A 70,676-nucleotide genomic window follows, 5' to 3' on the forward strand; every position below is an offset into this window, starting at 1 on the left:
GGTAGGTAGAATAATTAATAATAGGTATAATAGTATTGGTATAAGGAGAGTAAAATTGTAAATGGAATGTAGAATAGTCAATGGTAGGTATAATAGTATTGGTAAGTGGAATAGTAAAATGAGGATAAAATTGTAAATGGAATGTAGAATAGTATTTGTTTTTTCCTATAAATAAAACTCTTCCTCTTCACAAATTTCACCACTCCCCTCCCTTCTCTTCCACATATTCTTCCTTCTTCCGCTTTCTACTCAGTCTTTCTTCTTTTTGAGAATATTTACTCAGAGCAGAAAGAGAAAGGGGGAGACAAAGCACTGCAAGAAATAAAGAATACGAGAGAGAACAGACTTGAGAAACTAGTTTCAAAAGATATACTAGTGGTATTAATCACATTGTAGCAACTTGATTCCTTCAGACCAATTTTAGCCTCAGTCTAGTGGTAAGTAAATTCACTACCCCTTCTAAAATTACTTCATGTCATGCTATTTATACATTCTTGTATCAAACTGTAAATGATTATTTTATTTACCTGTCATGGAGATATGTTGCATGCATGAAAGATTTTTAGAAGAATTATTTAGAAAGCTTCTATTTCTTTAAACGCTTTCTAAGTACAACAAGTTTATATTTGGAAAAGTTTCTATTTTGAGAAAAGAAAGTTGAAAAATGATGATGATTATAAGAAAGAAGAATGATGATAAACCCTCCTACTTGTTGCCCTAAGATACATCAAAAAAAGTACAAGAAATGAGTTAAATGTTTATGAAATGAGGGCGTATGTATGGAGGAGAGTATTTTTGGCCCCAAGATAAGTAAAGATGAGAGGAGTTCAGTAATGATACTCGGATGGAGGCGAAACTACTGAAGGAGGCTATGCAAGAAAGTGATATTCCATCAATATGACCATTGAGTGCACCAAGAAAGAGTTAATTAACGGTCGGGCATGGCCGAGGCCACAATTCAGTGCCATGGTCACAAGGACCCACAACCCTCGTACACAGGGGTAACAGTGTACATGGGCCCTAATATGAGAAAATGATAATATAATTTCATCGATGATATACTATGATTACAATGATGATTTACAATGATGATTTACTATGATGATTTATAATGATGCATTATGATAATGATTTATAATGATAATTTATGATGATGATTTATTACTAGAGGTAATAGTATGTATATGCTACGAGTGATGCAACCGTACATACATGTATTATTATGGCTGGTTGTATATTTATTTGTGAAAACAATTTTCAAAACTGAGAACAAGGAGTAAAACTATTTATAGTTGTGAATTTTACTTGCTGGGCCCCTTTGGGCTCATTTAGTTTTATTTCTTGTTTTCAGGTAGAAAGGACGCTGGAATAGGAGGTAGGAATGGGGGCGGGAATAATTATTAACTTTCATAGTCTTTTCATATAAGTTATTGTAATAATATGATATTCCGCAACTGAAGTTCAATGTTTTCTAATTTCTCTTGTAATAAAATCTCTTAAACAATGTTTTATACATTTATCGTATCATTTAAAATCAAGTACTCTGATAAACCTTATAGATCTTTGCAAAAACTTTTGTGGTAAAAGAAGAAAAGTGGCAAACTCAGCCTTAACAGGCTAGGGGTGTTACAATTTGGGTTCAGACTACACTCTGATCTACATCACTATTGTAACACCCATACTCCAAGTGGTATGATATTATCCGCTTTAGGCCAAGTCCGCACGATTTTTATTATTGGGTTTACCCCCCAAAAGGCCTCATACCATTTAGAGAGAGTATATTCCATATAAACACATCATTTTTTTCATGCCCAAACAATGTAGGACGTCACAATCACCCCCTCTTAGGACCCAGCGTCCTCGCTGGCGACCCTCATGGGCTTGTGCATGCTTCCCCCATCTCAGGCTGGGTTATGGCTCTGATACCATATGTAACACCCCTACTCCAAGTAGTATGATATTGTCCACTTTGGGCAAAGCCCGCACGGTTTTTATTATTGGGCTTACCCCCCCAAAAGGCCTCATACCATTTAGAGAGAATATATTCCATATAAACACAACATCTTTTTCATGCCCAGGCAATGTGGGACGTCACAACTATGTTAGAGATATTTTAGAAAAAGATGGCTCATATTGAAAATATCAGTAATTCTAATACTTATTGAGACTGTGGACTCATTAATCCGCCTATGTAAATGTGGTAACACCACAATTATATAGATGTTGATGCAGATATAGAAGAGGGTGAAGATGATCCATATGCCTGCCTAGATTATTATGAATAAGATTTTCTGGTGCCTTAGTTTATTGTAAAATATCACGAAGATGTCTATCTTTTAAAATATATCTAAAGTTAATCATGTTCTACGTATTGGTGTACAGTTACTTATGTGCTATCTGTGACCCTTTTGACTAGTGTGTTTTCTTATCATGTAAAGTACAATTTAAAATTTTGTTTAATATATAAGTCTTGTTATCAACCCTGATGTGTTCTGTGAGGACTATATAAGAAAATAATAATTTATTCCGCTGCGAGAATTATAATTTCTGATGATATTGAGGTAGAGATAATAGTGCTTAGTAGAAATTGGAGATTTTCACTTTCGCTTTTCATTAAATAAAGTCGTAGCGCTACAAAACATCCGGAAGCTTGTGAAGTATAAAAAGGATGAGCGTAGAAAACAGGGCTACTTAGTAAAAATATATTATTCAGTTTTCAACTGTTTAAAGTTCATAATTCAGAAAAAGTACTCATTTTTAATACCTAGATTAATTACAACGACAGATGAAATGCAAGATCCTAACTGGATAACCTGTACTCAGCCAAAAAAAAAAATTAATAATAACTTAGACAAAGAGTCAAAGACAACATGGACTCACGAGAAAAAGAAAACATTTTTCTATTTTAGTTACTCAGTTTTTCAAAGCATGTGGCTTTTTATTCTAATTATCAACTTTCATTATTTTTTTAAAAATATTATTTTCAATGAAAACTTCGGTCTTTATTGACAGGGAGAGAACTTTCAAGGTTAAAAAAAAATGCTTTCTTTTTACAATATTTGGTGACTGAGCATTGAGCACGGTAGCAGATCACCAAAATATTTTTTCAAATTGCTCAGCCGAATGTAGCTCCCTTTGATCCTATTTTAGCATCCCGTCTAACCAAAATAACATTTGGTTAACCAAGTGAGAATGTTCAAAGTCAAAAAATAAATATATATAGGAGAAAGTCAACCTATGGCTCTCAAACTACCACTTAATTGACAATATTTTTCCTAAACTTTCAATTGAGATTATGTCCGCCTCTCCTCGCAAACTACTAAAAATTATCAATGTCCTCCCCCCTCCAATAACAAAACCATCCTTAATAAAATTAAAATAAATAAATTTTAAAAAAATTAAAAGTAATTTAAAAAAAATAAAAAAATAAAAATATTTTGTTGGCTTTAAGGGAAATTCAATTTTTTTTTTTTTTAAGTTTAAGAGGGAACATTGTCCCAATTAAAAATTTGAGAAAACATTATCAATTGGGTAATAATTTGAAAATGTATATGAACTTTTCTATTTTTTTACTTTTATTTTTTACGTTTGCTTAGTTACCATACTCACCAAATTTGATAAACATTTTACTAGCACCTTCTCTCTTTCCTTCTTTTTTTTTTTTTCTTTTACCAAAATTTGTAAAAAAAAAAAAAAAAAAAAAAAATTCCTACTTTCGACACAAAACTCTCTCAAAAAGATTCAAAACTACTTGCACATGGGTAACATCAAAACATTTTTTTCAGCCAAATATACAAAAACACAAATAATTAAAAAACGTGGTATCAAACAATACCTTCGTCCAGATTTATGTCGACCCTTCCAGCCAAAAGCCCATGCCATCTTTTGAATGCAATTTCCATTGTGATTGAAAGTTGTCGAGGCGATTGGGTGATTGACATAATCATTGCAGACCAATAATACATAACGTACTGTGTTATTAATTATTGAAACCGGATTAAGCTCTCTTGCAATCCTTTCAATCCCTCAAATCTAGCCTCCGATTAAACCATTTAAGTATTAAAATGCAAGAAAAATAAATAAATAAATAAACAAGGGTGGCCGACCATCCCTTCAAATCGTTAGGTACGAGCTAGCCATCCAACGACATGAATAATTTTTTGGAGGTAGCTAACTACCCTTTAGGGTATCCGACCACTCCTTTTTTTTTTCTTTTTCTTTTTTCTAGGACTTAATCATTTAATGAAGATAATTTATTTCTTAATATATTATTTATATTGAAGAAATTATAGACGTCAATAATTCTAAAAAAATTGCATACATGTGCATGAACATTTAGATTCAAATAATTGTTCTTCTATTGAAATTTATATTTTACTATGAATTATTAATGATAATCTAATTAATATAATACATAATTGAATTAAAATGTGAAAATAAAATTAGAACAATGCTATGTTGAAAGTAGAAAAGTTTGATAGTCAAAATAGTTTTAGTCTTTAACGTATCAAAATACATGCTTTGTGGTGACAACAAAGTTTGCAAAAGATTTTGGAACCATCGGAGGAAAGAATTTGGCATTAATACAATCAAAGAAATTGAGGAACTTGAAGAAAAAGTCAACGGTTTAATTTTATTATCTCTTTCAGATGGAGTTTTGAGAGAAGTCGTCGATGAAGAAACTGCTACTGAACTTTAAAAAAAGTTAGAAAGTTTGTACATGAAAAAGTCTCTACTAACCATTTATTTATGAAACAAATGTTAGATACCCTCAGGATGCAGGATGGTATGCCTCTTTGTAATCATCTTGATAAATTTAAGAAAATTCTTATGGATTTGAAAAATATTAATATTAAAATTGACGATGATGATCAAGCTTTGATTTTGTTATGTTCATTACCTAAGTTTTTTGAAAATATCATTAATTCTATGTTGTACTATAGAGATACCATCTTCTTAAAGGATGTTACATCTGCTTTGAATTATATGGAGTTGAAGACAAGATTAAATGGGAAATGTAGTGACAAGCAGGCAAAGGGTTTATTTGTTGCGGGTCGTTCGGAAAATTCCTCTAATTTTAGAGGTCGATCCAGTTAGAGGGACTTATTTAGACAAAGGAAGCAAATTGCAATCCAACTCGAAGAACAAAGTTAAGTGTTACTATTGCAAGAAGTATGGGCATTACAAATATGAGTGTTCAAAGTTGACAAATAAAGAGGAATGTAATAAGCCAAGTTCCTCTTCTACAGCTCGTGTTGCCGAAAAATATTATGAGGATTTAGAATTTGTCCTACTCGTAAGTAGTTTTTACAACAAGTGGGTCTTTGATACTATATGTACTTTTCTTGTCTCTTAAAAGGAATTGGTTTGCTGCCTATGAGTCTATCAACAGTGGTTCAGTCTTGATGGGAAACAATAGTGCCTGGAAGATTGTTGGTATTAGTACAGTCAGGATAAGGGTGCTTGACAGTATTGTTAGGACTTGGATGAATTTTCAATGCATACTAGATTTGAAGAAAAATCTTATGTCTTTGGGCACTTTGGACTCCCTTAGATACAGGTATATTCCAGTGAAGGTTGAGTCATCAGAATTAGTAAAGGCTCATTAATTGTGATGGAAGGTAACAAGGTTGATAGTCTTTACTTTCTTCAAGGTAGTACAGTGACAGCTTCAGCTAATGTGTCTTCTTCATATAATTTCAAATTATTGGCAGTGTGAGCACAATAGAGTGAGGATGAGGAGTTTTTCATGTAGCATTTACCTTACTCTAGTGTGTTTGGGAGCAAGGTTCACTGATAGGTAGTGAAACGGATACTCTGTTATTTACGGGGAACTACAGATATGATGTTGGTTTAGTCTTTGACAGAAACAGTGGTATTGTCGATTCCAGTGTCATTAGGTATGTCGATTCAGATTATACTGGTAATCTAGTTGTGACACAAGAAAATATCACATTGAAGAAAATTGCCTCAGAAAATCCAACAAATATGTTAACTAAGTCAATTTTGTTTTTCAAGTTCAAACATTACTTGGACTTGATTGTTATTTGTAGTTTGCGATTGCCCTTATGGGCATTGGAGGAGACGTCATAAGGAGATTGCATTTAGGAGTACTTGATGAAATTCAAGTCAGGGTGGATATTTGTTGTGTAGTGCCTTGAATTTTCTCCCAAGTGAAGTGTGAGGCCCAAACGTGATTTTGGTTTTAGTGTTTCAACCTTTTTTTTTTGTTCTCCTTCTCCAAGGTTTCGGTATTCCTATATGAATAGGAGTCTTACAAACTGCACGTTTCGAAATCCTTCTCCTTGTCAAAGTAGGATTTCATCACATTGTGAGTCTCGTACATCTAGCCATCAGCAACCGACTTCAAGGCTTATAAAAGGAGAATCAAGTTCAGCCTTTGGTGGCACAACAATAAGAAAGCAATGCAATCTCATTAGTGTTTCTCACGTTTGTGGTGCTGTACAGCACTTTGAGAAAAAGAGAGTTTTTCTTGTTTTGGTTTTTTCTCTCTTTTGTGTGAGGGTGAGATTTAAATGTATTTGGATTTTGAGCTTTAAAGTGATTTTCTTCCTAGCACTTTTGTACTCTATCTTTTGATAGTGCATTTCCTCCAAGTCGTCTATGTCGGTGGATGTACGATTTTTAAGCAAAACCACTTAAATCTGTGTGTCTTGTATGATTGATTTATTTTCTACTTTTTTATAGGTTTGAAAAGGCGAGCGGTTATTAACTGCCCACTAACTGCTAACCGCACTAACCATTAACCGCTTTTGAAAGCGGTTAGTAAACGCTAACATGAAACGACGTCGTTTCACTTTAGGGTTTTTTTTTTTTTTTAATCGCCGGCCACCCTCACGTCTCTACTCTCTTCGAGTTCCATCATCGTCCACCCTCTCCTCTTTTCACGTAGCCTCCCACTCGACCCAGCCTGCTAGCCAAGTCTCCAACTCTCAGACTCTTCTCTCATCTCTCTCCGATTCTCCATTGTCATTGCACGCCCAAGGGATCGCCTGGATCGTGTGGTACGAAACCAATCAAGACAATGGTTGTGCAGTGGGGCTAGAGTGTTTCGACACCACGGACTTACACTGCGGAGTGCCAGCATCGCCAAGTCTCCATCGCCAAGACCCAGTGATGGAGATTTTTTTTAGACTTTTTTTATTAATTACTTATTGAAAAAAATATTTTAGATTTTTCGATTGAGCTCATTTTGTAGTAATTCGGCCCAATTTGTAGTATAAAGCAAATTTTGATGCTCAAATGGCCCTAAAAAGGCAAAAAAAAAATGGGGAAAACGTTTGAAGTGAGCCCAAAAAAAGCCCAATTCTCAAAATTGGCTCAAAAGGTCCAACTTGTAAAAAGCAGTTAGCGTATGCGGTTATTTATTTAATAACCACTAACCGGCGGTTACGGTTAGCGATTTTAGCCACTAACCGCTAACCGTAACCATCTTCAGGGTTTTTAGCATCCAAACTTGATACCATTAATGGGAGAATTGGACAATGATTATCTTAGCAGGTAAGACAATCCCCCTAGCCTATATTGGAGGATGCAAAGAGTTGAAGCACTGAACTTTATTGATGTCTATTTAAAGGATATTGCAAAGAACTTGACTTTGCTTGAGCTGGCTAAGTTAGATTACAATTTAGTGCAATCCATATATCAGCGAGAGCTTGAGGAGTTAGCAACGTAACGTTTACTTTAATCCATATGCTTTCATGGAAGACTTCCCATATTTGATTAATTAGGTGTTAGAGGGACATGGGTTTTAAAGATAAGCAACCTTTTTCAAGGAACAGGTTGATGGAGAATTATTTGTGGGCGATGGCCGGGGATCATTTTCGCGCCCCAGTTTTCCAAGTGCAGAATCGGCATCCTTCACTGCTGTTGTGGATCGCTATAAGAACAAAAGAAACATATCATTATCAACGCTATATTTTATTATTTTCTTTTTTGTCAAAACCATCACTTGGATCACAAATATTGCAACTTTTTTATTGACTGTCCTTTTCTAATAATTTCAGCAGAATCGAGATGAAAGCGATAGAGGACCTTCCTTCCCCAGTATATGATGATTTCCTATGTTGCCGTGCTTAACTATGTGATCAATGAAGTAGTCTTTGATGTCATCAAAGATCAGAACTTGGATATTTTCCCATATATTATTAAGGAAGCGGTGAGAAAATTGATCGAACTTAATTCTTCAATAGATTTGATCAATGTTTTTTTTAACTCTACCAGCGGCAGCAATAATTAACAGAAGAAAAAACTTAACCTTCTTCCTCTTTTACAATCATATTTTTGAACTTTAAAAATTTGCAATGTGGAGTTGTACAATGTTACCACTCTCTTAGGATTTCTATTAAATCTTAACGAAAGATGTGAAAATTTCAAAATACCCATGTTTTGAAAATTTGCAAAGTCGAGTAATGGGTCGCTAGCCTTGGCCGTGGGTCAGCAGACCCACGACCAAGGCCATGGGTCTGGCCATAACCCATGGCTATGAGTTTTTTTTTTTTTTCAAAAAAAAAAAAATTAAGAATTATTTTGTATTTTTAGTAGTTTTACATAGATATAAAGACCATTTTACCTATTTATCATCTGATTTAACCCAAAATCCTAATGGTAAACATTGAAAAGTTTTTATATTTGGCAACACTACAAAAGATTAATTTTTTTTTTTTACGGCCCGTTAGTGACGTGTCATTAGCAACGTGTGTGGTGGGTTAACAAATTGGAAGTCACTAATGGAGACTTTAGTAACATCTCAATTTCTGACACGTCACCCTTTGGTGCTGACATGAATGCTGATACGTTAAATGAGACATATGTAGCTAATGACAAATCCTTAATTTTTTAACAAAACTTATTATTAAAATTGAAAACCCAAGAACTAAATCCAAATCAAATAAAACTTAGGGGGTAAATTTAATTTTCCCCATTTTTATATTATAAAGCTAATTCGAATAAGACCACATTTTTCTTTTGCAATAAACTTCCAATCAAAGAACTTGATAATGGAGTGATGCAACATATATAAGATACACAGTGAGTTAGTGGGCAATGTTCTTAGAGTTCTTTTTGGTTTACAATTTTAAAAAACGAAATTTAAAAATATCAATTTTAAAACATGATATTTAAAAACATGGTATTAAAAACACAATTAAATATTTGGTAAAATCGTAGTTTTGCCTTTAAAATTGCAATTTTTAAAAATGCATCATCTTGCCTACAATTTGAAAGTGCATATTTTTCTACATTTCAAATTGTAATTTTTAAAAAATGCACTTCCAAGCAATACATTTTTTGCAATTTGGTTTTGAATTGCACTTTTAGTCTGCGAAATATTATATTAATAACAGCTGAATTACGAGAGAGAGAGAGAGAGAGAGAGAGAGAGAAATATTAATTAATAATTAGTAATATCATTGTCGCATGTGGCATTCTAGAGAACACAATTGTCATATGAAGGGATTACATTTTGAAAATTAGAAGCCCCCATGCATGTAGCATGAAAGAAATGGATTGGTAAAGTAACCACTGGCCGGGTTTAAGCTTGGCCTTCGTACTTGTCTTCTTCCTCACTAGCTATGCATGGCTGGCAATGGTAGAAACGTAATATGCAACACAAAGCAGCCCATGAACAAAGCACAAAATCCCTCCATTGGACAATAAATGATGGTGTGAGAAACCGCAGGAAGCCCTTGACTTGTGGTTTGACAAAGTCCCTATCACCAGCATGGACAATCCCACGGCTAATATGATCCTGATCAATCATAAACCATGAAAATACAATAAGAGTGTTAAATTGTCATTTATCTCAAAAATTTAAACCAATAAAAAAATAGTAAACTTAATCATTTAAAGTGCTTGTAAGCTTAAATTCCTTTACAAGAAGTGAGGCCAAACCCTTGAAATTTTTAACTGAAACAAAGGTGAATGACAGAATTAAGGTTTAAACTCGCTCTGATACTTATTTAAAAAGTTTAAGTTGATAGAAAATGGTAACAAAGCCAAAGTAATCAAGGTTAATTAATTACCAAGTGAAGAAGTAGCAGGCCACTGAGAGTTGCCTGCGGGGGGAAGCCTTTCCAAACTCTTCTCGAGTGCAAATGCAATTGCAGCCACCAAGCAAGTTTGCTATGATATGGGCTAGACCCAAAAGTGATGCTGCAGCTAAACCTAGCTTGAAAGCCTGGCTGCTTGGTTCTTTACACTCAAATATAAACAACCTTACGTGCTTCACCTGTTGAAGAAGAAATTTGAAAAGGTTGAGTTTACAACATAAAAACCATATTAACATGCCAACTTTTTTCTGCCATTGATGGAATGATATGTATATACTTTGCTTTGTGCAATTTTTGCTTCAATGCCAAGAACCCCGGCAATGACATCCATTGCCACGATCAACAGACAAATGAGAGCACCTGCTAACTTGGACATTTTTTGGATAATATATGGATCACTTGAAATCTCTCTCTCTCTCTCTCTCTTACTACTATGCTTTAGATGAGAAGGAACATGTGTAAGGGGGCCTTTTAAAGAGTAGAAAGTGTGTAGATAATTCTTATCAGCTGGGTTAAGTGGGTAAAAGCTATTAATGAAAGGATATATAAGGATTTCTTTCAATTTAAAAAATAAATAATTATTGATTCTAAAAGTATGTGAATTCAGACAATTCCTTGCATCGAACGGTTTGAATAATGTTGCTTAATAAAAATGTAACATGTTATGAGAATTGAGTATATTTTAATCAGGTTCTTGTGCTTTATATTGTAAAAAAGTTTTTTTGCCAAAAACACTCTCTTAGTTTTTTAAAGAAGAAAGTGTTTCTTATAAAATGAAGAAGTCTTTTGAAAGAAAAAGTTTTTTTAACTACCTTAGTTAACATGTCACATTTTTAATAAGTAGCATTTTTCAAATTAACCGTTCGATGCAAGAAACAGCCTGAAATCGCATATAGAATCTACAAATTATAGGAATCCTGATCTGTTAGAGGTGTCTATGCAGTCCAAGAATCTTGCTTGGATGATCCATGAAGTAAATGAAGATACTGGGGATCCAGTACTGAATGAAGAAGATGGAAATGGTACCAACTATGTTGCCAAAGATGGTGATGCTAGCAGATGTCCTGCCAAACTGAGATATACCATCACAATTGAACTGTCTATATACAATGATGAGAAGCCAAAGCAACGTCAAACAGATAATGGATAAGCATCAATTGCAGTGCATTTGTATCAAACCACTTAGCAGCCGTCATCTGTAACCCTTATTTAAAGGAATACTCCATCAAACCATTAATGGAATAGCTAGTCCTCACCAAACCTACGTGAGAGACAATTACAAATTAACGTAATATTGAGTCCCATTAGAGAGAAGGAACCAATGGCGTCCTAGTTCCGTCTCAAATTATGCACAAATTTCAAAACGGGTCGGGTTCGTTCTATGGTAGTGTCCTCAACCATAATGGTCTCAATGCCCAAGTTTTTATGCATTTTCTTTTTTAAATAAACAGCAAAAAAGAATACATAAAGAAACTAATATATCTTTATGTATTAAGGACTATGGCGCCCAACCAACTTCATGATTTGATTTGATGCAACTTAACTAATTCACCCCTGTAATAAATTTATCTATCTAAAGTTCATTCAGAAAATATATTTCTGGTTTTTTTTTTTTTTTCTCGTCATTTATGAATTTTATGTCTCCCTTATGGGATTGGTTGCAATTCGGGCAGTCTCATAAAAAGGATAGGTGCAAGTTCCACCGGCCTCAAATAGATGGGTCTCTCACTTAGGGGTGTCAAAAATTACTGGGAAACCGGAATCAGAACCGGAAAACCGGGGTCCCGGTTCCGGTTCCTGTTCCTGTTTGAAAAATCCAAAAACCAGGTTTCTATTTTATATATATATATATATATAGGATTTTTGGGCTTTTTTAGGTTTATTTTTTAATTATTTGGAACAATCACAACAAAGCCCATTTAATTTAGACAAAAAAACTAATAGATTTTTTTTAAAATGGGACAACTTATGAAAAAAAAAAAAAAAAGGCTTATTTTTGGCCCAATACCTAAAATAAGCAAAAAAATCCCATTGTCTTAAAAAATTGGTTACTGGACCAGGTAAGATCGGAACCTGCCGGTAACCGGGACCGGGTTCCCGGTTCCGGTTCCGGTTTCCCAAAACCAATAACTGGGGTACCCCGATTCCGGTTCCCGATTTTGGCCGAAATCCAGGAAACTGACCGGGTTGACACCCTTACTCTCACCCATTCAAATTCCCTTGTCTATGACAAATGTGATATTTTCTTGGCATTCACCAAAAAGCTGAACTCTCTAGATGTTAATAAACGAGAAGCTATGGCAGCTTTAACAGGAGTGGACTTTGCCCTATTTAATGGCTGCTCTAAATTAATGCTGAAAGGTGACTCTTTGATTACAATTATGGCTATTAATCAGTCATCTCTCCTCTCAGACAAGTCATTTGCTCCTATCTTTAACATACAACTGAAACTCTAGTATCTTCAAGATTGGAATGCTGCAAAAGTTTCAAGAAGTGCAAACTTTTGTGCGCACCATCTCGCCAAGTGGGCCGCTACCAACCTTGTGTTTGGAAGCATTCCCAATACTATCCCTATCTTCTCTTCCTTTAGGATCAGTAGTGTGAATGATCCTCCTATATAACCATTCCCTTTATTTGTAATTTGCTTAAAAAAAAAAAAAAAAAAAAAAAACCATTGTCTATGTAATTGATGATGAGGGCATGATCTTAAATCCCACTAGATAGCCTTCTGTCTATTACTGATTTGTTTTCTAGGAGTATTTTTTTTTTTTTTTCACAAGTCCATCTTGATTTAAGGCATATTTGAAATTGCGTTTGAAAAATAAAACTTTTAAGTAAAAAAAAAAAAAGCATTTTTTGGCAAAAGCTTAAAAACCAAAAGTATGTTTTAACCATTTTTAGGTTTTTTGAACCCTTAAAAGCGCGTTCAATTTTTTTTATCAAACGGATACTTTTTTCTTTGAACAAAATTTTTTAGTGTTAAACGCAGTTTTAAACCTTTCAAACTAGCCCTTAGCCTTCTAAAAACATCATTAATTATTAGAGTAGCTCAAGTACGTACTAGCAAATATAATAGCAGTGTTAATTTCCTCGATTTTTTAGCCGAAAATTAAAAGAATCTCTGGCCAAACAAATTCCTTCCTTAATGGGCTAAACCTCAAACTATTGAATAATAGTAAGTTTTTTTTGGACAAATTCATAAGCAAGGGGGAAATCGTGGGCTGATTTAAGCCCCTACCTTATGGGCTTTTTGAGCTTTTCTATGATGCTTCACAACTTGGGTTGCAATGAGAAAAATCCCGAAAGCTTTTGTAATAGGTGAAAGCCTGAAATTAAGGAGAGACAAACAGGATAAGTCGGCTGAATTTTATTTGGACAAAGAGATAGTGACTTGTCAAAGGCATAGTTCAATGTGATTGGTTAACGTGTTCAAATTTCAATGGGTCCAAGCCAAACTCAACTATAACAAATTAATAATCTCCTCAAATTATGTTTAACTTTAGACTATAGCTTAAATTTTGTAAGATTTAGATTTATCTCCAATGTCAAATGAAGACAAAAATCCACCCATTACCATAACACCATCAGATTAGATACACCATATCAACAGGCTAAACATTATAAAATCACCTCAGATTTTTTGAATCAAAATGCTCCTAAATGGAGATGTGTTTACTTTTTTAGATTCTATTTATAATTGCGTTAGGGAGGTTAAAAAGTACATTTAGTACCCAAAAAGCTAACATCCATATCAACAGGCTAAACATTATAAAAGCACATCAGATTTTTTGGATCGAAATGCACCCAAGTGGAGATGTGTTTACTTTTTTAGAGTCTGTTTATAATTGCGTTAAAGAGATTAAAAAGTACATTTAGTACCCAAAAGGCTGACATCCATATCAACAGGCTAAACATTATCAAAGCACCTCAGATTTTTTTTTATCGAAATGCACCCAAATGGAGATGTGTTTACTTTTTTAGAATCTGTTTATAATTGCGTTAAAGATGTTAAAAAGTACATTTAGTACCCAAAAACTGACATGTTTGAAAAGAATTGTCAAAAATACTTCTTTGACCTTTTTATTTTAAAAATTGTCAAAATGCACTTTTGAAAAAAGCTTAAAAATAAAGTGTTTTTTCAAAAACACTCTTTAATTTTAAAAGCTATATTTTCCAATACAATCCAGAACATGTTCTTTGTGATGCTACTCTTCACACCTATTTATCAAATTCATTACACACCAGCTGACATGACGTGTTTTAAGTGGCTTTCTATGCTAGTCATTTAAAAAAAGATAAAAGAAAAACTACTTAAAATGCATTACATCACCCGGTATGAAATGAGTGATAAATGAATGTGAAGAGTAACATTTCTCTTTCCTGTTTTTCTTCTCAGCTAAGAAAAGGAGATGAGATTTTTATATTATAAAGCTTATTGAGTGAGACCACATATTTCTTTTTCAATGAACTTCCAATCGAAGAACTTGATAATGCTGTTATGCAAATGCAACGTAAGATATGCAGAATGTGTTAGTGGGCAATGTAGTTAACTAGCTAGTTCTTAATATAACCGCAGAATTACCAAAAAAGAATAGAAAAATTAGTAATATCATTGTCTCATACGGTATTCTAGAGGGCACAATTGTCATCTGAAGTGATTACATTTTGAAAATCAGAAGCACCCATGTAGCATGAAAGAGATGGATTGGTAAAGTAACCACTGGGTTTAAGCTTGGCCTCCATAGCTTGTCTTCTTACTCACTATGTATGGCAGTGGTAGAAATGTAATATGCAACAGAAAACAGCCCATGAACAAAGCACAAAACCCCTCCAATCGACAGGAAATGAGGGTGTGAGAAACCGCAGGAAGCCCTTGACTTGTGGTTTGACAAAGTCCCTATCACCAGCATGGACAATCCCACGGCTAATATGATCCTGATCGATCAATCACAAAATCATGGAAATATACAATCAAGCCATAAATTACCACTTTAAACTTATAAGAATAGATTCAATTTATGTTCCAACACATATATATACCAAGTGAAGAAGAGGCAGGCCAGTGAGAGTTGCCTGCTGGGGGAAGCCTTTTCGAGCTCTTCTTGAGAACAAATGCAATTGCAGCCACCTAGCAAGTTTGCTATGACATGGGCTAGACCCAGAAGTGTTGCAGCAGCAAAACCTAGCTTGAAAGCCTGGCTGCTTGGTTCTTTACACTCAAATATAAACAGCCTTAGATGCTTCACCTGTTGAAGAACAAAATTTGAGTAACAAAATTAAAACGTTTCTGCCATTTATGGAATGATTATATACATATACCTTGTTTTGTGCAACTTCTGCTTCAATGCCAAGAATCCCAGCCATGATATCCATTGCCACAATCAACAGACAAATGAAGGAACCTACTAACTTGGACATTTTTGGATAATATTTGGAGCACTTGAAATCTCTGTGTTTCTTTCTCTGTTGCTAGCTACTATATATGCTGTTTAGATCATGAGAAGGAATCTATGAAGGAAAAATAAGGGGGTTTTAAAGAGGAGGAAAGTGTGTAGAATGGTTGTGATGATCAGATGGGCTAAGTGGGAAAAAGCTTCTTTTGTCTACAACAGGGGCATACTTTAATTTGCTTTTTGTGTCTTCTTTCTCTTCTTTTTCTTTGCTCTAGCCTCTTGGATTCCTTTGATGGGGGAGGAAGGAAAGTAGGGTATAAACCAGCTCATTGAGGGAGCCTCCCGAGGCATCATCTACTCATGGCCCAAATGAATCGGTGGGAAGTCTTTCTGTTTCTTTGACTTTTCATGTATATCTATGGATTTGCAAATCATTCTTTTCTATCCATATACTGTGTGTGTGTGTCTTTTTTCTTCTTTTTTTTTTTTTTTTTTTTTTAAATAATTTTTAAAAAACAAGAAATAAATAAAATACAGGTAACACTTCAATAATAATAATTGCTATAAAAAAATAGAAATAAATTATGAATCAATAAAAATTGAGCTTTGAACTTGTTTCATTTGATTGAAGCTTAAATGGCAAACAAAATGAATTGGAACTTTCATGAGTAGTTTAAACTTTAAAGAAAGAATTTGGTTTACAATATCCCTAATAATAATTTTCATATTTTTTTCTCTTTGTTATGCTGATCATAATTCCATCCTAAATATTAGGATTTTCCAATTGATTAATGTCTTTTTGTATCGTGTTTTGATGATAATCCCATCCCTACTGAAATGGTTAGGGTGTTGGGCAACCTCGGGTTAAATTTTCATTCCAAAAGTAAAAATAAGAAAAAAGAAAGTCGCTTGTTCCTACTATTTAATGTTATCTTCTTAATGACGGTTCATTATTTTAAATGATAAAAAAAAAAGATGAAAACTTTTGGATTCATTTCATAGTTGTATTACTTTTACTTAGGGAGCCTACATGCAAGATTATGAAGTAGGTAAGGACTCTGTTTGCAGGATCTTCGGCAAAAGTAGGCAAAATAGCTATTGAAAAATATAAATTTTTACTTTAACTATTTATTTTTTTCATACACCCTTCAATAAATTTTCTATTCTACTCTTTTTTTTAAAAAATATATATATATTATTTTATGTGGGAGAGAGTGCAAAAGAAAGAGAAGAAGAGAAAAGAAAGAAAGTGACAGAAAAATAATAATAAACAATTTTATTGTGCAAATAGTAAATAGGCTAATCAACCTATTTACTGTTCATATTAGATAAAACAAAATTAAGTTGCATATTCTGCTAGAGACAGAAAAACACTCTTAATAGTCAAATTTAATCTTAGCTAGAAATTACCTAGAGGTAATGAGGCTGGTGAAGAACACAATAACAATTTAAAATTTGAGTGATTTTTGTGCTATAAGTCTAGTCTCTTGCTTCAAAAGTTATAACCCCTAATAATGGTGAGTGTCATTTTCTGTGGAAGAACTCTAGGACTTTTGCAGAAGTGGCTTGACTAAATGGCAAAAAGTGGACCCCTGGGCTCGTAAAATATGGACTAGAAAGCCCAAAAAAATGTACATTGCCAAATGACGCACCCCACCTGTATCTCACCGTCAAATCTAGAATTTTCTTGGGTATGTTAATGTAAATGTGACTTCTTCTTTTTTGGGGGGAATCTCGAACTCATATCAGGGCTCAATGCATATATGATGTTTTGGGGAACAGAATCTTGTCTAATGCTTTGGCTCCCTTTTAAAGTTGGAATAAGATCCATTAAAATCGGGAAGAGTCATTTTTATTTTGAATGCCCAACTAAAATAACAAGATGCGGCAGTTAATTTTGAAATGACCAAAGTTTTTAATTAGAGTTTAGTCAAATTTTTAAAATGTCCTAACTCTAAAAATAATTTCTCAAAAAAAATACCATGTTTGACTACTCCAACTAAAGCATGCGGTGTGCCACTAGAGTGGACGCGACCACTCCCAATTAGCACCAATGGCGATCGCACTACTCCCAATTAGCAATGTGGTGGCGGTGCAACCGAGTAATGCTATGTACAACATTTTCATCGATCTCAAATTATTGACAAAATTACAGTTTAGGGTTGTTTTACTTTGATCTCAAATTACTTTTGTTCTACTTCGATCTCAAATTACTTTTTTAGTCGGGTTCAAAATCTTTGAAAAAAGAAGGAAAAGAATAATAAGAAGTGCACCACCCAGACAAAACCGAAAGAGGATGAATTGAGTATCCAACCCAACCAGTTACCAGGTCTGATATCACATAGTTGGGCCTCATAACTTTTTGAATTGCTTGATTCTGTAGTCCATTCCACCCATCTTAAGCCCAATTCTAATTAGAATTGACACCCGTGTTTTAATAATGCCAACGCTGGAACTGGAGCACCATAGACCACTACTCTAAACTCTTAAGACAAAAGGAAAAATGGTGATTACTGATTAATGTAATGGAAATGAAGTTTTAATACCACTTTGTTTTTTTTACACCAACTTTATAAAACATATATAAAAAGTGGTACGGAATGTATAATAACATCAAACTATGGCCCAAACAAAACACAAGTGTAACAACAATATCCCTAGCTCACTCTCATGATTCTTTGGCAAACAAAACAAAGCATCATATATATATATATGCACAAACATTACCAATGCAAGAGTCGGAACAACTTAGAAAGCAAAAATCATGAGCCCAACAACAGAGACACACAACTCAAAGGATCACACAAAAAAAGTAGTAATCATGTCTTACTCTCTCCTTTACACAAAATGCAGCAACAAAGGCTTCACACTTAACATCATCACCCCCAGCTTTCTCAGCAACATATTGTTCAACCTTCATCTAACCTTTTCGTATTCCTTGATGTACTTGTCACTATGTTTTCTTTTCTTTTTACATCCCAACAAAAAAAAAAAAAGGGCAACCCAAAAAGCAAAAGAAGGAAATGGACAAGAAAGCGCCTGAAACTGTTACCAAAACCCTGAGAAGCCTCAAAACCGCCACCAAAAGAAAGCGACGGAGCGTGCGAACCACGCGCCACCTTGCTCGGTCAGGGATTGAAGAATCGCAACATCTGCAGAGAAGGGACGTCCCTGAGCTGCTCCAACGAGAAGACGCAGAAGCCATGGGAGTAGAGCACGTTCTGCGTCACGGGCGAGTTGACGAGCACTTGGAGGATCTGGCTCCTGGTCAGCTTTTCCAGGTAGCCGAAAACGCCGCCGTATGAGGTCTGGGCCGCAGGAAAGGCCCTGGAGGAGTGGGGAGGCATGGACTGTAGGGCCTTTAGCTGGGCCTGAAGGTACTTCACGTACTTGTGGGCCTCCTCGAGCATGGTGGACATGTCCATCTTGGTATCCCAAGGCATTAGCTTCTGGAGGCCCTGCATCTTCTCGCTCAGCTTCTGGCGCCGCCGCCGAGCCAGCTTGCTCTGCGGGATGACAACCGGACGGTTCAGGTAGTAGCAGCTCTGCACGATTGAGTCTAGGGTTTGGGGATCACTGAGTCGACTCGGGCTGGTCATTGAGTCGACTCGGGCACGTTTGGAAGGTGACGCAGAAAGATATGCTTGGGCTTGGGAATGTTCGAGCGAGTGTAAATGAGGTAAGTGGAAGAAATGCGGTGAGAGTTTGAGATCAGCGGTTGGGTTGGTTAAGAAATTGAATGGCTGAGTCTGAGTCTGAATCGTTTCGGTGTTGAACTCGTTATGGAAGTGAAACGGTTCGGTTTTGGGGAGCTTGAGGTTGAGCTTGCGTTTCCCTGCGTCTTCGCCGGACTTGAGTTGTCCGACTCGGGGGCCCTCGTCGGAGGAGTTTTGACCGAGTTGGTTGCGGTACTTCAGAGCCGGAAAATCCTCGCTAAAGAAGGTGAATGGAAACGACGTCGGTGTGGTCGTACTGGTCGAGTTCTCCAGAAAACCAAGCGGAGGATCTCCGAATGCGTAGTCGCCGTATAACGGCATTAAGGTTTTCTCGGCCAGAAATGACTGAAAGCTCACGCCGGAGAACATCGCGTCGATGCTAGACTCATTGTCGCTCTCGCCGCCGGCGAAACTCGAATCAAACTCCCTCTCCATCACGAACAGAAAAAAGTAAAACACAGTATCTGACTCAGAGAGAGAGAGAGAGAGTGGGGGTGGTGACTGTATTTATAGCCTCTGATTCTCTCTCTCACACAGTCACACACAGTCCCTCTGTATCTTCGTGTTGGTTACGAGAAGAAGGAACGCGTGGTGAAAGGAGATTGGTGCAGAAGGTGGGCGGCTAGGACGTCGAGGTTGATAGGGCCGTACATAGGAGTACCTGACAGGCAGGTGTAGGTCATGGATGATTTTTGTCGACCTTTTGTCTGCTTCTCAGTTTTCCGTTTTATTTCAGGTCACCGGGCGGGCAATCCAAAAATTGTTTTCTGGCGGTTCCTTGGTCGAGGCCGTTAGATGGAAGCGGTGGGGGTGAATGGACGGCTGAGATTGGCTTGGAATCTTTTGGGTACGGGGACGGTTGTTTTAACGAAAGCTGCCGTCATTAATATTTGTTGGTGCGTGAAATCGACATGAGGCTTCGAATTGACGGCTATGCCCTATAATGAGTGAGTTCTGGCCCTTCTGGGGTTAGCTCTATAATGGAGGGAAGGAGGGAGTATTTGGGAATTTAGCAGAGAGGCAACAGAGAATGTAGGGCGTGTATTGACACCTGCCAGAGGTACTGTTCGATTGGCTGGCACAGTTGAAAAGACAGTGCTGCCCCTATTGATGAAATCAAACTGAGGAGACCAAAAAAAAACAAAGCTGGTTTGATTATCAGCGAAGCAAAGCATATTCAGTGTAGGTGACATTTAATTGTTCAGTAATTGTTTAGTTAAACTGAGAAACACAAGCGCAAAGAAAGTTAAGGAGATGAAGAACCCACAACTACTGCCACGGTTGCCTCTGATTTCGCCAACAGAAGGCGTTTTGCTATAGAACAAGCAACAAGCACACTAGTGCAAAAGCCGTTGCACGTTAGCAAAATGCATTCGTTTTCTTGCTGGGCGAGATCGGGCTGGATTGAGCTTGAAAGGAATAGACAGGCATAGGATTAATAGTGCACGCAGACCCCTTTGCTCATGCATATGATATTCATAGTGATTGCAACGTTTATCAGCAATGTAACATGGAAGAGGAAAACATTTTACCAGAAAACCATATTCTCAAATTAAAATTTAACAGCAAGAAATTCAATCGAACAATTCCATTCATGGAGGCCTATCAATGGAGGCCTATCAACACCAGGAAACCAAGTATTTAACAATTGAACAAAATTTTCCTCTAAATTGGGTTGGAAGAACTTCCTCCAATTCAGTCTATAAAAATAACATGTATCATTTGAACATGTAAAATGCACATATTTTTTTAATAACAGAAACAAAATTGGAATAACTAATATTAAAAACTCATGTGCATCTTATATGTTATTAAAAAAATAGACACATGTCATTTTTATAGACTGAGTTAAAAAAAAGTTCTTCCAACCTAATTTTAAGAAAAACTCTGCCCTTAACAATTTCAAGACTAATCTTGTATCACAATTACCATGAGAACCAAAACTCTTCCCATTATGAATGATCAGCAAAAATAAAGACTTTACAATTACAGCAAATCAGAAATCTTGGTTTGGTTACATAAGATTTAGGTTCTATCAAAATAAATTCTAGTGATTGCATTGGAAGAGCGTGCGGGGCTCTTACCCATCCTGCTTATTTCTAATAGTTCTGACAAACATATGCAAGATTAGAATTTGAAGGTAAATGTCAAAATATGCTCCTAAACTATGAACAAGACATGAGAATGATGAAGATACAGCTCATTCGTCTTGTTCTGTGAAAATTACAAGCCTTACTGTGAGAGGAAAGAAAGGCACAAAAGAATTTTGACACGGGGAACCAAAAAAATAATTAACACCCAATTCCTTGGACTTTTTTCTTCTTTGCACTTCTTTTTTTTTTTTTCCTTAAATTAGAGAGAAAAGCAATGCTAATTTTCTTTTTTCTGAGAAAAACAAATGCTACTCACTACCAGATAACGAATTACAAATTACAATGGTAAGAAAAACTGTACACAAGAATGAGGAGAAAAAGCAGTACAAAACGAATGATGCTTTGGAATGATTACAACTCCCCCATTAAAGGGGGCAGCTGTGAACTAAAATTGACAAATCAATCCAAAGCAATTAACAAAGACTTGGCTAATGATTCCTGCTGCTTCCCCAATCTCTGCAATAGTTCACCGATCCCACATGGCCTGAAATATGGCAGGTCTGTGTTTCAGCCAATGCACCATCTCTTTGTCCAGCGGAGTATTTTTTCGAACAGCATCAAACGTCGGGCTGCCAAAAACTTTCGGAGAGGTTTTGAATGACCATATTCGATCCTTGGGCCATGGTCTTTGGGACTGCTTCTCCTGGAAAACATTTAAGATGCAACGGATAAGCAAATAAAGCAAAGCTAAAAGAAAAACATTCAAAATTCAGTAACATGTTAGGTAGTTTCCATACATCGCAATGGTTAGTCCACCACAACCTTAGCGGTCCCTTCAAGTTCATTAAATGGGAAACCTGAGGGAGATTTAAGACTAGGGGCAATTTTACTACAACCACTGGCCCTTATGAAACCAATGTTACAACTGCTTGTCGTTAAAAGTAGCAGTTTTCACGTATGTTAAATTTATTGATTATCTGTAAGACCTCCCCATGACTATGTTTGCAGTGGGGATAAATTAGGTAGGCTTCATGTTAGCTAACTTTGATGATTTAGCAAGAGACTTATGTGAACCGAACCAGTATAAAAATTAATATTAAGGTTCCGTTTGTTTCGACGTAAAATGTTTTCCGCTGAAAAATATTTTCAACAAAATCATTTCCTATGAAATACTTTTTGGCGTTTTGCTTGTACGGAAAATTAGCAACAGCGTAAAATGGTCAACAACTTCTAGCAACCTCCAGCGGAGGTCTTAACGGTTTGATAAGGAAAAACTAAAACTCGAAAAATAGTTTACGAAATTTAAAAACAGAAACCATTTTCTAAAACTAAAAAGCTTTTTTGGTCAAACCAAACTTATTTTCAGTCACACCAAACACTGAAAAATACGGAAAACATTTTGCAAACAATATTTTACTCCGAAACAAATAGAGCCTAAATAATACATGTTAATTTGAAATAAATATTTATGCATCCAACAGAGCTGTCCATACAAGAATCTGGATAAGTCAACAAAAATGAAAAACAAACAAGAGTTCATAAAACTATCTTATAGGGGCCATCCTAAATTAAGCCACATGACCAAAAGTACCTATTCATAACTCTACATATCAAGATGTGGAAAAGGGCAATCTGTAAGAAAAAATGACTACAATTTCATATCTACACCAGAAAATATGGTATGCAAACAAAACCAACCAAAAACGTCAAATCACCAAGGAGCTCTTTTAAGCAGGTATTTTCATAGCATTAACTATTCTGCTAAAAGAGTCCAACAGCCCTCACAATGCCTAAGACGCAAACATGGAGATTGGAAGTGTTGCTTACAGAGTGTTTTGGATGGGCCAGGACAGGGTAATGGTCATATATCTAGTAATTTAATGAACACAAGAACATAAACGTAATATAAGCTTATTAAACTCACCATTCTTGTCAGCATAAACCTCACAGTCCTTGGGCCATAAACACGATGCCGTGATGGTCTCTGAACCTTTGCATAGAAGGAACCAATCTCAGGTAACAACAAACAACCCCTACTCGCTCTAGCCAGGCTACAATCTGGCTCAGCACTGGTCTGGTTATGCCAAAAAATCAGCTGCCCTAGACAATAATTCTCACCATAGGTCTTGCAATACTCCTGAAAACCTGCCCCCAATTTATCAATGTACTTAGGGCCCAAGTCAAGTGGACTAATGTAAACTGGTGGAGAAGTTACAGAATTATATTCCTGCATTTAAAAATGAAATTTGCTTTAGATCAAAGGAACTACACATGATAGAGTTAGCAGACAGATTCCAGGAGTTACTGTAGCTGTAAGACATACCCGTATTCTAAAGAAGCACTTTGTGTAAGCATAAATATGGATCAAGTCAGCTGCAGCATCATGCCGAGACTTGTAGGTACATGGAAGACTTCTGACCTCATCCCTCAACCTTTCAAGCGAAGAACACCCCGTAAGACTACTATGTTTCAACAGTTAAAACATCATAGTTCAAAAAGTACTGAAACAAAATCCAAGAAGTGCACACTACTCACCATAACAAAGATTTCTGAAGTTCTTTCTGGATGTCATCAGAACCCGATGGATCATGAGCGTGGATCTTGGACTTGAGATCATTTAACATAACTTCTTCCACATGAGGAGCCGTGCATTGGAGAAGCTCCTCAACAAATGATCCCTCTCCCTTCCAAAGAAAGGAAACAAGGGCTTCAGGACTCAGCTTCTCTAGAGGAGGTGGTGCTTGCTTCGGATCACCAAAAATGCTTCTCATAACATACCTCACCTGTAAATAGAACTCAAGAGATAAACATTTTCACAAAGCTAAGAAAGCAGAAAATTTTCTGTTTACAACAGAGATCTAGACTAAAAACACCAAGACATCATTAGACACAAGTTGAAAGATCAGGAGTAAAGATCCTAACAAAGAGATTAACTTAAAAGATCCAAAGTAATTGAATGATACAAAGGTTTAGATAACTTTGGCCTCAGATTCTTGATTATAGACCCCAGACTAGCAGGATCAATATCATCTTATCATATAACTATATGGTTCAGAGAATCACCAAAGCCAGGCCCATCACAACAAAATAGTCTCATGTGTCCTGACACTGGTTTTAGTAAAGAAATAAAGATGGAAGCTGGAAAGAAGAACTGGCAAGCTCCTTAACATAACAAAATTTGAGAAGCTAGTCACCTTGTCAAGAGTAACAGCCAAATTCTGAAGCCTTTGATTGTACACACCCTCAGCCTGTGTCACCAGAAAAAAGATATTATCCACAAGGAAAGTGCAAGCCTGCTCAAACATATGCATGCGTGCACATACACAATAAGAGAGAAGTAGGACAATCAACAACTCACCTGAACCTCAGCATCACTCCTCTCAACTTCAAGACAAATATCTGAAAAATATTTCCTTTTTTCCTCCAAATTATGCTTTAGAATCTCCGCAGGTAGCTTCGTTCTTTCAAAATTTATAAACCTCACCTTCACCCAAAATGGAAAAGTCAGGAAAAACAAAAGGATGACTAAATTACTATCAGAAAAGGTTAATTCCAGAACAAAAATCAGGGGGGACAGCAAAAGAACATACCAAGCGAGCCGAATAGGCTACCAACCAATCAGGTAGCCCACCAAGCAAACAACTGCCTAAACCGGCCCTCCCCAAGTCGAGGTAATCCTCTTCAGATACTGAATTTACTTCGCAAGCTTCTAGCATTAAGTGGTAACGGTCCAGAATTCCATGCCACTCCTCAAGTACCTGATGGATGGATAATATAAGCTACTTAACAGAAACTACCGCAACTTTGAGATCCAAGGTAGAAAAGGACCAATAAAATTCCACTGGCTGCAACAGCCTCAAGAATACAAAATTAATAATTACTTCACTGAGAAAATCAAAATCCCAATCAGGCTTGCCTTCTACAGTGACCAGAAAGAATTCCGATAAGAATGTTAATCCAACATGATAAGGATGTTTAGTCAAAGCCAACTTAACAGCCTTGAAGCCTGATCAGACTTTGTTCATGATTTTATTTTGCTTTTAGTTTTCAACATGGATAGTCAAGAAAATTGCCTTCAAGCCAGTACCTTTTGGAAAGCCCCTTCACCTGTCAGATTCAGGTAGCTGCCCCGGCAAACTTGACTCCCACACAAACAAACTGACACTTCATATTCTTCTTTACTCTAGCAAAATGAACAGACATTAATCAGTAGTTATGAAACATGTATAGTATCCTCCAAACAGACAGAAGGCCAACAGGGAAAAGAGACACACCTCTGTGACAGAATTATAATCGAATGTGATCTCCTCGCCATATTGAATTTTACGTACAGTATAAATTCCAATTTGGTAATGACCACCTACAGCAGTAACTCTGCATTCAAGGATAAAATTATAGGATGGTCAAAAGTTGGTTTCACTTACAAAATCACATCCAAGCAATACGATATCTGGGAAGAGGGTAAATGAGAGAATGCTCACGTGTTTCTCCATATTAAAAGATTAAATAAAAAAAAAAAAAGAAGTAACGAACAATATATCCTAGAACTTCAATATCATTCCCACCACTTATTAAGAATTCATAGTAACTAATATAAACAAGAATATGTCACTTATCAAAAAAGTAATTCATATAGCTGTAATAAGTAACAAAAAATGCAACACACTTTGAAAACAGTCCACTTTTTTTTTTTTTGGATAATTAGACAAGGTAAATAAAATTTAAGATGCTAATTCCTCGTATATGAGGTAAAAGATTTTAATGTGGAATGTTAGAAAAGAAGGTTAGTTAGAATGATATCGATATTGTTAGCAACGTAATCCATTACTTTTTAATGTGGTGCATTTAGAGAGAAATGAACACTCGAAGCTTCAATGGTTGTGAAAGAACGAGCTCAGATCTATAGATTTATTTTTTCTTAAATCCCTATTTGAGTGGATCTCAGCTAATTCCCTTCTCCATGTCTCTAGCTTTGCAGACTTTTGTAATCTGTTTTCTCATTCTTGATTTGCTAAGTCTTTTTCTCCCCCTTGCACTTTTAATGAACTTCCTTTATATATATATATATATATAAGATATGAGATCACTTCATTCTATTGCATTCTTTTTTTTTGATAAGTAAAAGAGTAGCGAAAAGATTCTATTGCATTCTATACTACTCTCCATTCAAAATTCCAAAATGTACGAAAGGCAGGTCATAAGTAGCAAAGTCTTTCATACTGTATCTATACCATTATCAAGTGGCTTATGAATCTGAGGTAGGATATAAACAGGATAAAGAGAAAGACAAACAAGGCTCACTTTGCTTCACAATTAGGCCGGCATGAGTGACATATTCGACTTGCATAGTTCGCCTTATGCATAGCATCAACAACAACCAAATCATACCCATCAGCATCACCCTGCCAGGTTATAATGCACGACCAGATGAAAATGTCAGCAATGCAAGGAGAAATGGAGAAAGCGTTAAAAGCCTACAGCACAAGGCTTGTTAAATTGAAGAAAACCTTTGGCCTTTCAAGATAGATGTTGTAAAATTCTGGAGCTGGATCTTTATTATTTTTCTGCAAAGATCGTATCCCATCTTGCTTCTCGAACCATTTCCAAACGGGATAAACCTACAAAAATTATTTTTAAGAGTGGGGGAGGTTCAACATCATAAACCTTCAAAGGACTTTCTCATGGCTAGAAAATGGATTGCACAAACAATTGTTGTCATACCTCTCCCAAAAACTCCACGACAAAATCTTCTTCTCCAAAACCGCCTTCTTTGTTGCAAACAACACCAAGCCCCTGATGAACACAACCAAACAGAAAGTAACAGAATAAGAGACTCAGCATAGTAACGAGTCAGAGTAGTAAAATGATGTACCATGCTCATGCAGTATAATGATGATGCATACATACCTTTCTGTAACCAACATATTTGTCATCAGGACGACTACCTATGGCCTTCAAAACACCCTGACACATTTTCAAAGTTCGTATGTCACAATCCTCCTCAGCAGATTTTTCTATTTCTTCTAATACAGGCTGCAACGGATAAATCATAGGAGTGTTTCCAGACCCAGTGAAGTGCCTAACTTGCTTATTCAAAGTGCGAAGGAGCACATCTTCAATAAACAAATGCTTATCAAGTGGAGACCAATCCAATTCTTCCGGCATGGAATCAAGCAAAAGATTGTGAGTATAGGGATCAATTCCATAAACCTCTTGCTCTAAAACCTCAACTCCAAGCTGTTTCCTAGGTTTATAGTCCTTGACTTCAGGAAGCTCCATATCTGACTCCTCGGTGCCACTTCTCTGTGCTTGAAGCTTCTCAGCATAGTCCTCTGGTAAAGATACACGCATCTTTCGTTGCACATCCTCCTCATCCGCAACAGTAACGTATTGATCAATGACTTCATATTTTCTAGTAACAGGAGGAACCAGGCTTGCTTTTGTCATGCGAGCACCCCACTCACGATCATCAGTCCTAGAATCCAAACCCTCATCTGGTGTAAAGCGTCCATCTCTTCTGGACTCCGCGGTTCGAACTTCTAACCGGACATCCAAGTCACTTTCTGTATCTGAGGCTGTACTCTCACTATCACTCTTTCCATCTTCAGAAGACCTGTCCTGCTCATCAGATGTTTCACTCTCTGAGTCCATAGATATTTTATTCAATTTGGATAAACGCCTTCTGATTTCTCGATCAGATGCATAGTCTACATAATCCAAACCACCATTTGCAAAGCTAGAGCCATTACTCCTATTCAAGTACTTTCTTTCAGTCAAAGATTTATTGGGCTTCTTCTTATACTTCGAAGCAGAAGGTGAATCATCTTCCCATGGCTTCATCATCTCATCCCTTTCATAAGACGACTTAGAACTCTCTTCCAAACGAGTGGCAAGTTGAATAAATAATGGAATAATGTGATTCATGTCTCCAGCTTCACCCCGATGCTTTGCTCTACAGACAGAAATAATTACCCAATTAAGTGAAAATTTAAGAAAAAAGAGAAAAGGAAACATTGTTGCATGAGTCGCACTCAGCATATAAAGACCTGACCGCAAAAATACTGCAGAGACAGAAACACAGATGCAACAGCAAGAACATTAGTTAATTTGACATCAATGTTAATGTCGATTGAGACAATTTTATGTTGCCTAACTTGCACAAAGAAATAAAATACACTAAAATACGGTATCCCAAACTTACAGAAAAACCCTGAGTGATGACAACTTTAGAAGACTTGGTTCGCAAATTAAGGGTGAGAACCAAAAAAGAAAAAAATCCTACTGCTTAACCAGTAATAAGTTAACCCATCATACTTTAACCTAAAGAGCTGCTAACCCCTTGTTAATAAAAGCCCTTTTGATTGTGATATTTAAAGGTATTTGATCATTCATTGTTATTTTATGAAGCACAAAATACAGGCCTGAAAACTCTTACTTTATTGCATCTCTGCACATTCGACTGATATCCTCCTTGACAGAGCTCAATCCATGGCCAATGTAATAACCCTTTTTAATTCTGTCTTCAATTTCTGCAACCTGGTCAACAAAAAGAACAAGATATAAGAGACTATGAACATATATAATAGAGAAACTTTTTTTTTATGACGACATGCAGAATCAAGGACTAGCTATACCTTGGGCACAAAAAAATCAAAGTTATTCTCCTTCATGATGTCTTTAAGACCTGAAAGAAGGAATTCCTCCATTCTCTTATAGCTATTCTCAGATTTCTTGATGGCCCACCGCCTCATTCGGGCATCCCTAGATAGAATGGATGAGGACCTTCTAGCATCAAATAGTTTTGATCTTTTGTATAAGCTTCGACGGAATAACTGATTCGCTGAGTCTCTTTTATCGACACTATTAAAATAGTCCTTTAGTTCACCAAAATCATCAATATCACAGCCTCGACCCTTTTTGGAACTTGATGAAGTTTTCTCAGTAATCTGTTTAAGACTCCTTATTTTAGACTTGACCCAGTTCATGTTTGCAAATTTGCGAGCCAACTCATCAAACTGGCCACAACCTCTGATGTCTATAGAAGATATACAAGGAAATGAATGAAGAATCTCTTCAAGTGTTACTGAGGTAATGTTTGTGCAACCCTTTAGAACCATCGAATTTATCTTTTCTTCGCTATAACCATTCTGTAAGCAAACAATTACATTAGGCCAAGATAAAAGAGAAACGAAATTGTGATATCCTAGAATGCCAAACAAAGGAAACCTACCATGATGTTCAAGAGTATGGAGTCGGTGCAGTTAGGACCCAAAGATGATAGGTCAATCTGTTTTGAAATGTCCTTGTAAAAACCAACGGCAGCTCTCCAGTGTTTACATGTCAAAGAAACAAAGGCAAGGGATTTCATGTCTAATCTCAGAAAATGAAAAACTCGAGCAAGCACATGACCATCCAATAAACCCCAGCTTCCCATTTCAGTTTCAGAATTTGCACCCTCCTTTCTGTAGAAAGTAGCATCACCACATAGATCATCAAACGTGGACTCATCTTTTTGAATTGTCTGTGTGTCCTCTTCTATTTCGTAGTCTTCTTCAATATCGTCAAGCAGCAGCCGGGCTCTCTTGGAAGCACGTGCATCACCTTCTGTAGTTAACAAGCCCCCACCAATCCCAAAAATATATAATGGATTAACAAAAAGAAAAAGGAGTAACAAGTACCTAGCTAGTAGTAGCAAGAAAAAAACTGCATCAAAGAGGATGATATTCATGAATCAATTGAAGGCAGAGAGATGAAGTGGAGAAAAGCTCTTTGCATTTATGTGGCTTCAAAATACCATGGCCTTGTCTGTTAAACTACATCACATTCCCACACGTCACTTTATTTTTTCAAAAAAATCAACATCAAAACATTCTCACTTTAATATCCCATCATTCACTTTTTATATCACATCATTTACCTTTTATTACTATTCAAATAAAAAAATCACTACAAAAGAAAATTTTTCCACTTTCCAATACCACTTTTTCACTTTCCTATATCAATCATTATTTTCTTTTTTAATTTTTTAAACTATGAACAGTGCGGTGTAATGTTGTTTGCTAAACGGCACCCATGAAATTAGAAAATATACATACACGCAGCTAGCACATGCATAAAATAAAGAAGACAAAAAAACCCAAAGGGGCCAGCTATGCCTTTTGGTGCAGGATCTCTATTATTGGAAACTTGATGGCAATGCATTTAAGGATAGAAAAATAGATGCATGCATAAAAAAGTTTGACATAGAGCCGCATGCATATGAGACCTGAGAAAACCACAAAAATACCTTGCACAAATATCAGAAATGACTTCCTTTATGTCTAGTGGCTACAAGTAAATGAGAAGAGGGGCGGGGGGGGCGGATGAACTATTACCAAAAACATATCCTAGCTGAAGACTGAACAGCAGGTCCTTTACTAGAACTCTGCCAGTATGAGATGAAAATAAAAGAAAGATACCTGGTACCTCATCCTGGAATAACTAAATCCGCTTTTTCAATAAACAAAATCCAGGATACCAATGGAAATTTAAAAGATTAACCATACCTGATTTACGGTATATGTGCTTCTCCATCTCCTTCTTTGGCTGTTTAGCGTTGATCCATGGATCTAAGACTTCATTTATGGCTACGGCAAACTCACGGCTTTTATATGATTTCATTACCAATTCATGTAGCTTCCCACGTGTATAACCGATGAATTGAGGATGCAGGTCATGAGAAAATTTTGGTTTTGTTCTAGGATCACCAAGGGCAGAAGCTTGAGATTGTGAAACAGTTCTTGAAGAATCACCAGCGGAATCGTTCTCCTGTTCACTCTTGACAGTGGCTTCAGAGGTCTCTCCAGCAGAGGCAACTGGAACCCAAATTTTATCAGATTTTCTGAAAACACTTATATGTTTTTGAATAATACCTTGATCTACTAAGACATGCAGCTGTGGAAATGATGAAGGCCCTTGCTCATGCCCAGAACCATCAAGGTAGTACCAATCACCCAAATGCAATTGCAAATCATCAACTGTGCAAAGATGATCTTTTGGAGCGTTGATAGATGTCATGTACTTCCAGGAGTCTTGTGAACCTTGATCATTAACACTTTTTGACTGAGAATCGCCTTCTACCGATGATCTCTTGCCATCACTACTTGAAGAGTAGTGCCGAGAAGACCTAGAAGAATACCTCTCCTTTCCTCGGACTTTCATGCGGGGATCAGAAACGAATGAACCATGGTCCTTGACCACACATGCATTTATCCTGACCACTGGAAGCATAGTTCCTTTCACTCCCCTTGCAACAGCAGGCTTACTTTGAAGTGATCTGCTCATACTGCAATCAATCCTTTCATCTGATAAAGAGAAGGCCCAAGGAGGGAGATCAAGCCTCCTGCTATGGGAAGGAAAATACAAGTCATCTTTTTGATGCCACCGAGGGTCCTCATGCCCAGACTTTGGCATCTGGCATATCGGGAAGCCATCATTGAGAACAAGCTTCTTTCTGAAAGATCTATCTTGGGCAGCATCATCATTCCTCTTCCAGTCCCCACCCTTGCATGACCATCGGCCAGAAAACCAGTCACCAAATTCTCCACAGGCAAAAACATGATCCTTTTCGGAGGCTACAATTAAAGCTTCTTTTGATTTAATGTCAGAAATTCTGGACAATTCGTCGGTTTTCTGATCAGAATGTTCGCTGATGTGAGTCTGACACCACGGGAAACCTGTACCTGGCCCGGAATAAACTTTTGTCATGAGATGCATATCTTGACATGCATATGTAGATTGGATATGTGCATTTAATGCAGTTATTAAGACTTGTTCAGAGAATATTTCAACCATATGGATGTACAAAATTCGTAACATACATATAATGTCTAAATCAACTTTTCACATTCTTATGTGCACAACTGCAACGATAAAACAACAATTCACATGCAGATTTTTTTTTCTTGTTCTTTTTTTTTTTCTTTTGGGGTGGTGGGGGGGGGTGGGGGGGTGGGGCGGGCCTTAGTACAAGGCAACAGAAATAGAATTGACACCTCGCCTTCTACTCTGCTTGCAAAGCCTATATTAGGTTAGGGTCCATACTGTCTTCATATTAAAAGTGGGGGAAACTGACTTCTTGGGAAAGAGGGGGGAGGGGACCGGACAGACAATATCAACTAGTCCAACTAAATAAAATATAAAGGCTCCATTTGTTAATGATTCTAGGAGGGTGCTTTTTTTTAAAAGAAAAAAAAAAAATGCTTTGATGTGATATAAATATGAAAACAATTTTGAGCATTTTGTATTTTAGTTTATTTGTTAGTGTTTTTGTTCTGAAAAGAGAAAACAAAAAAGAGAAGGAAAAAGCTTTAACAAACAAAGCCAATTATTTAGGCACGACCAGAAGTTATTTCACCTTTTTGATAAGTAAATGAATTAAATTAAATTATATTATCTAGCATTTTATGTATAATCTATAGAGAGTTGTTTACGTGCTTTAAACTTTACTTCATGGTAAACATACCTGAATCCAAAAATGGTTAAATTATATTATCCAGCATATTACGGAAAACCTATTGAGAGCTGCTTAAGTGCTTCTAGCTTTACAGTAGAGCAAACATACCCCTCCTCTACTAAAGTATTACATCTAAGCCATTGATTACTACAAAATACATTTTTCTTTCTGGGCGATTACAAAAAAAAAAAAAAAAAAAAACAAAACAAAAAGACAGAAGCTTGTTTTTTCTGGAGAAAAATAAATAAATACATAAGTGAAGAACTGTGGTTCAAGGACAGATAGACCCCTCTCCTTTTTACTTAAATAAATAAATAAATAAATAAATATATATATATATATATATATATATATATATATATATAAACGCTCAGATTTTTAGCCAAAATAGAGAAAAACACAAGAACAAATGAAAGTAATTCCAGAGATAGTCTACCTTCAGAATTTCCCCACCCTTGCCATTCTGCATGTTCAAACTTCATTTGCAGAACTTCTGCAAGATGAAAAAATTCCACAAACATGGGAAGTAAAAAATCTAGAAAAGAAAAAAAGCAAGAAATAGGACCAAATTCTTAAGAACGTATTCGGTACTGATTAGAATTAAAGTAATTTCCAGACAAACTAATACCTGCAACAGTCTCAAGTTCCTTGCCAGGAATAACAGGAAAGCCCTCTAACAGAGCCCCAACCCTTGCATCAATGTGGAGATCCTTTGAAGGCTCGAAAACAGCTGCAGTGTCATCTGTGCGAACCACTGGCTCCGACAAAGTGACAGATATTTCCTCGCCACTCTGAGGACCAGATTGCCTAGCATCTCCTGTATCAGCCAAAAGATTGCCAGGAGCTTCTGGAGGCTTCACCAGCTGTGTTATGGTGTCTGACACAATGAATGGGAAACTCAGAGTCACCAAAGGAGAAGTTGCATTTTCAACAGTTACCCACCTATCAGTATCTACGTGCTTGATCAAGTGATCTGACATTAGAGCTCCTTCTTCCATAAGAGCTTTAAGATCGCATAATTTAGAAGGCCCGCACTCCGCCCCACAATAATCAAGGTAAAACCATTTCCCTGTAGACGAATCCACCACCATGGGAACATGTGGTGGGGTGTCACATATATCCATATCTTCTTCCATCGATGGCAGCTCCTCAGGAAGAGGGCCATCAACGTTAGAAGCTTCTTTGCAGTCAATGCTTGGACTCTGAGACTGCTCTTCTTTGCGAGGCTCAGAGTCAACATTTTTCTCAACAGATCCATTAATATTATGAACACTGCTTCTATCTTGAGACTCTTTGGCTGGATACTGCGAGTCTTCTCCATTAGAATCCCTCTGGATGAGCTTATCTTCTTGACCTTTACTACCAATCTGAGAGTTGCGCTTTTCACTTGTTCCACCTTTACGACTTGTTTCACGATAACTACTGGGCCTACTCCGATCAAGTGGAGACCGTTCCACATAGCTAGGTGTCCGATCCCTGCGATCATGGTTTCGAGATCGATCATGTGGGGACCGCTCTGCATGAGTGGGACTACGATTTCTATGATCATTGTGGCGATTCCGATCATATGGGGACCTTTCACGACCATATGGAGATCTCTCACGACCATATGGGGATCTTTCACGACCATGAGGAGATTTTTCACGACCATATGGTGATCTTTCCCGCCGGACAGGACTCCTGTCACGGTGATCATAATACCGGGCCCTGTCATGTGGGGACCGCTCAGAATGATTAGGACTACGACCATACCTGTCATAAACTACTCTTGAAGACAAAGAAGATTCATAATGCCTAGAGGAGTACTTGTCTGACGAAGGCATTTTTGAGGAGGCTAAATTCCTGTAAGACCTCTCCACAGAACGGCGTGAATAATGCTCCAAATGGGCAGTGCGGTTGTTGTCATCAGAAAGCCGCCGGCTTTTTGAACCTGCATAATCCCCATAATCTCCAAAATATTTGCGATCACTGCTATCTGAATCAGCACCATACCGCTTCAACCGGTTAGCAGAAGAGTAATCCCTCCCATGGTTCTTCCCATTGCTGTAATCATTCCTATATAAACCTTCTTCGTCCACAATTTTCGAACTGATCCTTATATTCCTCTCCTGGCCACTCTCCCACCTGGTACCTTTACTAAGCTGACTTCCACTTCTGTTGAACTCTTTCCTCCGGAAAATATCATCACCCAAATACTTCCCAGAAGGTGGTGTACGCTCAAGCTCAGATTTATACCCCTTCTCCTTACCCGAATCATACCTGCGTGATTTACCGTAATTGTACTCATCCCTTGGCGCTTCCCCTTTATGCCATCTATTATCTGGAATGAACTCTCCCTTCTCAATCTCATCTTTTGTGCCTCTCCACGACCCAAATTCTCCTCTCTCAGGCTCTCCTCTCCTGGTCTTCTCCAGCACTATCTCGCCCTTCTCCACCTCCTCTTTCCTCCCTTTCCCATGAACAATTTCTCCCTTCTCCACCTCACTTCTCCTCCATTTCTCAACAATCTCTCCCTTCTCAATCTCACTTCTCCGTGACACATAATCTCCATTCAAAGTCCCCAACTCACCCTCTTCCACCTCATCCTTCTGCGCCTTCTCAGCACAAATTTCACCATTTTCAACTTCCTTGTTACTCTTCCTAACCCTATTCGCTCCCAGCTCACTCTTTTCGGACTCAACGTTCTTTGCCAATTGCTCCTTCTTCACCTTCATCTTCTTCTTTCTTTCGGTGTCAGCGAACTTAAGCGACTTGGAATTGAACCCATTGTTGTTGCTATTGCTGCCATTCTTACCTGCACTGCCATAAAGCGTCTTCTCTGGAATTGGAAACCTCTCCATATGATGCTGCTGCAAAGGCATGCATGCGACGCCTCCATCACCCATGGAAGTCCCCCCAATTCCTTTTTGGCCGAAACCTCGAAAACCCTAATCCTCCCCTTCCCCGGGGCTGTCGATGCTCATACTGCAATTCGCTTCAAAATTATCAAATCCTCGCTCCAATTCTGAACCCTAACGTCGACAAATTTCACAAAGAAACAAACCATAAATCAATAAATGTAGGGTTTCATTGAGAAAAATATCCACACGCAAAAAACCAAAAAAGTATAAAACCTCCAATCGAATACGCTTTTGTTAGAAAAACCCTAGGGTTTGGATTCCTTGAAATCAGGATAGCAAAATTGAGAAAAGAGAGAGAGAAAGCGAGAGAAAATTACCGAGAAAATTGAGGAGCTGACTTGAGCAGATCGGCAAGGGGATTCTTGGGAGCTGTGAATCTAACCGCTTGCGAAGAAAAACCTGACGAGCACAGATCGAGAGAGGCCAAGAAAATGGTCGCACAAATTTTCAATCTTTCTGAAAAAATCCCTCTCTCTTTCTTGTATCTCTCTCTCGCTGCGCTATATCTTTGTGTTTCGCTCTCGTTGTGTTCTTGGTCTGAAAGACGAAGCCTTCGTGTTAATTTTCTCTTTTTTTTTTCCTTTTCTTTTCGTTTTCTCTTTTTGGTTTTCCGTTTTTGCCCCTCCGTGTCTGTGAATTTTGTTGGAGGAACTGTGGATATTGGAAAAGACGCAGTTATCCCTGGAGTCATGTATAAGATGCGCCACAGAAGGGTGCTGTATATGGAAAGGTCAAGGGCTTTTGGGGGATACGGGGTCCGTAGACTCAGTACCAGGCAAACCCTAGCTCTATTTGTTTGGGGCTTGGCATTGACTCGGGTTGTTGACTCGGCCTTGAATTCTTCCGAGATTGGGATTGAGAGCACAATCTTATGTTATTATAGGCTAGAAAAAAATTAAATTAAATTACTTATTTAAATCATATATTTTTATTCTATAATTATCTTAGTGTCAGTCACAACTAATTATTTAATCTGTTTTTGTAAAAATTAATTCAAAATTATTTGGGATTGCCACGTAGCATTAACCATGTGAACTAATTATTATTATTATATAATAAAAATAGAGTATATAAAATTACTTAAAAATTAATATTGATTTAAAGAGTAATATTAAAAATTACATATTTATCTCACAAACAATCCCACAATGTTGAAGCGAAAATCCTAACAAACTTTTGAATCAATGATTTAAAAAAAAAAAAAAAAAAAAAAATCAAGGGTTGATTGGAACTACCGGTTAAAATAATAAGATAGTTATAATATAAAAATATAATTTCTAATATTCCTTTAAATTTGAAAAAAAAAAAATAGACTCAAGTTTAATGTTAATATAAAAAATTATTAAATATTTTATTTTGAGTATTACGATAAACCACATCTTTATCACACAAATATGACACAATGCTACTAATACGGCAGTCTTAACTTACTTTTGTATCAATCATTGACTCTTTGTTAAAAAAAAAAGTAAAAAATAATAATTCATTTGGATTACCACGTGTTTTTCGAGAGATTACTAAAAACGTGTTTTACTTTCTTTTTTTTTTTTAATTAAGGATAAATTTGTATTTTTATAAAAAATTTTAAAATAGTATAAAAGACATTTTATCTATTTGTCTTTGATTTAAGCTCAAACCTAAAAAGTGTAGGTAAGGTTAAAAGACGTTGAAATATGAGATAGCGAGATTGCAAATTTTAATCGCTCCGGGCTAACATTGTAAATAGATTGACATTTTGAGGAGAATAAACTGAAGTTTTTCTTAAGAAATTCAAGAACTAGTTTGAAATAATTATGGGATGGATAAAAGCAATTTTCAAATACAAAAAAATCGTAAAATTAGGAAAAGCTCAAACCGAAGCTCATCGACAAAAATACGGTGTCGAGTTGACTCGTATAGTCTACAGCGAGCGTGTACGTATTTTGCCACCACGATTGGGCCAAAGAAGTAATTTCACGGGATTGGGAGGGGTGTTATTGTCATTTGGAGTGAATGGAGGTTCCTTGTGGAGTTTTATAATGTATAGGAGGGAGATTTTGGTAAAAACGGGTCGTTTGGCGCTCAAGTTGAGCGAAATATTTTAGGAGGGTTGAAAAGGGAGGGATTTCCGATTTCCCAATTCTCAACTCCCAATGCACAGTGATTTTCTGCTGGACCAGGATCGCCACGGCGGCAACCCCCCAAATTGTTGGAAATTTCTCAATTGTTTCACCTAACTGAATTGTTATTCCAATAATAAATAAAAAAAATTTTAAAAAAAAAAGTTAGACGAAAAGACAAGAAATTTGGAAAAAATAAAAATAAATAAAGAATAAAAGAACCCAAAAATATTATTAGAGAACATTTTGTCTAAAATTTTTTTAAAAAAAAAAAAAATTAAGAAAGAGTTTAATTGACAAGTCGAATCTTAATGAATAAACATCTTATTTAATATAAATCAAGAGACCAAAATCCAAATACGTTATACTGTTTTTGATTCCACTAGAGGACATACTCTTTATTAAAAAAAAAAAGGGTAAATTTTGTTAAAGACCCTCAAATTTTCAACCGTTTTAAAATATTCCGTTTAAACTTTAAAATTTTTTAATTTAGTCCCATAAACTTTCAAATGCTTTCAATTTGGACCCCTACATCAATTTTAGCCGTTAAAAATACAATAAAAGACCAAAATATTCATGATTTTTATTTTTTTAGTTTTGAAAGTTGAAATTTTATACAAAAGTTAGGGGTATAAACGCCATGTAACATTTAAAATTTGACGAAGAGGTCAAAATTAAAAGCAATTGAAAGTTAAGGAGACTAAATTGAGAGATTTTGAAGTTAAGAGAGTTTATCAAATCATGTGAAAGTTCATGGATTTTCAATGAAGTTCCCCGAAAAAAATAAATAAATAAATTATTTTTTAGGACAAGGACAAAAGTCATGTTTATTATAAAAATTAAAAATTAAAAAAAAAAAAAAAAAAAAAAAAAAATCGGATATGAGTAAAGGTATTTGTTTGTTTGTGATAAATAACAACTTAAAATAAAAATAAAAATTAATTAATTAATTAAAAAAAAAAAAAAAAAAAAAAAAAAAAAAAGGGGTCAATTAAACGGTCATTCTCTATGACAGCCGTGGGGCAACTTTGACCCAGCTTGTAGGACTCTGGCTGCACTCTTGGCGGCGTCGTTTGTCCTCTTCCAAGAAAGTTTTCACTGGCACTGGATCAACCATGTCGCTGAAGCATTTCCATGGCGGTTCCGTTCCTTCTGAGGTTGCTTTACCTTCTACTCCTGGACTGTAAGTTCATCAATCTATGTATTTATATAGCATGCTCAGATTGAGCTCAATTCTCGTTCATTTTACGTGTTGAGAAAAACTGTGCCCGAATTTTATGCCTTTTAGGTTGGTGCTCACTGAAACTTACCTTTTTTTGTTGTTTCTGAGCTTCTGTGAATTTGAAATTGGAAACCTTTTAAATTTTTATTTTCTTTGTTGGGTTAAAAATTTTGAGGATGAAGGTAAGTCTTTTAGATGGTGTATTGGGTCCCGGCCGTGTTGTTAGTGATGATATTTTTGGAATTTCGGCTCCAATTAGTCAGGAGTTGAAGCCCAATTCGAATGTGGGATCGCAGTCCTTTTGTTTCGGTGCTAGTTTGTGGTCGGCAAGAATAGTCGGAGCAAGTTCTAGCTGGGTTATGTTAGGGATAAGATCAGAGTGAGATAGGTTTAGTAGTTGAGAATTCCAACTCATTAGGATTAGCTATTGAAAAGTATGATTAAGATTAATTAGGAGTTCTTATCGTCATTCTATTCTATTGTATTCTATTTAAAGGCTATCTTGTTGTTAATAAAATAATCCGTTCTGAACCCTCTAATTATACTACTAATATTAGGAATTCCCTTCCTAGGGTTATTGATTCCTCTTCCTACTATGTTTAGGTTTATTTTATACTCTGTAAAAGCAATGAAAGTGGCTTTCGTCTTTTCATTGAATAACAATTTTCAATCAATTGCTATAAGCAATTTGTGGAGGCTAGACTCCCTCTTGGAAGAGGTCATATCTTTCTCTTTCTTTCTTTGATTTTAGTGTATAAGAACTACAGTTCTTACCGTTATCAAAGAAAGTATTTGTGAATATGTGGTATTCTCTCGCCCTAACTAGAGTTTTGTGGTCTCTTCTACCCGAAATGAGCTATTGTAGTGCTCTTGTGTGCCCAAAGTAGAGAATTATTTCACTAGAACAATTCCCTTAACAGTGTGGGTTCCATCAGGTTAATGAAGCATGCTTTGATTGGTAATAATGGTGAGACATCAAATGCTTGGGGGTGAGGAAAGAGGTGATGGGTGTTTGTGAGACAGAAATGAGTCCTGTATCAAAGCTTGCGCAAGTGAGTGCATTTGAGAAAGTTTCTCTGGGAATGTGACAATCAAAGACTACTGGCTAGTTGCTAACAGATTTGCTATATGTGAGGGATGATAATGTGACTGGTGAGAGAAGGATAATTTTGATGCTTCAAGGCTTGATCATGATCAAGCTGAATGGATTGGGTGGCTTCCACCACATTTGGTCTATGTGAGGGATGATAATGTGGCTGATACTGATAGTGTGAATGTGGTTGGCCAGGAGGATGATTGTAATGCTTCACGGGAAGATCAACCTGAAAGGAGTGGGCCTTGTGAAGATGGAAGACACGTGGTGGTAGGGAATTGCCAGGTTATGACAATTAAAAGCGACAAACATATATAAAAGAGATAAGTGTAGAGCTATTGTTGATGTGGCTCCTTCGACCAGCAATGACTTCTGAAGTACCAAAGCATCCTAAATTAAAGCTACCTTCAAGGTCTAAACCATTGGTGACTTTGGAAAACAATTATAGACAGATATATAGTTGCTCAATGTCCTTGGTGATATCAATTTTATGTTTTTTCCATTGTCATAGGCCCAGACGTGGCATCCAAAATCTCTATTAGATTTTGGATGGATCATTATTAAATTTTAGATTCAATGGTGATTTTCATTGCCACATTACACGGAGTATGCAAGTGGGAGTGTTTATAGCATTTCTCTTGATTAAATATGGATTACTAGAGGCCTAGGGACATTGGCAAGGTTTAGAGTGTCAAAGAATTTCATGAAAATTCAAATACTCCGAAAGGATGGCTGTTGCTGAGGGGTGGGAGTCAACCAGTGGAGAGACAAGTTAAGCATCCGAACTGAATTTGAAGCCATGGATGCAACCTTTTGATTAATCTGATGCCAGTATAGAAAGAGAAAGGTCTGTAAAATTGCTCTAGATCTGATATTTCAGTTCTTAATTTATTCCTTTTTTTAATATATATATATATATATATATATATATATATATATATATATATATATACACACTTATCAAAAAAAATATTTTAGAGACAAAAGCGGCAATGTGATAATGTTTTATTTAAAATAGTATGCAGATCATTTTAACATTGTCGTTGAGGAAAAAAATGCCCCAAAATATGCCTTTCACTCATGGCTCAGGTAGAGGTTAATTAAACAGGACTTTTGCTTCAGGATGGGGATCTGGCGATTGGACTTAAATGTTAGTGAAAGTTATGGGAACATGAAAACCCTGTTGGATTTGAGAATGTGGGGATTCTTGAGTACACATGGTTATCAACTACTGTAATGTGCTAGTTACCAAACTATGTAAAATGGATACTTAAAAGGAAGCATAGAAGAAAAAAAAATGATAATAGAGGAGCTGTATCCATATCGCCTTGGTATTGGATACTGATACTTACGAATATTCCGTGGTACTTCACAAACATGTCCTAAGTTCATAAATATATTTTGCAACTTTTTGTTTGATAAGTAAATATATTTTTAAACTTAAAAATCTATCTGATACTTTTGGGATACTTCTATCTGGTACACCTCGAATGTAAAAATATAACCATTTTAAAATAGAAAAAGATTATTATTGCAAGTTGATCATCAGAAATGCAATGAAGTGCTGATTCATTTGTGTGTGTGTGTGTGTGTGTAAATGTGATATGCAGCCTCTTGACCCTTGCGGGTTCTTCATCTGGTTTTGATCAGTAGGTATGTTTGTGCCATCATTTTTTTTTCTTTGGAAACGAAATCCGATTATGTTTCTAATTACTCACTCATTTAAACATGTGTTCAGACTCAATATTGTGAGCTTTCACCTTCGCTACTTTTTTCTGTTTAATTTTCATTTTGGGGAAGCTGATTTAATAATCCTTTTTATGTTAGTGACAGTAAGATGCATAGGGTCCAGAGGGCTGCTAGACATCCCAACACTTTTTTCCAAATTCCCTTTTTCCAAATGATCTGGACCCCACATTCATTTAAGGAAAAAAAAAACAATATAAATCTATTTATTTATTGAATGAACTAGATCATTTGGGAAAATGAATTTGAGAAAAAGTGTTGGGATGTCTAGTATTATCCTAGCGTCCATGCTTTTAGGTATGCAAAAAGTGTACCTTTTCTTGAACATTTGTCAAATTGACAAAAACGTGACATAACAAAAATGTTTCCAGTTGAGAAATCACAAGTCTAGGCATAGCAGTGTTGCTAGAATAGAGGTTTGAGTTGTATAAGGGAGATCCACTGATCATTTGTCGAAGCTATCAATCATTGCAACTGACAGACCAGCATTAGAAATGAAAAAACGAAGTATGTCATCTCGTATTTTTTCCACCCTGAGATTCCATGCTACAATTATTGCATTGAAAATGGTTTCAAAGACAATAATAATAATAATAAATAATGGAGGTCATTTACAGTTAAGAGTAGGAAGAAAAAGATAACCTTGAACGTTCATTTTTTGCCTGAGATTCATGAAGGGGCAAATGGAGCAGCTACAGGTGTTCATCTGACTTTTTACCTTCTCAACAAAGTCCCTTATTTCCTGGTAAACAACAGTGTAGATGAAGTTGTCCCAAATCTGGTAAACAACATGTACAGTGCAATTTCTTTAACAGTATCCTTGACCATATAAAGTTTTTGTTAACCATTGTCAAATGCAAAATAAAGGGCATAACTGAATAATAGATCTGAGATAGACAATCTAGAGCTTATGCATATCTTTCTGTTCTTCTCTTGGATGTTGTGTACTATTTGTGTTTTTTTTTAGACCAGTCTTTCTGTCATGGTGAACATAATGCCAATCTTTGGATGAAGGACCAGTACAAAATCATCATATGTCACATGAACCTTTTGATGTTGCGGAACCTCTATTGTCATTTCAGCACTGTTTTTTTCAGTCCTTGTAGTAGTATGCATAGCACCAAACCAAGATCTTACAAATAAAACCTAGTTTCTCTCTTAGCCTCCCTTTCTTCTTTGTGATTTACCTTTTCTTTTGAACACTTTGCCACTTAATCCAATGAAATTTTGTAATATTAAGTGTTATTTATTTATTTTTATTTTTTTTGGCTTGTAAAAGTAGTTAGCTGTCTCAATTAAGTGCGAGGTAGTTTGTAATTATATCGGATTATTACTGATTAAAGAGAACTAAGTTTTAACCTTTTATCAGCTTATTCTTGTCGCTCTTTTCAATGCTCACTAACAGTTTTGGCTTGGGTTTCAATTAGCAATGACTTAGTGTTCCATTCGATTTAGATTTGTGAAGAACACTGAATAGGATATAAACTGGCATTGTTATTCTGATGACATTTAGTCTCCAAATTGCAATGGATTTATAAGGAACTCCTTTTTCCAGTTGGGGCTTGGTGATACTACATATTTTGTCTAATTGATTCACTACTTCTTGCTCATCATAATTTAACTCCATATGGCTTCCGCAACTGATGCAGGAACACATTGTTTGGAGGTGCTTGTCCTCAGGAACTGGTATGTGTTCATCTATGTTATTTATCATAGTATTCTGGAATTATTAATTATCTGCCTTTTCAGGAATTGTCTTAGTTTTCCTCCGCTAGTCATTCTTGACACTTGATTTCTGTTAGAATTAGTTATTTGTCTTCCCATCCTTCATTTGGGTATTTATGCCCATTTCTCTAAGATGGGTTCTGAGAGTCAGGCAAAGTGGCCACTCTACATTATATAAACTTGGTTTAAAAAGTGACTACTTTACCTTACCCTCGTACTTTGCTAATAAAGAAAAAGGTAGAAAATAAAAAAAGAAGGATTGTACTTTTAATGGGTTTTGTAATTTTAGCTGCTATTTGATTTCAGCTTGTAATGGTGTACATTTTTATTGCTTAGTTCTCAAAGAAGGACATTGCGATAATTAAGTAACTTGATGTGATTCATTTTTCTAACAGTTAGTGGCCCTTCCACCATCATCTCTTTCTGATAGTTTTAGTCTAACAGTATCCAAAAGTAAAATCTGTTCATCCTTAGTCTCTTGGGAGCCATCACCAAAATTGATGATATAGGGTTGGATTTGGGATATGGAAACTGATGCAGCATCAATCTTTGACCATTATCTCAATTTTGCACCTCTATCTATATCCTCATATTTTTTTTCCAATCACATATACACACAGCATAAAAATAAAAAACGATTATGGTGAAAAACTCAAGCTAACATCTTGTTTTTCATGTGGCAGCAAATCACACCATAATGTTTATAGATGTATGGATCCTTAACAAAAGAGGTTGTACAATATGTGGTGGATGATGAAAATGTCTATAAATTGTACGTAAAGGGTCAACTATCTCAAGATTGAAGCATTGCCGGATCGTTCAGTTCTAATGGCTGGACACAGTCAAAGATCTGAAAATGTTTCCCCCCTTGAGAAGAGGATATGGAGGGACTATCAGAGGAAAGATCATTGCATGGACGGTGATAAAAGATGATGTTCAAAGTAGAAACTGGTAGAAAGAGAACTGGAGGACTAGCAATAATGCTGAGAAGCTGTAGCAGCAGCAGCAACAACAGCACAAGCACAAGGCTATTGAAGTATCAAAACCGGCATCACCAGATGCGTCAGGGATCCGCCATTCGAAAGCAGCTTCTGCTTAATTTAGAGCTGGCCCAAGTCTTTCAATCAGGCTCTGATCCCATGATACCTGGTCAAAGGGGCATGGCTGCAGGTAGTAACCAGATACCTTTCTCACGAGTGACAGATTCCAATCTGCCTCATTTGGCACAAAGCCGGCCCAAAGCATCACATCAATTGTTACTAGATTACCGGGAACTTTTGATATTGGATTCTCCTGGATGCCTGTTTTTTGTTTTTTGTTTTTTGTTTTCCCTAATTGATAAGGGGAAAAAGGTTATAAGGGACGGCTGAATATGGCTGTTATTGTAGTACCTTGATGTCTAGTATTGAGGCTTGAAAGGATCAGAATTCCTACAATATTGGTTTCTGGTAATATTGTAGTACTTTGATGTCTAGTATATATTGAGGCTTGAAAGGATCAAAATTCCTATAATTGGTTCCTGGATTACCCGAATTACATGTAATTCAGACAGCTAATTATAGGAGATCCTCAATCAGCTTGAAAACAAGAGCATGGCTTTTACACAGGGAAGTGCAAAACAGTGGTGCTCCTGATTTTGCAAGCATATATATGTAGTAAACAATATTCAAATCCGACATGTTATAAGATATGATCAGATTGACTCCATCATTTTGTGAATTCGTTTCACAGGAATTGTACAACATGAAATACAAAGAGTTGCAAGCTCTGGTCTAAATATCATTAGCTATTAAGATGTTTTAAATCTGTTCTTTTCTTTTTTTCTTTTTAGGCCTTCCTTTCACCGTGGTAAAGTAAAACCCTGTGGCTTTGAGGAGATCATGACAAGAAAAGAAAAATAAAAAAACAAATGAAAGGTGAAATTCATAATCATAGTCCTTCTGCGTGGTATCAATAGATTCTCTCACCATGAAATACCTTATAAAAATCATATGCACTAAGAAAATATGTCAATATGTCAGTTTAGTAGATCGGATCGAAGAAATGGAGGAAATTTTGGAATGGCAAGACATGAGTTGGGACAAAAGTTGAAGTATATGCTAAAATTACAGAGAAACAGTCAATAAGAAAAAACGCTAGCTGATACACAAGAAAACCTTTCTTTATATTAATTCATCCACAATACAAATATAGCACTTTTGGATGAAAAACAAAACAAAAGAACAGCAACCACCCATGAAACTCAAAACATAAACGGAGTCGGTGAGAATGATGGAAAGATTATTGGTGGCGATTTGTTCCTGGAAACAAACAAAACAAATCAGCAAGATAATCACACATTAATATTAACAAAACCAATCACTGTGAGAACCCAAAACACACCTGCAGGAGTAGTCCTCCACGTCGGCGAGACTGCGAGAATTTCCCAACGATCTGGGTTTGCCAGAGGATTTCTTTACGGAAACCCGTGCGGCGCCGTTTTTGTCAAAGATCTGATGAGCGGCGTTGTCCTCGGATATCATCGAAAGCGCCGGCCTCCAATGCTTGGCCGCCGCGGAAGCAGACTTGGAAGCCGTAGTACTACTGAGCCTGTTGCGCCGGGAAGAAGGCACGGTGAGCGACGCCGACACGTGGGTGTTTGCGTTGGAGTCGGCGTTGGGTTCCTCCTCCGGCGGCGGCAGCGCAGGGGCGCCTTTGGGACGGTAACATGACCGGAAGAAGAACTTCATTGATTTTTTTTTTGGGGGGGGTTGAGAAAAACTGAAAACTTGTTGAAACTTTTTGGAAGGTTGGAGTGAGAGTTAACGTATATATAGGGTTTTGTATGTGTGGTACGTGGTCCATGTTTCTTCTGTGTAGAGAGTTGCTTTGTCCTTATCCGTCTAGCTAGCTACAAAAAGGTTTGCAATAACACTTTGTGCGTGTTAAACAAACACTAATACTTCTATTATTTACTAATTAATTAATTAATTAAATTTTTTTTTTTTTTTTTTTTTTAACTAAAAGGATTTGGAAGAAAGGAGGCAGTGAAAATTGTAGGAGTTGCAAGTGGGTCGTTGTCGGAAAACTCATATGAAATTCATCTGCATAAATAAATTTTGAGTTGTCTAACTACTTATTGAAACATATGAGTTTCATGTGTGCTCTTTCACATGCTAATTTGGACATAAAATTACTTCAAATCTTTATGCAAGAGTCCACCTGTCCGAGCAAGAGTCCACAAATAAGAGGATATGTGATCAAAAAGAATAGCCTTATCTATTAGTAAATCTTGCCTTATATTCATAAGGATAAATTAATTGTTTGTATTTATGTGTAATTATTATAATTAAGGTTAAACCTTTTGAGTGTTTTTTTTTAGTTTTCAAAGTACTTGCTAATTAAAATAGTCGATCTGTTTGCTTTTAATTCAATTATTTTCAGTTACTTATTAACTTAAAAGAATGTGGTAATTACTAATCTCGTTAGTAGTAGTGGGATATAATAATGGGTCCAACATTGAATCTATGTGAATCTCTCTTCATAAGCCCTAAAGAAAAAGTGGATATTTCTTGACTTTTTGTCACGAATTTGTGAGAGGCTATGGCCTAGATATGTGTAGGGTATGACAAAAAGACAGATACGCTTATTAGAGAGAGATCATGTGGTTCACAAATAAATTTTAAAAAATTCATATTAATTTAATAAATAAGACTCTTTTTAACGCACACTTGGTAAAACTCTTGGTCTTGGATATGTTATTAAATAGAGTGACAGCAACGTAAAATGAAGCACATGAATCGAATATTTTATGCAATTATAACTTCTTAATTATATTAGACATTAAACAGAATGCAATTAGAGTGACAGCGATTTAATTTGGCTTCTCTAATACGTCCGTAAGTACATTAATTTAGGTGTAGCAAGTAGATTGGCAACAAGTCGTCGCAGGTTAACGGTTGTAGGTAGGTAGATCGGTGCAAAATGGAGCAAGCGATCAACAATAGGCATCGGAGGAAGGGAGATCAGCGGAAAAGGGAGGCTTGTCGAGAGCCAACCAAACGATTTGGGTTAGCTCACAAATATCATGTCAGTGCTCCTTAAACTTTCACTCGTTTTGACACTATCCATCAAAGTTTAAAAACACTAAATTAAGGGTATCGAACTTTTAATTTTTTTTCAATTATCCATTCAGTTAAGAATTTTCATTAAATTTGATCAAAATTTCCAAAATACCCTTTTTTAATAATAAAAAAAATTGTAAAGATTTTACAAAATATTGCGAATATGTTTTTTTATAAAATAAATAAATAAACACATGAATCTTTGCAATTTTTCATCTTAATTTTTCTTAATAAAAAAATTGAGTATTTTGGAAATTTTGACAAGATTTAACTGAAAATTCTTACGGAATTGAATAATTAAAAGAAATTGAAAGTTTAATACATTAAATTAAGCATTTTTGAATTTTGAGAGTACTTTCAAAACGCGTGAAAATTCAATGGAGTTTTATGAATTTTCATGTTATGAAATCTAGCATTTCTTTTTTGAATAAGATTTGACTTAATTCATTCCATTAGAAAAAGCATCTAAAGTATAAAACTTTAAACAGAAAGAGCAAATTAGTATAAAGTTACAATATCATAAATATTACTAGGGATCTCCTTCATCCAAATTCTATATATTTGTTTTCATGCCACCCCCATTTGCTCCCCGCTTGATGTGCACCACATCCCTTCGCCTAAACCTAGACAACACTTCTTTGATATCTTCTATGATTTGTCCATTACGACACCACTTTGGGTTATTGCCGTTGATTTCTAGCATTTCTCTAACCCTAAATCAAACTAAATATAACTATATGCCACCAACAACCAGAAAAGTATAGGAAACGGCTGGATAATATATGGGGTAGGTATTGAAATATTGTTTAGCAAAATAGTAATTTTCAGTTACTTTTATATCAACAAGCAATTAAATGTGCCCATTAAATTAGGCTTTTGCGTCTATTTAAGCAGTTGACCAAACTAATCCCGACAAATGCTAACTTTTTAATCAAGAATTGATTGATTAATTTTAAGGTAAAGTTTATTATTCATAAAGCTGTCAAGGTCCCTAGTGTGTCCCCTTGCATATGGCCATGCGTAGCAAAAGATTGATGCAAAAAGAATATAATATTCCGTCTGCTGTAATTAAATAATTTGCTCACTAATTACTCTTATTATTGAATATTTGTGCATTTGTGTGACTTAAGCTTAATCTAAGGTTGACTTTGTCCGGCCTACCAGCTGGTAAAGCCAAATCATTGGCCCAAAATAACTTTAAATACACAGTATTTTTTTCTTTTTCTTTTTTTGAGAATAAATATATAGGAGCAGTGATGCAGCACACTGACGTGTATGAATAGTTATACACGCCAATATTATTTAATTATAAAATATAATTAAATAATTATTTAAACAGTAAATAAAAAATAAAAATAAAAAATCTACCAACATGCATGCAGTGTGCTGCATATCACTAACCAAATATATACAGTAGTAGGGTAATGTCGTACAACCAAATGGGACCAGGGCGGCTACTACATTTATCATCGTGAGCAAAGGTTATAATTAATAATTAGTATAACTTACAACAAAAAAAAAAAAAAAGAAGGAAAGATAATTTTCTACTTCCAAGCACCCAATGAGGTTCACTAAACATGGTGCTTGTTGCTTACAAGAGATTCGAAAAATGTTTGGTTCTGCTGTTTTTACAATAATTTTCTTATAAATTAATGTGATGACGTTGCTACCATAACTACAATCAAATTTAATTATTTAATAACTGATATATTAAGTATCGGGTGGACAGTCAAATTAATTTCTAAAGAACTTGTAAAAAAAGTCATAATACATAATCTACGCTTCATGATAATTATGCTAATCATCAAATGAAAGCATCTTTAGGGCAAGTTTATGATTGCGTTTGAAAGGCTTAAAAATGCTTTTAACAATCAAAAAGCCTATTTAAAGAAAAAAATACTCGTTTGGTAAACAAATTTAAAAGTGCTTTTAAAGGTCCAAAAAGCCTAAAATGGCCAAAAATCAATTTTGGCAAAAGCTTATAAATGAAGCTTTTGCGAAATCGCTTTTTGACTTAAAAGCTCTATTTCTCAAACGCAATTCCAAACAGACTCTTAATATTCAATCAAAAGTTAATGTTTGTGAATCTAAATTATATATAAAATCTAATTAAGGGCATTGAAAATGATTTTCACCATTCAAAGTTGCGGTACTAATTGGTATCATGCATTGAAACTCTAGGAGGCAAAGCAAGTATCATAATTTTCTTCCAAGTTATTGCCTCAAATCTTTTCAGAGGCACTTGCCATGCAATTCACATTAAAGACATGTAAAAATCGTTCTTGTTCATGGCCATTATAATAAAAATGTATCAATAATTTTGTTATCAAGTTACCTTGAGCTTTTTAGGAATAGAATCATGTGAAATCTAATATGGATCAACAAATAAATCATTTTTATTTCAATTGAAATAGAGAAGATCTTAATTCACGTTTTTTCATAAATAATTCATGAACGTCCCACCATTGGTAGTGATTCAATGGTTTTAAGAAAATCTTCAAAGTGGTTAAGCATGTATTAGAAGAAGAATTCGACTCTCAAAATGAGAATTTTCAATCTTATTAGTATTATAGCCATGACTTGCAGTCTTACTGATGCCCTGAAAAGTTGTGTTAGACTATGGCTCAATTAGATTTAAGGGAGTAGCCCGCCGAGTAGGCATGTACTACTACAATCCAACTGATCGAGTGAGCAGATGTTATTATAATTACGCTCAAATAGAATAATTACAATTGATCTCCCTCATGCCTCTTTGGAAAAAAAAAAAAAAAAATCATGAATGTCTCAATAATTTGTTAATTTTTTTTTTTTTTTTGGAGGGGTTGCAAAATTAGGGTATCCAGTTAATGCTTTGACTGGTCCCTTTCCTTCATGGCCAGAAGATCCAGGGTGCTTGTTTCAATTAATATCTGAACCCCACATCTCAATTGTCATTATCTTCAGAAGCATTATTTTTTTTTTTTGGGCCCCTTGTGTAGATTCTTCTCTGTGTTCATAGAATTCAAGGCCAAACAAGCATGACAAGAAAAATCTAGATTAAATGAACGACGGCAACAACAAAAATAAATTGCTATCAAATTACGCACTAAGAAGGGAAATGCCACGACCACAAATGTTGCTACAATAAGAGAGGATTGATCATCTGTCACATTTTTGCACTATGGTAGTTGTGGCTCTGGTCATCTTCGTCCACAAAATTCTTCCCAACAATGAAAGCTCAGAAGAAAACAAAATTCTCAAGGAAAACCAATGAATTTGGAGACTTTGTTACAGTCTCTCAAAATGCGGTGAACAAAGTTATCAGAAGAATTTTATCCAACCCAGTATTAAATCACCTACATTTTGAACACACGTTAATTTCATAGGCTGGATTGGAATAAATTATTTTTACCGAGTTTGGAGAAAAAGTTTGTTGCAATGTAGCCCTTGCCATACGTATCGCGTTGAAAATAAGCTTATTTTTAGTATAAGTTTTCAATTTTGGGTTTGTTGTCGGGTAGCCAACCCTTTCCGCCAATTTTTTATTTATTTATTTTTTTTTAACCCTTGTTAAAAAATAAAATAAAAAAGATGGTTAGTGAATGTGGGACAGGAGAGTGAAATTGTCCAACGTTGAGTTGCTTTCGAGTGATTAATTCTTTTGGGTGTGGGGGATTTTGGAAGGCTTGGGGCAGAGGCAATTCTTTTGGGTGTGGAGACAAGCAATAGAAGGTTCGGGAGAGATTGAAGGTTGTGTAATGTCACATACACAAATTGATGGCTCAGGACTAAGTAAATAAAGAAAACAATAAAAAATAAAATAAAAACAATCATAGTCACACCAATCTTAGTCCATAAAGAATGATGCTGGCATCTCACTAATGGGAATAGAAAGGAAGTCTCACTTCAAAAATAGTGACATATATCAAGGATCCTATATTATTACCGCGTGTTAAATTAGATGCTCCATTAGTATTTGTGGTTACAATAGACCGAAAAAGAGGTTACGTGCGCCATGCCGGAACTTTTTTATGTTTTTCTCTCCAATATACCCTTTAAGTTACTTGAAAAAAAATAAAAATAAATAACCATTTGAAGTGTATTTTTTCCTAATTAAAACGATAGATTCCTAACAAAATATTAAAACAGAGCAATTTCTTTCTACTGAACTTCCTAGATCTCTGTGGGGCCTAGGAATAACCTAAAACTCATGGCCCATAGAGGGCCAGAGAGACGGACCGACAAGACTTAGCAAGCTAAGGCCCACCATAAACTCTCAACATACTTCTAAAATTTTCATGGATATATTCATTAATCATCTAAGGGAATTTGGGGACTTGTAGGACCTAAGAATCTCCTAAAAGCCCATGACATAGAAAATGCCCAAATAGACTTACCTCCAGCCCACCGAAGGAGTCCAAGACCTAATGGACTTAGAGCCATGACCACTCCAACAAATTCTAGAAGACTCTAGAATGCTTTATACACTCGTATATAGGGCATAAGGTATACAGCTTCACTATTCTACACAGTCTATCAATAATGCTTTTCTTACCGGGGAGAGCTCTCCCCCTCATTTTTTACTGATTTTGGCATCAAAGTCCCTTCGGCCCTTCAAGACCAATGAGCTTCTGACGTCTTCTACTTCTTTCGTAAATGGAGCTCTTTCCTAGAAAACGACTTGGGGCCATTGTTAATTCCGTACACTAATCGTCTCTATCACAAATATTGTGAAATTTCAATCTTGAGTTTCTTAGCATCAATCATATTGTAGATAAGTGACTCTTTTAGGTAAGTGGCATCTCTTCCTCCCTATTGAGAAAAAAGGTCATGATTTTTAACTTTTACTAGAAAGAGATGTTTGGAAGTCCTATTTTGTAGCATGCATTTATCCGTTGACAAAAATAAAAAATAATAAGTCTTGGGAATCATGACTCTTTTGAGTCTGACCTAATTTCAGATTTTCATTATCACACCTTATCCCGTTGGAAAAAAAAAAAAAAAGAAAAAAAAAAAGAAAGAAAGAAAGAAAGAAAGAGAAGGGTGGTCTATTCCCATGATTGCCTTGATTAGAGAAGCACCTTATTAATCTAATCTCATCTTTATTGGCTAAGCATGTATTGGTTAATTACTCTCATCATCATCACTCCCATTATTAAGCACTGATCACTTAGGCATCATTAATCAATAGAACCAAAAAAATTATCACAGCAAAATGATGATACGAAAATCCACTATATATATATATTGACATATTGTCAAGCCATTTTTAAATGACGTGACAATATATTTACCATATTGAATCTCAATCTCACATACTTTTTATACTAGTTTAATTGGGCTGAAATTGGGCCAATTTTGTAGCATAGGGATTTCACTATGTTACTAGATGGGCTTCAGTGCGTTCAGAAAATAGACTTGGATTGTGATTGGCCCAATTTAAACTTAATGGGGGCATATTCCATTCTGAATACCGTTCATTTAGCCCAGCTATTGGACAAAGAAGAGACAGAACTTATTAGTGGATTAAGCCATCAGATTAGTGCTGCACAATAAAAATAAAAAAGGGGAAAAAACATTATAAAAAAAAAAAAATCTGATCCCACTATCAATAAACAATTAAACGATTAAATTAAAAAAAAAAAAAAATACTAGTTGTGATTGACGTGGCAGTATCGTGTGGGCTGCCATCTTAATTTATATGTCCATGTGACAATACCAGGTGAACTCTCACATTAGTTTGTTAGAGAGTTATAGTAAAATTAACCATTAAATTTGTAAACTTATGTAGATTTCATATAAGTCAATGGTAGACTTTACAAATTTAATGGTTGATTTATTATATTTGTAAGAAAATATGGGCCAAATATGAAAAACTTATTGACCCTAGCATTTCTCTTTTTCATATTAAAAATCTTGCACAAAACTGTCTTTAATTGGAGGTATGAAAGAAATACTATTGGTTTTTTTTTTTTTTTACATGTGTGTGAAACTGTGAATAGCAACAACGAATTATAAACATTCAGAATGACAAATTGACTCTCTCAAAGTTATTTGTTTATTAGATATGAAGGTGCAAGGAATTGAAATCTCGAAAGAAATTATATATACAAACTACTCCTAGCCTATTGACCATTAATGCTCAATGAAATTTCTGTTTTTTCCTCTCCATTATATTATCAACGACAAAGGGATAATACATATTGGTGTGATTTTGGATCCAAAAATTAGTTAATTTGGGTGAAAATCACTATGCTTGGCCAATTTTTTTTTTAATGTCTTAATGAAGTAAACAAATTCTTAATTAATTAATTAATTAATTCAGTGATTCATGTGGCATGCATATACGGGTGCTGTCACAATCTGACTGAATTATATATCTCTTATAAGCCAAATAGCCAAATAGCCAAATAGATACACTAATATGTGCTTTACTTAGCCCCCCAAGAAAACAAAGAAAAAAGAGTTCCAGGGTTTTGGGTCTTGTTCTTTTCATGCTTTTGATCTGTTTGGAATAAAGCATAAAGCATGATATTTTCATTTTTCTTTTGATTGGTTGAACTTGTGATTTGGTTTTTTTTTTTTTTTGAAAACTGGGTACTCTTCATTCAAAATGAGGAAGAAATACAGAGAGCCTTGGCTCTATAAAGAGAGGTCATTACCCTCTAACTGAACAATATTAGAGATACAAATCGGGATCTCCTCAATCCAAATATTATCCATAATAAGCTTTGACGCCTCCTTCGCCAATCCATGTGCTGCTTTATTTTCTTCGCGCTTGGCGTGGCGAATCTTCCATTGTCGAAGGGTTCTTAGCACTGTCTTTATATCCTCCACGATATGCCCATACCTGAGCCAATTTGGATCTCTCTCTCCGATTGCCTTCACCACAGATAGTGAATCCCCTTCAAGAATAATATCATAGAAACCAAGGTCCCTGCATAGATCGACTGCATGCAAAGCGGCCAAAGCTTCTCCCGTAGCTGGATCATAGATAGCCATGAAGGATTTACTTTGGGCCGCTAGAACTCGACCCGCTGCATCTCGAATAATCACGCCGATTCCCATACATTTCCTTTCAGATGAGATTGCAATGTCCCAATTAACTTTGTAGAACCCAGACGGAGGGGCCTGCCATTTCATGCCCGTTTCTCCTCTCCCTACCTCGGCCTGGTTCAGCTCCTTTTCGTTTGCTTGTGTGTATTGTAAGAAGCCTTCCCTAGCTGTAGAAGCTATAACACTTGGGTGAATAAACTCACCCCCATGCACAACTGTGTTCCGTCTCCTCCAAATTCCACGAAGAGTTAGAGCCAATAGATTTAGATCTTCCCCAGACAACTGGACCGTCATCTCCTCAAAGAAATCCTTGAAGTCACTATAGCTCCTGGTACATTTTTGGAGCTTACGGCTACTGGTTCCCCATACGTCTTGAGCTGAAGGACATGCCCAAAGTATATGATGGACCGTTTCTTTCTCACTGCAGCAGAAGATGCAACGATCCTCATCAATAATCCCTCTTTTTCTAAGATTTTCCTTAGTAGGAAGAATGTTTTTACAGGCCCTCCATAAAAATACTTTGGAAGAGTTTGGTACATTTAAACCCCAGATGGTTTTCCAGATTGCTAACCCTCTGCCTTGACTTGAACTCTCCCCTTTCCCCCTATCTTGACGTTCTTTCTCAAAGTGGTAAGCACTTTTGACAGAAAATTCCCCCAAGTTTGTTGGATACCATATCATTTTATCCGGCTGATGGTATTTGCTAAGTGGAATGTTGCAAATTAAATCTGCCTCCTCAGGATCAAAAATTGTCCTCACCAAAGTTTCATTCCATCTAACCGGATTCTCTTCTATGAGTTCCACCACCTTTGCTTCCTCTGACAGCAACGTGCAATGGGATTGAATGGAGAAAGTGGATGGTCTTGGGAGCCATCTGTCTCCCCAGATTGAAACTGATCGCCCGTCACCAATCCTCCAGAAACACCCTTCTTGGAATAAATCCCTGCCTGCTAATATACTACGCCAAGCGTAAGAAGGCTTATTCCCCACCTTTGCCGACATAAAAGTTCCCCGATAAAAATACTTAGCAGAGATAATCTTCCCCGCCAAACTCTGCGGGTTCTGCATTAATCTCCAGCTTTGTTTTGCTAACATAGCTTTATTAAAACAAACAATATCTCTGAACCCCATCCCTCATTTTTCTTTAGCAAGGCTCATTTTTTCCCAACTTAGCCAGTGAATTTTCTTTTCTTTCTCAGTATGTCCCCACCAGAATTGTTGCATTAGCCTATTTAAATCCTTGCAAAGCTCTTTGGGTAGCAAAAATATGCTCATGCTGTACGTAGGTATTGCCTGCACCACTGCTTTTAGTAAAACCTCCTTCCCAGCTTGTGAAAGGAAATTAACTTTCCAGTCTGATAATTTTCTTTTCACCTTATCCTTCAAAAACAAAAACTCCCTTGTTCGAGATTTCCCCACGAGAGCGGGGAGACCCAAATAAGAGTCATAGCGTTGAGATGCTGGAACATTTATCAGAGATAGGATACTTTCACGTACAACCTGGGGCGTATTTCTGCTGAAAAACACTGTCGTTTTATCCTTATTCAGACGTTGCCCCGAGGCTCTCTCATAGGTATCCAATAATTTTGCTAACTGTCCCCAATCCTGCGTTGTAGCCTTACAGAAAAGGAGACTATTGTCAGCAAAAAATAAATGATTTATCTTCATACCTCGTGGAGATGTTGGGACCCCCCCCCCCCCCAATAAGCCAGTGCTCTCGGCATGCTGGAAATGTGTGCTTAGGACCTCCGCACAGAGGATGAACAGGTATGGAGAGAGAGGGTCACCCTGGCGAATTCCTCTGGAAGGTGAGAAATTGCCCACTGGTACTCCATTAATCAAAATGGAGTAAGACACTGTCGTAACACATTGCATCACCATATTGATCCATTTTTCAGAGAAACCCATCTTTCTCATTACCTTCTCCAAAAAAATCCACTCCACCCTGTCGTACGCTTTGCTCATATCCAATTTTAGCGCCATGTATCCCACACGACCATACATCCTAGAATGCATAGTGTGTAGTGTTTCATAGGCAACTAAAATATTATCCGAAATCAGCCTGCCTGGAATAAAGGCGGACTGATTACTCGAAATAATATGAGGGAGCAGTAGCTTTAACCTGTTTGCCAAAATCTTAGAAAGAATTTTATACAGGACATTGCACAATGAAATAGGTCTATAATCGGAAACCACAACAGAATTTGATTTTTTTGGAACAAGAGCAATATACGTAGAGTTTACAGCTGGGGTAAGAACACCTGAGGAGAAAAAATTCTGTATAGCTTCAAATACCTCCTCTCCCACAACAGCAAAATTATCTTGGAAGAAACCTGCTGGAAATCCGTCTGGACCCGGTGATTTTAGAGGCGCCATTTGGCTTAGAGCCAAGCTGATTTCCTCCCTAGAGACGGCTTTCTCCAGGTCTGCATTCATCTCAGCTGTTATTCTTGTTGATAAAAGATCCAGTGCTTCATCTACCCCTGTCGGGTTCGACGTGGTGAGGATTCCCCTGAAATAGGAAATAAACGCAGCTTCAATGGTTGTGGGTGTATCACAAATTTTGCCCTCCAAATCAAAAATACTAGTTATAGTGTTGGCCCTTCTCCTCTCCGTAGCACATGCATGAAAAAACTTAGAATTCTTGTCCCCATGCTTCAGCCAATTTACTTTAGCTCTTTGTTGCCATTTCATCTCTTCTTCTTCCATAACGTCATTTGCCTTAGACTGAAGAGCCCGAATCTCATCAAGATCCCATGGTACCTCTTCTTCTTGAAGTTCAAGGATTTTTGATGTCGTCGCCTTTAGAATTTCTTCTGAGGAATTTTTATTCTCTTTCTGCCATTTAATAAGGGAGTTTCTACTTTCCTCCAGTTTTTCCAGTACTGACTTCCATCCCCCCCTATAGTTTTGCTTCACCCTCTAGGCCTTCCTTATGACTTCTTTATGATCCTTAAATTTGTGCCAAGCTTTTTCATACCTGAAGACACTCCCCCGTCCACACCTCTTATGCGGCCTATGTTTATGAAAGATTGCCAGCACAGGGGCATGATCAGATGCACACTGAGCTAAGATTTCCACTCGGTGAATGGGAAATAAGTCCCTCCACTCCTCATTTGCCATGGCCCGATCAAGACGTTCCATCGTGAATTGGTCCTCTACTTTGCCATTACTCAAAGTAAATTTTGGCCCCACAAAACCCAGATCGTACAGTCGACTTCCGTTGATAGCTTCACGGAACTCCTCCATTTGCCACCTTGGTTTTCTGCGGGACCCAAATTTTTCCCCATCATGAGTTATTTCATTAAAATCCCCCATGGTCATCCATGCTTGTGGCTGAAACGTACGCAGATGACGTAAGAGAGTCCATGATTCCTTTCTCTTTGCCACTTCCGGGTGTCCGTAAAAACCCGTAAATTTCCACTATTGGCCCGCCCCTTCTCCCGTCACCACGGCATTGATGTGGCGACGACTATAATTTTGTATATCAACTACAACTTCCGAGCTCCAGAAAAGAGCCAAACCTCCGCTTTTTCCAACACTATCTACGACAAATACATTCCCAAATCCAGAACGGATTCTTATTTTTTCAACTCGATGCGCTTGAAGCTTGGTTTCCATTCAGAAAACCAAGTGGGGTTTCTTTTCCTTCACCAAACGGCAAAGGTCTCGAACTGTTCGGGGGTTCCCAAGCCTCCGGCAGTTCCAACTTAATATGATCATGGCTCCCGGGCGGGGCTGAGATTCAGCCGCCGCCGTTTCCTCATTAATTCCACTCCTGGTCCATCTCCCCTTCTTATGCAGGGTAAGAGCTGTGTCTGATAAACCCACTTCATCCGCAGTGCGAGTGCCGTAGTGACTCCCACACTCTTGTGGCTGGGTCAATTTTTGTCCGCCACGTGCACGCTTCTTCCATGTTCTTTTTCCTTTAATTTCTCCGTCACCCTCACTTCTAATATCCCTATGCAGATTTTTTGCTCCTGCCGTGACACGTACACCAGCCCCATTTACTTTCACGCATGACACATCAACATTGCTAGAGATTTTAGGCGACTGAGAATCACCTAGCTGGTCCACTTCTCCTACATTAAAAACATTTATTCCAATTTCCTTCTCTGGCACCACTCCTCTAGCTGGAGTCTTATAATTGTCCCCTTCTCTATATGAATCCTTCCTTAAAAGCTCATCAGTTCCCACTTTCATTAAATATGGCTCTTTAAAACCCTTCACAGCCCCTCCATGCGCTCCATCTTCTATTTTCCTTTCTTACTCCCTCCCATTAAAGCTAGGAGGATCCTTACTCGTGGCGTTTCCTTGGGAAACGCTCATTGTCTCCCCAATAACTACAGGGCGTACAGCTGACCTCGCCTTGAAAAGGAAATTCAACGTTTCCACATTTAAATTCTCAGCGGAGATTCCGGTTCTGCCATCTTTACCTCGGCCCCTTTCCTTCCATGCCTGAGTTACGTGATTCTCCGATGATTCCGTCATTGACTTTTGATCTTTCTCCCGCAGTGGTACTGCCGCCTTAGTAGATGCAATCCCCGAAACTGCTCCCTTTCCTTCCGTTACAGATTTTCCTTTCCAGATCTCATTTACTTCCGCTAGAGGAACCCACTCCCCCGAATTATTTCCATAACGGTTGAAGGCGTAACTGTTGGGATTTCCTTTTGTTTCGCCTTGAGAATCTCCGTTTGCTCTGCAATTGTTACTGCGACTGGCCTCACGCGCCTCCCCGTCAGGACCATTTTTCCTCCACAGCGGAGGAGATTCAGTCTCCGATGATTCACCTCCCAGCCGCCCCTTGTCCCTAGACAGCCAGCGGCTTGGCGACCCTACTCTCAACCACGATCCAAACTGCATGTCCGAGTTGTCCCCGTGCATTCTTTCCCCCCCCCCCCCTTCCTGACATCCACGCCTTCCATGACTAATGACTCTACAGCTGAAACAGAAACAAGGAATTCTTTCGTATTGAAAGGCGATCCATATGGCACGGCCCCTAACATTTAGTGTGCGTCCCCTGGCCAGAGGTTTGGACACATTCACTTTTATTTTAACTCTCAGAAATTCCCCCATCCCATACCATCATCATTGGTGTCAACTTCCTCCACTTCTCCAACAGTTGATCCCAACCTCTGGCCCACTGCTCTACTCATACAGGCTAAAGGCAGGTTATACATCCGGACCCAGAAAGAAACGTTCTCAAAATCAATGCTGGCCGGAGAGGGCAAACCATCAAAATCTTCAATGGCGAAAAGATTTCCGTCAACAACCCAAGGCCTACCTTCTAGGACCAAAGATTTATCCCCAGGATTCTCAAACTCCAGGAGGAACAGATTTTCTCCCATGACCTTGAAGGAAAGTTCCCCGGTCGGTCTCCATCTTCTCATCAGCATGCCCCTTACCGTGTTTTTTACTATCACTCGATCAACCATAAGTTGCCCCACCAAACAATTTTGGCGCCTGTTAACGCCTTCTTCGAGCACCTCTTCATGCACCACCACATCACATTCTTCGGCCTCAGAAAGACGAAGTCTGTTCCATAGCTTGGATAAATCCTCCGTAGTACCCCCCATTTGCAACTGCTGCACTAGTAACTAGCTTTTGTTCTTGGATTGTTGCCTTCACGACCTTCACGGGTCTGAAGATAGTTTTCTTCTCCTCTATGTTTCGTCAGAAACCTAGAGAGCGTATTTTTTACTTCTTTTATGATTGTGTTTTTTGTGATTTGTTATAACTATACATTAATAATTAAATAATCAAACTAATTAATTACTATAATAAATAAATTTATCTCTATGTTCATTTTGTCATAATATAAATTAAACGATTAAATTTATTAACTCCTAATTAGCTTTTGGGATAAGTGATAATTTAACATGATATTAGAGTAAATGTTATGAGTTTGAACCTTATTTCTGCCATTCACTTTCCAATTCAATTAAAAATTTTACGTGTTCACAATCAATTCCTATTGGCTTGAGCTTTTGAAATAAGTAGTGATTTAACATATTCATTATGGTTAGATCTGTAATTAACTATTTTAGATCTTTAAGGGCTTGTTTGTAATTGAGTTTGAGGAGCCTAAAAATGTTTTTAATACTCAAAAAGTTTGTTTGAAGAAAAAAGTACTCGTTTGATAAAAAAATTAAAAGCTCTTTTAAGGGTCCAAAAAGCCTAAAAAATGGTCCAAACACACTTTTGGCAAAAGTTTCATGTTTAAGCTTTTGTCAAAATGCGTTTTTTGACTTAAAAGCTCTATTTATCAAACGCAATCCTAAGCAAACTCTAAATCCCCAGAGTCTATTTGCCGCTTAGAATTTTTTTTTTTTTCTTTTTCCCTTTCTCTACAAATCTTTCCCTAAGTTCGAGCATTAGGTTTCCAGCAATAAGACTTTCTTGTTTTTTATTTCATCTTCATATATGGTCATGGCAAATACCTTCTGGTTGTCATGTACCAATCAGTTTAGGTCGAGGGCGGTTTCGGATGGTGACACAATTTGGCCAATATTGGAAACTTTGGGAAAATGGAAATCAAACCAACTTTAAGGGGTCTATGCTTAATTTTAATTTCTGTTGCAGTACAATTTAATTATTTAGTCATATATTATGCTTATATGTTGCAATTTTGCTTGTTCCTTAGGGTTCCCAATGGGCAGCTTAATCGACTGGAGATTACGCCTCATTAAGCGAAAGTCATTAATTCGAGTCCCCTCTCCATCTTATGTGGACATGTCAAACAAATATATATATATATATATATACACACTCTCCTCAAACTACCACCTAATTGACAATGTCCCTCATAAACTTTTAATTGTAACAATTTTTCCCTCAAACTACCAAAAATTGTCATTGTTATGAGGAAACTATTCTTAGTAAAATAAAAACAAAAAATTCGAAAACTTCTAGAAAAAACCTAAAACTAAAATAAATAAATAAAATCCAAAGGGTGGCAAATTTAAAATAAAAAAAAAAATCCATTTTATAAGAAAAAAAAAAATATATATATATATATATATATATATATATATATATATATATAACTTTTTAAAATAAAAATTTCTGTTTTAAAAAAATTAACAATTTTCGTTTAAGAAAATAAAAATTTCTGTTTAAAGAAAAAATTGTTTTAAAAAAAAATCGTTTTTAAAAAAAAATATTAAAATTTTCGTTTAAAAAATAATTTTTTTTTTTAAAAAAAATATTTCTTTTTAAATTTAAATTTTCGTTTAAAAAAAAATTAAAAATTTATTTATTTTATTTATTTTTTGAATTTATATGAGTATTTTTGTCATATTGAGAAATACATAGGGGCATTTTTATCTTTTTGCTAGCCTTAGGAGGGGACATTGACAATGTTTTGATAATTTGGGAGGAACATTGACACAATTGAAAGTTTGGGAGGTATATTGTCAATTGGGTGGTAATTTGATAAGGGTATATGAACTTTACCCATATATATATATATAACGGTGGATCTTTTTGGTGACTACTGTTGTCAAATTTGCAAATTACTTTTTATTTGGGGACATGGTAGGATTATATATTATTATAAGGTAAGATTCTTCATGCCCCGAGTATCTTATTTAAATGGGACTTGACTTAGGTTGTAAAAAGTTTCAGTATATGTGCTATAGTTTTTTTATAGTCCAAATTTAATTTAATTCTCTCTCTCCTTCATAGAAAACATAAAATTAAAAAACTTTTTGAAAAAACTATAACACATATGTTGTTCTTTTAAATTTACAGTACCTATGCCAAATCCATCTAAATGAGTACCATCATCCTACTAGATTAATAATGTGACACAAATTAGCTCATTAGCCTTTTTTTTTTCTTCCATTTTTCTTAACAATAACCGGCGAGTAATGCTACAAGTCACTCTTGTGTCTCTCTTGTATCACTCAAAAATGATGTGACTTCTAAAATCACCATAGACCTTAAGATTGATTATTATTAAATTTTAATCAAATTGTAATTTTAAAAGTCATCTCATTCTTAGAGTTACACAAGAGGGACACATGCAACAGTGACTTATAGAATTACTCATAGCTAATAGGCACTACCAGGTCATGGAATCTTTTGAATTACTAGAAGTCTAGATCTATTTAGATATGATGTGGAATCTTTTGGATTTGATACTCTTCCTATAACTATTTCTAGTTTTAAGTTTTGAAATATTCTTTGTATTATATATATATAAAGTATAAACTCTAACCATATCAACATAATCAGTATTCCAAAAATATTTTTACAAGGTATAAGTGATAAGGTTTTTTTTTTTTTTTTTTTTTTTTTTTTTTTTTTTTTAAATGGGCAAGATTAAGTTTTATTAACTAAATAAATGGGTGGTGTATGCGAGACCCCAAAAAATTTCTTGTATGCCAAATAAAAACTAAAAAAAGAAAAAAAAAGAAAAAGAAATGAGCCAAATAAATGACTCAATCTAATAACTTCTTATTCATAAAAGATAATTAAAGTTAAAAATAATCTTTAGTTGCCACAGCAAGCTAGCTAGGAGGATTGCTTACAAAAACTTTTAATATATTCATAAAAAAATAAAATAAAAAATACAGATTGCTTACTAAAACTATATAATTAACAACAATTAATGCCAGGCATATATACTAGATTTACTAGATTAGCCAGTTGGGTTTCAAATCTGAGCGCGAGAACCAACAATTTTGGAGCTTGTTTTGTTTTATACCATGCATTTTGCCTTGTCTCCAACCTTAGACATATATAATCAAGCGACATAAGTTACTTATAGTACTCCATTATTAATGACACAAATTCTCTGTATCATGATTGTACGATGATGGTGAGACAAGGCTCCATCTTGCACCAACATAGAAAAATCTTCATTTAAACTGTGAAGGGAATGTATAATCCAAATCACAAGATCTCTTCGTCGTTGGATTGTCATGCTAAAGTGACTCATCATATCAGACATGTCTTTATACGCAGCAAAGTGCAAACCCCAGAGTTTTCATAAGAAATGTTACCAAAAACAATGATGTTTCAATTCCGGACGATGCCCATGCATGCCCCATTTTTTTTTTTTCTTTTTTCTTTTTCTTATTATTCTTGTATTCTTTTTCAACCATTTTCCATGAATTTCTTTTCCAACAAGTCGACAAAACGTCACTTTTCTTAATTAACAACTCAATTATAACATGTAATTAATCTGCTCTTAGAAGCAAGAGCCCCTAATATATATATATATAGCCCTTAATTTGCTGGGTTTTGAATTATCAAATTCAATGACAAAATGCATTCATCTGCAATTCCGTCAGCAGTGCATACATACGAAGTGTTGTGTTAAGAAAAGACATAGAAGATGTAGTTAAGCTTAACCAATCATAATAGAAGACCTATATGATATGGTTAAGTTTAATCAAATCAAAATTCTTTAATTAGAGTTAAAATAGGATTTGATTAAATTTCGTATCCTGCACATGTATCAGTATTTTGACCATAACTTTCGGCTCAAGAATCGGATTGAGGTGAAACTAGCAGCATTGGAAAGCTAACACAAAATTCTACAAATCTTTGTGAAACAAAATTCGAAAGTTAGCTATGCCAAAATCATCTCGCAAGATAAGGAAGAAAATTTGGATGAATCCTATTCCAACTAGAACTAGTTTTTCTTCCCATTTCAATTAGTACTAGGTTTTCTTAGTAGTCTATATATAGAGAGCTGTTATACATGAAATTGTAAGGAATTCCACATAAGAATTTCATGTGCTAAGAGAGCGTTTAAGGTTGTATCTTCCTCACAGATAATAAACAACCGAAGCCTACCGGAGTTCCATGAAAAAGCTTGAAATTTCAAAAGCTACTGTGGTAGAAGTCAAGTGGGTCACTTGTCTTATATAAGAAAATGTCAACTTCAAAAGTTTTGTAAGTATAAAATTCTTGTAATTCTTATTCTTTTGCTGATTTAGTTGATTTCCTAGGTTTGACTACCTTGGAGAGATTTTACATTTTAGAGAGTTCTCTAAATGGTTTTCTCTTCATTACTAAAATATCTATGTCTCTTTGATTTACTGTTTTACATATTTTGGTGAATGATTTTTTAATTCTGCGTATTATTTGCATACACCTACTCAACCTCCTTCTAAGTGTCGTTTGTAGTCGTATATAGATTTTTCACCCTTTTTATATGGACCACATGCAATGCATGGCTAGTAAGCCAAAAGAACCCTAATTACCTAATATAAAATCTCTCTCTCTCTCTCTCTCTCTCTCTCTATAATATGAGACTAGATGGAAAAGAACAAAGCTTTGAAATTCTATAAAACCCCACTTTATTCTCCCAACTTGGTGCAACTTCTGATGATTCCCATTTCATGCTCACCAAACAAAGTTTTGAGTGGAAAGATATTGATGAAAGGAGACAATATTTGAAATATGCAAATATTCTGTGGTCTTCATTCAATACATGAGGGTGACATTCTAGTGAAAATAAACCTAATTAGTCCTTGTGGGGAAGAGGTCTATTTTGTCTTATCGTGTGGCATTATCACATGGCACAACCAACCAAGTCGATCTCTCATATTATAATATCACGTATGTGGAAGGATGGGAATGATGGGTAGCCATCAATCTCTAAAACCCCATGAAAAAACCAGATTTATTAAATTAATAATAATGGGTTTTGTTAATCGCATTTCATGAGCTCAAATTCGACAAAGGAGTGGCCGGCTAAGACAGCTCTCTTAACGTACTCATCAATACCCTCTGCCATAATCAGTAGTTTAGAGAGAAAGAGGCTAGTTTAGAGAGAAAGAGGCTGAGACGTAATTAGCAAGCTGCCAAATTTGCTTAGAAAACCCCTACCCCATGCCAAATTAAACAGTGAGGGATTCTTAATAATGATAGTTTGAGTAATATTAATTAATTTTAGTAACAAGCGTGAGGTATATCTCTATAACAAGCATCTCTGCTGCTCAAACTCTGGATTTTTGTCAATTTGTGACTTATAAACATGGCTTAATATTATTATTATTATTATTATTATTATTATTATTTTTTAATTCAGATCAGATCTATAATTCCTCTATGATTATAGAGGAATCATAGAGGAATTTTCTTTTTTAAGCAAACCATTTTTCACTATCATACATCATTATTTTCAGAATTTACTAGGATAGAATTTAGAAAACCTTTCTGCCTTGTAAAACTAATTAACCTTAAAGTTGAGTATAAACCTTTGAATATTTCCGTATGTATGTTTTAAAATATAAATGCCACTTAAACTTTAGAATAAGTAGTAATTTAACATAATATCATAATAAATGTTAATAAGTGGTGATTATATTACAATTTTCATTGCTATATATATATATATGATTGAACCAAAGATTAATTGATAACCCCAGCCTAGCTCCCAAATAAAAGAAAAATATCTCAATTGAAAAAAAATCATGCATTATAAAGTAGAAGTCACTGGATCGAATCATCCTCTTATTTTCCTCCCTTGGGCGGATATGTCAAAAAAAAAAAAAAAAAAATGAAATATTACTTTGAATAACAAAATTGTTTGCAAACTCCGGGTAAGTACGAACTCAAGGTTCATTTAACTAGATTTTTGGCTTCATACAACTTGCTAATCATTCAACAGGAACCTTTCTCTCCTATATATATGATTCAATTGTAGCTACCAGATAAACTAGAATTTCTCTCTCTCTCTCTCTCTCTCTCCCTCCCTCTCTCTCTCTGTCTCTCTGAAACACACAGAAGCCATGCATATCAATTTCCATCTGCTCCCAACACCTCATAATATTTCTTGACTACCCCTTCAAATTCACATCAATAATATGGATAAAACCCTACTTCTCTTCAATCCCATCCACGAATATGCAAGGGACGCGTGTCACATAATTCCTCCTCCTCCCCACCATCCCCCTCTCCGAGCTCTCTCTTCCCTGACCTTTAATTCCCAGACCACCATGCACGTCCAACCAACAAAACCCTTGTAACTATCTTTTGTTTTTTCCTTTTTCAATTAAATTAAAGCCATGAAAGCTGAAATGAGAGGAAACACGTCTATTTCTCTACAAAACCCTACTCTCTTCGAAACCCACCAGACCCCTCTTTCCGGCGCGCTTAACGGGTGCCTCGGGAGCCTCGACGGCACGTGTTTGGAAAAGCTCCTACTTCACTGCGCCAGCGCCCTGGAGAGCAACGACGTCACTTTGGCCCAACAGGTCATGTGGGTGCTAAACAATGTCGCCTCTTCCGTCGGCGACCCTAATCAACGGCTCACCTCTTGGTTCCTCAGAGCCCTCATCTCAAGAGCCTCTATGGTTTATCCCACATCGATTAATTTCAGCGGAAGCAGCACTATTCAAAGACGGTTGATGTCGGTGACGGAGCTAGCCGGGTACGTTGATCTAATCCCTTGGCACCGGTTTGGATTTTGTGCCTCCAATAGCGCCATTTTGAAGGCAATCGAAGGGTTCCCAAGAGTTCACATCGTAGATTTTAGCATCACACATTGTATGCAATGGCCTACACTCATAGACGAATTGGCAAAAAGACCAAAACCCCCTTCTCTTCGCATCTCAGTGCCTTCTTCTAGGCCACCTGTCCCTCCTTTGCTCAATGTATCAACCGAAGAAGTCGGTCTCCGTTTAGGGAATTTCGCAAAGTTTAAGGATGTTCCTTTTGAATTCCATGTCTTTGACAGCTCATCACCTAAAGATCAGCAACAACAACACTTGATCAATCCTTCCCTCCTAAATCTTAGGGATGACGAAGCTTTGGTGATAAATTGCCAGCACTGGCTACGATTTTTGTCTGATGAACAAAAGGGGAGAGACAATTTCCTCAACACAATCAAAAGCCTTAACCCTCAAATCATAGTGGTGGTTGATGAAGATTCTGATCTGAGCGCATCGAGCCTCTCATCAAGAATTACCACTTGCTTTAATTACCTATGGATACCCTTTGATTCCTTGGAGACTTTTTTGCCAAAAGATAGCAGGCAAAGGATGGAATATGAATCTGATATTGGTCATAAGATTGAAAACATCATTGGTTTTGAAGGGGTTCAGAGGATAGAGAGGTTGGAGTCAGGAATTAAGTTGTCTCAAAGATGTAAGAACGCTGGCTTTTTAAGCATTCCTTTCTGTGAGGAGACTGTCAAGGAAGTGAAGGGGTTGCTTGATGAACACGCTAGTGGGTGGGGGATGAAGAGGGAAGAAGATTTATTGGTGCTCACATGGAAAGGCCACAACTCTGTGTTTGCCACAGCTTGGTTCCCAAATGGTTTGGATGATTAAAAGGGTGTTGACTAAATTTGGGAGATTTGTGTAGCATCTCTCAAAATGTTACATAGCATGAAATGGGGTTTGGGATTTTGTTTTTTTTTGTTTTTTTTTTTTTTCTGCTTAATTGGGTGGTCCAGATAATGAGGCAGTGACAAAACGTGTTGCTTTTTTTCTCTTTGGCAAAAGGCTGCAAATGGGCATCAGACAAAAAGAAAATCGGCAGCATTTTGAGAGTAACCTTTCATTGCTCACTTTGTACTGGAGCTGTAGGCTGAGCTATGGTCACATGAAAGGCGAAGAGATAACTGTACATAATTGTCTTAATTTGTAGGAGACAAAATTTCTATCACTTTATTTTCCCATGTCTGCAGACTGCAGTCTGCAGCTTCTTAGTGTTTTTTTTTTTTTCTCCTTATTTTGTGGCCTGAAAGCGTGCACTTTTTTTTTTTTCAAGCAAGATGAAAGTAACTCACTTGCCCTTTCATATCAATCTACCTAGATGTGGAATATTATTCATAATATTCATGTATTGATGTTCAATTTAACGTAGATGTATGAACATTTTAGATACAGTACTGGGTACTTTCAAAACAAGTTCAAACAAAACAACATAATTACAAAAACAAAAAGTTACATAATCCCAAATATAAAGACAAAAAATAAAATAAAATGCTACTAACGAAGCTGGTTGTAGCTACTCATGGTGGGCATTGTGGTATCAACAAAAAAAAAAAAAAAAAAAAAACTCATTTTAACTTAGCTCTTGTGAAACCAAGAGATATTTGTGCAGTCGTAGAGGAAATACCATCTGGGTGGAAAAGGAAACTACCAAGATCGATCGGATACTTTTGAAGTCCATAATTAGATCCGGAACTTTTGATGGACCAAAACCTAAAGGGGGTCTATAAAGGAAAGCCATATGTGTTGTAATAAAGGCCGAGATCTCTGCAACTGAACAAAAGAAGCGGGGGGCATATGTAAAAATGAAATAAAAACACAGTTGAGAAGTGATCAAGTTTTCTTCTAACTCAGTATATTAAATTGACATTTGCCTTTATAATATATGAATATGTGATTCTCTCGTGCTTTTTCAATAAAATATTTAATACTCACATGCAGGAGAACATGTGTAGGACATTATGCATGAGAACATATATGTGTAGGTTTTTTTTTTGGTTGAAATCTCATAGTTTTAAATCTTTCCCTTTACATGAAATTAGGTTACTTTTTTGGTTTTTTTGTTAACTTGTCCAATCAATCTAGGTTCTTCGGAGTTTGTTTTTAATTTGCTTTTAATGGAAATTCAAGTTTAGTTCTTTTAATAAAGGTTTGAGGTGTTGGTTATTTGATTTGCAAAGTTCATTATACTTAGGAGTCTATGTTTTTACAGCACTCTTTAACAGATTGCATAGCAGTTAGCAAAATCCACTTGAATTTAAGGGCTTGTTCCTCTTTTATTATCAGTAAGTCAGACTGTAATTAATTTGTTTAAACTCTAAATACATTTCCATTTGGTTCACGAAAAAATGAATAATATACGATGAGATTGATGATGATGTGTTAAGAGATGATCATATATATCATCACAAGCACTGTGGTCATCTGCAAGCTTCATTATGTCAATGAAAGTACAAAGGAAAATTGTGCAACTCTTGATGAAGAGGTCCATGCCTATCTATAAATAGGAAAAGGGTTGGAGGGTGAAATTTATTAAGTTTTTTCTCTAATTACTTATCTTTATTTACCCAAAATACTTCTTAAAATTTTACCAAACAAACCCGGCCGTCTCTCTCTCAGGCCATTTTCAAAGTCGTGAGAGTTGCGTATAAAACAAAACATGAATATGTGGCTATCCCATTAAAAAAAAGGCCCAACATAGAAAAGCAAAAGACAAAAAAAAAAAAAAAAAAAAAAAAAAAAAAATCCGACCTGCCGGATTCGAACCAGCGACCTAAGGATTCCAGCAAGGAATATTTCCAACTACAGTCCTCCGCTCTACCAACTGAGCTAAGGTCGGTTGTTGTCAATTGGCATGACTAATTAATTATATTCCTTGTCACTCTCTTATCCCATTAGTTACTTTTTTTTTTTTTTTTGAATAAATAAGAATAAGTGGCCTAAAAGATCAGAGAATTACAGCATCACAGGAGCTGTAATTCTTTATTTTCAAAACTTTTTTGAGTTTCTAGTCAACATAAGGTTTTGGGACGAATATGGAAAGCATTTAAATTGATTTTCCACATGTAAACTTCAACAAAAGAAACAAGTCTCTATGCATATTTTCTTCTATTTTTTCTCCCTTGTGAATTCAACAAAATCCTGTACTGATTAAAGAGTTTAGCTCTAATTAGTAAGAAATCAAATCCTACTATGCTTTTGGTTCTTACTTAAAAAAAAACAAAAGAGTTGTAAACTTGTAATCCTACTAATTACTAAACAAACAGAATTATATGTGGGCTTCTGTCAATATCAACTTGAGTCTCATGTCTAATCAGCCGTCTTTCTTTTACTTCTGCAAATTCAGGGGAAGGGATCCAAATCGAGAGTGTGAGCTTCTAGGTGATCATGGGCCAGTCAAACCGAATGGGCCAGCTTAAAAAAGCCCAGATGGGTGAACTACATGAACTCAAATAGGGAGATAGAGACCTTCAATGATTTTGTTGTTGGGATTACTAATAATTCAGGAAATGAAGAGAGTTTCTATAAA

General features: G+C 36.2%; 6 protein-coding genes, 1 long non-coding RNA gene and 1 other non-coding gene across 10 annotated transcripts; 2 read left to right on the plus strand and 6 right to left on the minus strand.

Moving 5' to 3' along the window:
• Nucleotides 1–9,591: 9,591 nt before the first annotated feature.
• LOC132181653 (protein VASCULATURE COMPLEXITY AND CONNECTIVITY-like) lies at nucleotides 9,592–10,446 on the minus strand. The gene is made up of 3 exons (XM_059594898.1): nucleotides 10,348–10,446; nucleotides 10,044–10,249; nucleotides 9,592–9,769 (listed from the first exon to the last, which is right to left on the minus strand). Exons 1-3 carry the CDS (start codon nucleotides 10,444–10,446, stop codon nucleotides 9,592–9,594), a joined length of 483 nt encoding a protein of 160 aa, XP_059450881.1.
• Nucleotides 10,447–14,648: 4,202 nt separating this feature from the next.
• Nucleotides 14,649–15,813, minus strand: LOC132182909 (protein VASCULATURE COMPLEXITY AND CONNECTIVITY). Its single transcript, XM_059596278.2, has 3 exons — nucleotides 15,390–15,813; nucleotides 15,111–15,316; nucleotides 14,649–15,005 (listed from the first exon to the last, which is right to left on the minus strand). Exons 1-3 carry the CDS (start codon nucleotides 15,486–15,488, stop codon nucleotides 14,825–14,827), a joined length of 486 nt encoding a protein of 161 aa, XP_059452261.2. The 5' UTR covers nucleotides 15,489–15,813; the 3' UTR covers nucleotides 14,649–14,824.
• Nucleotides 15,814–18,473: 2,660 nt separating this feature from the next.
• LOC132183324 (uncharacterized) lies at nucleotides 18,474–19,713 on the minus strand. Its single transcript, XM_059596736.2, has one exon. It carries the CDS (start codon nucleotides 19,612–19,614, stop codon nucleotides 18,592–18,594), a length of 1,023 nt encoding a protein of 340 aa, XP_059452719.2. The 5' UTR covers nucleotides 19,615–19,713; the 3' UTR covers nucleotides 18,474–18,591.
• A 1,584-nt stretch (nucleotides 19,714–21,297) lies between these two features.
• SDG2 (SET domain protein 2) lies at nucleotides 21,298–36,230 on the minus strand. Of its 3 annotated transcripts, none has more exons than XM_059596674.2 (20): nucleotides 35,984–36,230; nucleotides 33,395–35,770; nucleotides 33,203–33,259; nucleotides 30,818–31,993; nucleotides 29,503–29,876; nucleotides 28,907–29,419; nucleotides 28,708–28,808; nucleotides 27,180–28,224; nucleotides 26,994–27,065; nucleotides 26,780–26,890; nucleotides 26,574–26,674; nucleotides 25,547–25,646; nucleotides 25,360–25,455; nucleotides 24,863–25,030; nucleotides 24,631–24,756; nucleotides 24,467–24,520; nucleotides 23,808–24,055; nucleotides 23,596–23,704; nucleotides 23,197–23,499; nucleotides 21,298–21,975 (listed from the first exon to the last, which is right to left on the minus strand). In XM_059596674.2, exons 2-20 carry the CDS (start codon nucleotides 35,649–35,651, stop codon nucleotides 21,799–21,801), a joined length of 7,188 nt encoding a protein of 2,395 aa, XP_059452657.2. In that variant the 5' UTR covers nucleotides 35,652–35,770; nucleotides 35,984–36,230; the 3' UTR covers nucleotides 21,298–21,798. The 3 variants fall into 3 exon arrangements, with proteins under 3 accessions (XP_059452657.2, XP_059452658.2, XP_059452656.2); XM_059596675.2 differs by having other exon boundaries at nucleotides 30,818–31,987; nucleotides 33,395–35,777; XM_059596673.2 differs by having other exon boundaries at nucleotides 33,395–35,777.
• A 2,563-nt stretch (nucleotides 36,231–38,793) lies between these two features.
• LOC132182938 (uncharacterized) lies at nucleotides 38,794–45,124 on the plus strand. Its single transcript, XR_009440340.2, has 3 exons — nucleotides 38,794–38,948; nucleotides 43,476–43,512; nucleotides 44,235–45,124. It is a non-coding gene; the product is annotated as an uncharacterized LOC132182938 (long non-coding RNA).
• Nucleotides 45,125–45,691: 567 nt separating this feature from the next.
• Nucleotides 45,692–46,316, minus strand: LOC132183091 (uncharacterized). The gene is made up of 2 exons (XM_059596488.2): nucleotides 45,934–46,316; nucleotides 45,692–45,851 (listed from the first exon to the last, which is right to left on the minus strand). The coding sequence occupies exons 1-2, from the start codon at nucleotides 46,278–46,280 to the stop codon at nucleotides 45,794–45,796; spliced, it is 405 nt and encodes a 134-aa protein (XP_059452471.2). The 5' UTR covers nucleotides 46,281–46,316; the 3' UTR covers nucleotides 45,692–45,793.
• Nucleotides 46,317–66,297: 19,981 nt separating this feature from the next.
• Nucleotides 66,298–68,418, plus strand: LOC132182343 (scarecrow-like protein 32). The gene has a single exon (XM_059595560.2). It carries the CDS (start codon nucleotides 66,716–66,718, stop codon nucleotides 67,979–67,981), a length of 1,266 nt encoding a protein of 421 aa, XP_059451543.1. The 5' UTR covers nucleotides 66,298–66,715; the 3' UTR covers nucleotides 67,982–68,418.
• Nucleotides 68,419–69,892: 1,474 nt separating this feature from the next.
• TRNAY-GUA (transfer RNA tyrosine (anticodon GUA)) lies at nucleotides 69,893–69,986 on the minus strand. The gene is made up of 2 exons: nucleotides 69,950–69,986; nucleotides 69,893–69,928 (listed from the first exon to the last, which is right to left on the minus strand). It is a non-coding gene; the product is annotated as a tRNA-Tyr (tRNA).
• Between the last annotated feature and the right edge of the window lie 690 nt (nucleotides 69,987–70,676).

This window comes from Corylus avellana, chromosome 5 (assembly GCF_965113065.1).
Source record: "Corylus avellana chromosome 5, dhCorAvel1.hap1.2, whole genome shotgun sequence".
In the NCBI taxonomy this organism is placed as follows: domain Eukaryota; kingdom Viridiplantae; phylum Streptophyta; class Magnoliopsida; order Fagales; family Betulaceae; genus Corylus; species Corylus avellana.

What these genes read in the sequence shown, in the direction of transcription:
- LOC132181653 (XM_059594898.1), bottom strand. Translation starts at nt 10,446, where the DNA reads ATGTCCAAGTTAGCAGGTGCTCTCATTTGTCTGTTGATCGTGGCAATG. An exon ending in CAAAAATTGCACAAAGCAAA is followed by an intron (nt 10,250 to 10,347) that starts GTATATACATAT and finishes CTTCTTCAACAG; the next exon opens with GTGAAGCACGTAAGGTTGTT. An exon ending in GCCTGCTACTTCTTCACTTG is followed by an intron (nt 9,770 to 10,043) that starts GTAATTAATTAA and finishes ATGATTGATCAG; the next exon opens with GATCATATTAGCCGTGGGAT.
- LOC132182909 (XM_059596278.2), bottom strand. Translation starts at nt 15,488, where the DNA reads ATGTCCAAGTTAGTAGGTTCCTTCATTTGTCTGTTGATTGTGGCAATG. An exon ending in CAGAAGTTGCACAAAACAAG is followed by an intron (nt 15,317 to 15,389) that starts GTATATGTATAT and finishes GTTCTTCAACAG; the next exon opens with GTGAAGCATCTAAGGCTGTT. An exon ending in GCCTGCCTCTTCTTCACTTG is followed by an intron (nt 15,006 to 15,110) that starts GTATATATATGT and finishes TTGATCGATCAG; the next exon opens with GATCATATTAGCCGTGGGAT.
- LOC132183324 (XM_059596736.2), bottom strand. Translation starts at nt 19,614, where the DNA reads ATGGAGAGGGAGTTTGATTCGAGTTTCGCCGGCGGCGAGAGCGACAAT.
- SDG2 (XM_059596674.2), bottom strand. Translation starts at nt 35,651, where the DNA reads ATGGGTGATGGAGGCGTCGCATGCATGCCTTTGCAGCAGCATCATATG. An exon ending in AGGGTGGGGAAATTCTGAAG is followed by an intron (nt 31,994 to 33,202) that starts GTAGACTATCTC and finishes ATTCCGGGCCAG; the next exon opens with GTACAGGTTTCCCGTGGTGT. An exon ending in GCACATATACCGTAAATCAG is followed by an intron (nt 29,877 to 30,817) that starts GTATGGTTAATC and finishes TGTTAACTACAG; the next exon opens with AAGGTGATGCACGTGCTTCC.
- LOC132183091 (XM_059596488.2), bottom strand. Translation starts at nt 46,280, where the DNA reads ATGAAGTTCTTCTTCCGGTCATGTTACCGTCCCAAAGGCGCCCCTGCG. An exon ending in GTGGAGGACTACTCCTGCAG is followed by an intron (nt 45,852 to 45,933) that starts GTGTGTTTTGGG and finishes GTTTGTTTCCAG; the next exon opens with GAACAAATCGCCACCAATAA.
- LOC132182343 (XM_059595560.2), top strand. Translation starts at nt 66,716, where the DNA reads ATGAAAGCTGAAATGAGAGGAAACACGTCTATTTCTCTACAAAACCCT.